The sequence below is a fragment of the Anolis carolinensis genome, chromosome 6, assembly GCF_035594765.1.
Source record: "Anolis carolinensis isolate JA03-04 chromosome 6, rAnoCar3.1.pri, whole genome shotgun sequence".
Classification (NCBI taxonomy): domain Eukaryota; kingdom Metazoa; phylum Chordata; class Lepidosauria; order Squamata; family Dactyloidae; genus Anolis; species Anolis carolinensis.
This window is the reverse complement of record NC_085846.1, coordinates 104,699,153-104,771,241: the sequence shown is the minus strand read 5'-3', so window position 1 is coordinate 104,771,241 and position 72,089 is coordinate 104,699,153.

The following is a 72,089-nucleotide window of genomic DNA, read 5'->3' as shown; positions in this document are numbered from 1 at the left end:
ACCCTGAGTCCCCTTCAGGGTGAGAAGGGCGGAATATAAATACTGTAAATAAATAAATAAATGTTGATTCTGTACATTTGCATACTTTCTCTTCCTGGGTAATGCACAGCTGAGTGAGCAGGAAAGGAGGGCAGATGACTGTTGCGTTTTCTCCTTGTTCCATCACCCCTCTCTGATTTGCAAAAATGGCTCCATCTACATTGAACATATAATGCAATTTCAAAATACATTATATGACAGTGTGGCTGGAGCCAATGATGAATGTGGACATCCATGTTTTTGAATTCTGCTTTGGGTTTTGGTAGGAGTTTTAAATGAGCTTCCAAATAGCCAGGGCCGGCCGGAGATAAATTTATATGTAAAGCGAGGGGGGAAATTGCGCCCCCCCACCGGCGCCGCGGGAGGCGTGGCCATGTGCCGCGGGAGGCACATGGCCACGCCTACCGCAGCGCCGGCAGGCCCCGCCTCCTGCTCCCTGGCCCCGCCTCTCACGTAGCGTGGGAGGCGGGGTCACGGCGAGCAGCGCGGGAGGCGGGGCCAGGGCTGGCCCCGCCTCCCGCGCAGCTCACCCCGACCCTGCCTCTCACCCAGCGTGAGAGGCGGGGCCGGGGCGCACAGGCCGGGAGGCAGGGCTCCGCCCAGACGGGGCCTTGCCTCCCGCCCCGCGCGGCCTGGGCTTTTCCAGGCAGGCCGACTGCACTGGAGGTCCCTGCAGGCCGCGATCGCGGCCTGCAGGGACCTTCGGTGCAGTCGGCCCGCCTGGAAAAGGCCAGACGGGCGAGGCTGAGCTGCGTGGGAGGCAGGGCCAACCCTGGCCCCGCCTCCCACGCAGCTCACCCCGACCCCGCCTCTCACACAACGTGAGAGGCGGGGCCGGGGCGCACAGGCCGGGAGGCAGGGCTCCGCCCAGACGGGGCCTTGCCTCCCGCCCCGCGCGGCCTGGGCTTTTCCAGGCAGGCCGACTGCACTGGAGGTCCCTGCAGGCCGCGATCGCGGCCTGCAGGGACCTTCGGTGCAGTCGGCCCGCCTGGAAAAGGCCAGACGGGCAAGGCTGAGCTGCGCGGGAGGCGGGGCCAACCCTGGCCCCGCCTCCCACGCAGCTCACCCCGACCCCGCCTCTCACACAACGTGAGAGGCGGGGCCGGGGCGCACAGGCCGGGAGGCAGGGCTCCGCCCAGACGGGGCCTTGCCTCCCGCCCCGCGCGGCCTGGGCTTTTCCAGGCAGGCCGACTGCACTGGAGGTCCCTGCAGGCCGCGATCGCGGCCTGCAGGGACCTTCGGTGCAGTCTGCCCGCCTGGAAAAGGCCAGACGGGCAAGGCTGAGCTGCGCGGGAGGCGGGGCCAACCCTGGCCCCGCCTCCCACGCAGCTCACCCCGACCCCGCCTCTCACACAACGTGAGAGGCGGGGCCAGGGCGCACAGGCCGGCCATCCAGGGCCATCCCAGCCGGCCATGAGCTCGCTCGTCACCAAACAGGCCTTCCTGTTCGCCGGCGAGTGAGCTCATGGTCCCCGCTGGGAGGGGGGAAGCCTGACGGCGCCCCCCGGGCCCTGCGCCCGAGGCGGCCGCGTCAGCGGCCGCCTAGTAACAACCGGCCCTGCAAATAGCTTGGACACCTTGGTTTTTTCCTTTCAAATTGACACTGGGGCTCCATCTACACTGTCATGTAATGCAGTTTGAAATAATAATGAAAAATAATAAAACTTTATTTATACGCCGCCACCATCTCCCAGAGGGACTCGGGGTGGCTTATAAAGGTGCAACATATAAAATATAAAAATTGCAGAAACAATGATATAAAACAATGACAGTCAACATAAATATCTCGCTTCATAAAACCAATATAAATTGCATTATATGATCAGTGTAGACTTACCTAATGCAGTTAAATGCAAACTGCATTACATGACAGTGTAGATTGTGCCTCCTAAGCAAAAAAGCAAAACAAAATCCCTAAGAATGACTTTATCTGCTCTCCTTTGAAGAATATCTTCATTTCAGGGAATTCTCATGCATATAATGTCTGCAATTGTTTTCCAGGTGTGTAATCCAGAGCTGTTCTAATGACTTCATTGGAAAAACCTGAGAAGGAAGTTAATTTGAGCATTTCAGCCTAGAACTTGGCAGCCAATTAGGGACGAGCAGATTTTCTTTGTTCCTTTCTTGTTTTTTATGTTTCCTATTTCTCCAGAATTTCTTCAGGAGCCTTAAAAAGTGTGGGTGCTCTTCTGATAGAAAATATTTCCCAATGCAGAAATTAACACCCCCAAATGTGAGGGGCTATGAAAATCCATAGAATGTAATGATGGGGTTAAATGTGGACCTCATATGCTTGTTTTGTCAGTAGTAATGAAGAAGGGTGAGGAAATCTACCATTGATTCAGGATGGATGTTTTGTGTACATAGGTATACATAGGGAAAGATAGAGCCTCTCTTGAAAGCATGCATTGTGAGGAACAGGGAGGTAAATGGCATTAAGAAAATAAGATGAATGGAGAGAGAAAGAGAACGCTTCAAGCTTCCCCAGTTTTGATAGTGGGTATACTTTCATTTGGTTGCATGAGCGCCTAGGATGCCAATATTGCCAAATGGTCTGTAAAACATCTCAGTTGGAATAGCTGCTTTATGCTAATTGTTTTCCTATTCAGTTACATATAATTTCTCCATCTTTTAATTCATTGTTTATTGGCAATCCCTGTCTTTTAACTTTATTTTCCTGTTATTTATCCTTCCTATCTAGCTAGTATAGGGAAGATGCCATATTGGCTGTCTAAGATTCCTGATGCCTCTATTAAAGGAAATTAAACATCCTCTATTCTTGACTTGTGGATCTTGTTTCTATTCTCTTGCTACTGAGACATTACTGCCTCTGAATGTACTTGAGCAGACTCCTGGCAGTATAATGAGCTGTTAATTTACCCCTGTTTGGTTGCTGCAAAATAGCAAAGGAAGATAGCAATCTCATGAACCACATCAACCTCCAAGTTCTGCAGAAAATATTCTGCCGAAATTCAAGCTGTCTTCCGTTGAACACCTAAGTAACAACCACAAGAGGTGAGGAAAGTATATTTCGCTTTGCAAAATACACAGAGAGTTATTGAGCAGACAAATTAACAAGGAAGACAAGCAGAAGATTAAGCTGGGCTATTCAAACTAGATGAAATTAAAAGACCCGGCAATATCAAATTGGATGACAATTAACCCCTCCACTTCATCACAGCTGTTTCGTGATCTCCTGACACTGGGAGGAGAAATTTAATTAAACAACACATGTGGCAAGACATGTGTTAGACCTGGGATTTTTTTGCTGTTAAATTCTTGGATACAGAATCCAGGGACATGGAGAGCAAAGTGTATTTTAACCACCTTTAATTTGTACTTTTACCTTATTAAATGGTTTAATATGTTCTAACCTTTTAAAATCATTTTATTATGGCATGGCTAAATTGGTCACATTGGGTTTACTGTACATTGGACTGAGATCTTTAGATAGAAATATTGTAATAGATAATAAATACACTTGGATGACCTCACATAACCCTGTTTCAAAACCCTGTTGCTGGAGGGATTCGTGCCCCAAATTGCATGACAGGTTCCAGGTTTCCTCCTGTGCCTTTTCATTACAAAAAGTAGACATCTGGACTTGGTTAGGCATTTAATTTTCTCTTATATTTTGCCTCTGACACTTTCTGGAATGTACTCTCTATTTCTAGTTTTCACAATATTTTGGAGTATTGTATAAGGAAAATGTGCCACTAGTGTCATGTAGGATAAAGTTTTCACAATATTTTAAAGCAAGATATAAACAAGCTCAGATTATTATCTCTTGAACTCACTAATGGGAATGAGCAGGCTTCTCTGAAACCAGGCTACATTTTAGGGTTTACCATCTCTCCAAATTTGATGTCGATGTGTGAAAAGAAAAGGGTATATACAACCATTTGGATTATCCAATGCAAGTCCATAGGGGAGGACTGCCAAATTCAGATTCTTGAATCCCTGTCCAGAGATGTATTTTTCCATGTAATTATTTTTTATTTAGATAAATTAAAACAAAACCTACATACAAACACACAAAAAACAAAACCATATCAACAACAAAATATTAAAAATACTTTTTCTAGAATACTACTACTACATCCTAAACATAAAAAGATAACAACAATCTATGTTGTCTAATCTAAAGGCTTCACATTGTCTGGTAGTTATATTTTCTCCATTTTCTACATCCATTTAGTGAAAAATAATCATTGGTACATCCTTTCTCAACACACTTCTAGTCCAAAAAACCAGTGATTAAGATTTGGGCCCAAGATAAGGTTTTGATTGTAATGGGTAAGAGCTAAACCAGGGTCCCATGAAGGTTTGGATCTTTGGAGGTACAGGGCCTGTGAGGAGAGACACCTGGGATTGCCATCTGTGGTCCCAGTTGTCTGTCTTCACAGTCATCACGTCTTCACAGGGAAGAGGGGAGGTTAGAACTCTGTAGAACTCAGCCCCCTGACTAAGGACTGTTTCAGACAAAGCAGGATTACAAATTCATTGAGCTGTGGTGGTTAAACTGGTGTGAATCTGCATTAATTCTACAGTGCAAATGCACCCTTAGAACCTTATCACAATTACACTCTTATGGTGCTATAATATAATATACTTTAACCACCATGGTAATATCCAGTGGAATTCTGGGGTTTTGTTGTTTAGTGAGGCCCAAGAGTTCTCTGATTAAGAATCCTAAATTCCTTTCTCAAGACTGCCAATCCTAAGATTCCATAGGATGTTCCATGTCAGTTAAACTGGACTATACCACTAGTGTGAAGTACCCCCAAATATAATTTCATAACTCTAGGTTACAAATCCATAACTGCAATATAGAATGCTAATCAGGAGTCCCTGGTGGCACAATGGGTTAAACTCTTGAGCCGGCAGGACTGTTGACTGAAAGGTCAGCAGTTCAAATATAGGGAACGGGGTGAGCACCCATCTGTCAGCTCCAGCTTCCCATACGGAGACATGAGAGAAGCCTCCCACAGAAACATCCAGTCATCCCCTGGGCAAAGTCCTTGCAGACGGCCAATTCTCTCACACCAGAAGCGACTTGCATTTTTTCAAGTTGCACCTGACACACACACACACACACAAAAGAATACCAGTCAATGTTCCTTATTGGAGTAGTATTTTTTTAAAAAAAAAAACTAGCATTGTTCTAAGAATAATTGAAAGCAGTGAAAAACTAGCAAGATGTAGAAGAAGAAACTAGATAGTTGGTTGACAGTAGCTGACTGTGGGAACCTTTATAAAGTATGAACCTTTATAACTCCTGGAGTGTTGCTTCTGTGCTTTTGATAGATCCATGTGCTACAAAGCCAGTTTTCAAAATCTTTTGGCTTTCAAAGAAGGTTGCAGTTGCGTTACATCAAATTTGTCTTTTAAATAACAGCTCAATGTTAGTGCAAATAGGCTTGAATTATGCCTGGGGTGTTTTTTTCTTTCCACTGTAACAGGATAACAGCATGCCTGGATAAGGCACTGACTGCAACCAGACTGCTTAATGATCCAAAATCATTCCTTAAGCCACCATTTAATAAAATGCATTCGGAGAGGATTGTTCCCGTTGAGGTGCGAGCTGCTGCCAGGAATGCACCAAATATGAGGGGAAACTGGGAAAAGAGGGTCTTGGCATCAGAATAAAGAAGAGTACAAAAGAGGTTCTCCTGACAAACAAAGTTGCTGCTTCTCCCAAACCATCATTTATCACTGTTATGTTGTTCTTAGACCATTTTTATTTTATTTACTGCATTTTATACTGCTTGCTATAATAAAATCTCTTGAGTTGCTTGTATTAAATCATAATACAATGCAGTATAAAAACAATATGAAGGTTCAGAAGCAATTTAAAAATATAATAAATACCTTACAATATTGTTTTTAAATACAAGAGAAAACAGCAGGGAAAGGCATTAATAATTGGGCACATATTCATTTCTTGTTTTCCGATTACATCAGGCCCTACACTTTTGCTGGGGTTAGAAAGTGCATGATTTTTTAAAATCCCTAAGGAACACCTCTCTAGAAATCTCTACATCTTTCAGCACAATTCTGTGATGAACTTCTTTGGGACGTTGACCACAGAGTTGTGCCGGAGGACCTAAGGTTACTAAAGAGGCCATATGAATCATATCCACAAATGTGGAGAAATTGAACTTGTCAATGTGGAAGGAAAACTGTACCTGTCTTCAAGTTTGAAGCCAGTTTTTGCTTCCTGGACTACAAAGACCTGAACCTGAGGCTAAATGGCATTACTGAGAAGGTCTTCCTTTGTAATCTCATGGAATAATATTCTCAGTGACTGAGGAACAGCCAACAATGCCTTGATAGAAGATCTCAGGGGATGAATTGGCATACAGGGAAAATGGCAGTTTGCTAGGTATTTTGATTCTGAGCTGTTTTACATTTAAGAAAAAAAATTCTCAAGGAAGAGTATGAACAATTGTTAAATCAAGCATATAGGAAATCTGGAAGTAGAATCACTCTAATGCCTCAGCAGTTGGCATCTCTCTTTGAGCCATTTCCATTTAAGCTGGCTGCTTCCAACAATTTCTGGATGCCTCACTAGTTTATTGCAGCTGGTCGACACAAGGATTTTGGTGTCTGAGTAGTTTTGTTTTCCTTTAAATCTTCCCATTCACCCCCCCCCCCTTTTTTGTGCTATTCTATTTTAACTTGTAAGCCTGAGGGCAGGGACTGAAGTGTCAACTTCTCCATGTCTGCTTACAAAAAGGAAGGAAGATATAAGGGGAATTCCACTGAGATGCACCCAAGGAAATAAATCCCATCTATGAAATTGAGATCTTAAAAATGAGATCCACAATTGGCATTGTGCTCTTTCTGCATTGTGGAATTGCATAAAGCATTGAAAGAGATGTTTAGCTCATGTTCCCGTCCCCCTCAGCCTAGAAAAAGAGAGAAAGAAGAAAAGAACCAAGTAATTCTTGGTCTGTCTTTCCTCCTGTGGTTTGTGTTGTTATTCAGAGACATCTCAACAAATGTTTTCCAGATGTGTGGGTTTTTTTTTTTAAACAAATGGCAACTTCTTTTCCATGCTGTATCATTATTCATTGTGTTGCCTTCTTTCTCTCCTAATGCCATTTCTCTTTTCTTTCCTTCCTTTGCACTTTAATTCTTTTTGTTAGCTCTGTGAGCAAAAAAAGACAGGAAAATTGACTTCTTAGAGGGATGAGGCATGGAATTCCCCATTCTGCTGCTGTGAAATATCTTTGTGGCATATACTATTGCTTTATAGGATCCAATACAAGCCTCATGTGCCATTCATGGTAAGCTGAGATTCCCCTGTGCCAAACATGGAAGGAAGAGGACTTTTAGAAGGAAAGAAGCAGTAATGCTTTTATAGAGCAATCGGTAAGAGAGAGATCAATAGAAATGTAGATTGTGCATGCAGTTCCCCCATGCCTTGACTTTCCTTAGATTGAAGTTTCTCAAACTGTGCTCTTCCAGATGTTTTGGACTTCAGCTCCTGCAATTCCTAACAGCTAGTAAACTGGCTGGGATTTCTGGGAGCTGAAGTCCAAAACACCTGGAAGAGCACAGTTTGAGAAACACTGCCTTAGATCAATTCTCCAGAGGACCTTGGAGGATGGTTCCCACCACCCACATCCATGGAGAAAATCTATTTTTGTCTCCTTTGCCCCCTCGGGGACTAAGTGTAATATCACCATAGTTTTCCAAGAACTTTACATATAATTTCCAGTTGGGAAACACATTCTCTTGGATCTACAATGGCTTAGGGACCTCACCCAAACCATGAAAAAAATATTCCCATTGACATAGGGTATCAGTAGAATTATAGGTTAGGTAGATGCAGTCTATGAACTATAGTTCTCCTACCCCTGATATAAGCCTTCTGGAGGATAAGCCATGGGGCTCCAACCCCCACCAACGATTGCTAGCTTATCCGCATATATAAATAACTATAGAGCTGTTGTAAGTCCTTTGGTTTATTTCCTTTCCTAGGTCAATATGGATTTCTTGAGAAAATAAACAATTTCATCTTTTTTTAAAAAAAAAATCCAGAAATAGTGACCTGGGATGAGATAAACTTACAACAGTGTGGTCAACTAGTGGAGTGATTAGCTGACACTTGCTGAAAGAAGCACAGCCAGTGTTGAAGACGGATGAGAACTGCGGTAAATCGCCCACCCTAATCCTCCAGTTCCTGCTTCAGGCTAATGAAGTTTAGGAGTGATCAGAATTATGAAACAAAAAGCAGGCTAAATAAATGGTTTACATGAATTGCATTATTCTCATTTAAGGGTACGGGCCCTGTGTTGATTTGCTTGGCAGTGAGCTTCACTGAATCAAAACGAGGTGCTTCTGCAGAAACTACAAATTGCACTGTTAAATTCACCTTGATTGCCTTAGTCATCTGCAACAGATGTTGATCAGCCCCCTTAGAAGCGCACATGCTCTGGCAGCAGAACAAGGATCAGTTGATATGTTCTGTTCTGAGGTGACAGAGTTCTTACAGCTCAGTGACTTTCCTAAGTACCTCAGCCTCATAGAAAGTATGATGAAATTTTGAGATGTAATTGCATCTGTTTCATCATATGCTACTTTATCAGAATTGGCCTCTGCTTCATTATAAATATGCTCTCTAAGGAGTTCCAATTCCAAACCTACAGAAAAAAATATGTATGCATTTATCTGTTCAAATGAGCTTGTGTGATTGGCAGAATCCTCTCTTTCAAAGCAAGCCCACGACGCCTTCATAACACTGAAGAAATCCCTTCCTTGTGGTACTTCGATACCATCTGAATTGTTAATAGGATAACCAGATTTCCAAATTGCAATAAGGGACAGATAAAATTCAGAACATGCAAGGTTGGCAATTTGTTTGATTAAAAGTAATCTCTAGGAATCTTTAGATCTTCTAGCATGACTCTATGACCAACATCCTCCAGATGTAGATCACAGAGTCATTTTGGAGGACCTAGAGATTCAGTTCTATGGTCAGCTTCCAGAATTGTGCTGGTGGACCTAGAAATTCCTAGAGATGTTTTCTCAGGTATAAAATTAGCAGGGTTTTTTTTAAATTTGTGGGGTTTTTTTATTTTCACAGGGATTTTGTACCCCTACCCCTGTAAACATGGATGGTTCACTGTATATGCCAGATGTTTACTATGATCTGTCTTCCTAAGATATTATTTGGCATTTTCTCCTCTGGAGTTTGTGTGATTAGTACAAAATATGCCTTGTGAGGCTTCTACAAAGAAAAACAATAAAAAGGAATCTAATGAAGTCTGGAATTGTTCCTCAACTTTCTCTCTCTTTTTTTGTATCATATAAATGACCTTGATCAATATTTCAGTTTCCCTGAGAACCAAACTCCATGAAGACTTTGCCCATCTACGGGGCTTTTTGCCAGGCAATGGAATTCTACTTGTTCTTTCTCAAAGTCATTGGTATGCTCAAAGACTTGATGGGAAATTGCCACTATACTGTGCTTTTACTGGAATGAAATAATGTGGGAATAAGCCAGAACTCTTTTATAGGGTTCCAGATGTTGACAGAAGAGAAACAGTTTTTAAAACTTTTTTTAAATATCAAATATTAACTCAAGGTTTGCTTGCATTTGTTTTATATAAAATTGTAGGGTTTTCTTCTGTTTCCACATCCTTCAAACACCATTGCCAATCTGTTTCACAACATGTGAAGTTCTGCATTGGATTAAAAACACCTTTCACCCTTCACAGATGGCTTAAACTACAAACAGGTCCAGTGGCCAGTTTTCTGCCTCTGAGATGCTCTTAAAGCAGTACAGGCTTCCAAAAACAACAAATAACAGCAACAACAAAATGAAATGGTTTGGTTTCAGCTCTTATAATGAACAACACTGAAGGCCCCTACAACTTTTCAGCACATGATTTGCTGTTGCCAAAGGCTTGTAGGACAAGCAAGGTATTTCTCCTCTTTTGCGGAGAAAAAAATTGAGGGAGTCTGGGGGGAGTAAAGGGCTGAAAGAACAACCTTAGGGAGCCACATACAATCCCAAGGCTGTATTTATCTAACCCTGGCCAAAACAGAAGATGTCTTTGCCAGCCCTGTTTCAGACTGCTGGCAGCCTTGGAACCTGTTGCATGTAGTTGCCATTTGCTTTGTCCTTCCCCATTGGGTCTTCTCTCTCTCTCTCTCTCTCTCTCTCTCTCTCTCTCTCTCTCTCTCTCTCTCTCTCTCTCTCTCTCCCCAGTCTCCTCTGTTCAGTGGTATGCAGCTGGCAAGAATTTCTTAGGGGTTTGGTAATTTACTGTCATCCACGTAAATTCAGAAGTACAAGGCCAAACACTCAAAGAGACAACAAAGACAAAGATGAACTAAGCTATATCAACAAGCCAGTTTTAACCCGCTGATGTATTTTATGAATGTTTTTATTGTTTTAACTATATACGCTGTTACTGTTTTTTGTTTTTATTTGTTCATTCTTGGGCTCAGTTCCCATGTGAACCGTTCCGTGTCCCCTTGGGGAGATGGAGGCAGGTTATAAATAAAGGTGTTTTTTTATTATTATTATCACCATCATTTTCATTTTCAGTCAGTCATTGTTTGTAAACCTAACAGATCTTAATTGTGTATCCATAACCAGTCTACCTCCAAAATATTTGGTATAAAAGCTGCAACAAGCATCATGCCCCAAAATGTTAACAGGAAAAATCTCTTTCCTCACTCACACTATTGTTGAAATTGCAAGTGAGTTCAGAAAGAACTGAGAAGCGATGCCAGATAACACCACCATGGCTGCTTATTAGAATGTGTCAGGACTTCAACTCTTCCCTGTCGGGCTCCACTACACCATGGTTTCCTATCCTGCTAGTGAGCAGGGAGGATGCTTTAACATATTAGAAACAGCAGCACTTTGGATATTACATTTGTGACACAATGAAGTTGCTGTTAGGCAACATTGTTTGCTGTTACACAGTAAAACTGAATCAGCAGTTTCTGGAAGCCTCTCCTCCCACTGTTGCCAGTTCTGACTTCTGGAGGGAGGGAGTCTCTCCTTTCTTTGGAATTCCAGCCAGACAGAGGAGACTCCTTCATCCTTTGTTAGAACATGAACTGAGCAAATGTCTCATTTATTTCTCAGCAAAATGTAGCAAGACTGAGCTGAGGGTTCATAGATACTTTCAACATGAGAAAGCAAACTAACTTCTGGAAAACCCTGATATATAAACTTTTACATACTTATTCATACCTGTGCTTCGGTTCTTTGGGAGCAACTTAGCGACTTGTTCATTCATTCTGTTATAAAAGGATCTTCTTGCAGGTCAAGTCATCAGCCAAACAGTGACCTTATAGCTGATATGATGGCATGATATTAGTGCTGGCAGAAAGCTAATTCAGATCGAGAGCATTGCTCCCAGGGCTCACTCTCAGGAAACAAGCCTTTTCATTCCATTTTACAATCCACATGATATTTTCATTAGACTGTTTCACGATCTATGCTACATAATTTCACCTATACTTAGCTATATAACAGAGGCACTAAGAAACCTGGGTACTGAGTAATGAAAATGGAAATCAGACAGCAAGAGTGTTTCAATATGTCTCAGGCTCTACTGATGCTCATTAGCACTCCCTAGTTGGTGTCTGATGTACGTCAGTCCTGTTGCATATTGCTTCAATTGCACATTTCATTGCACATTAGTAACATCACAATATCATCTTCCTGAATACGAACATTGCAAAACTGCAAAATACCTTACTGAATTATCTCCTCCTCCTCCACCACCACCACCCGTCCCCCACATGCACACAATGTTCTTATATATGACTGAGGCCATATCTATACCGGAAATTTAATCTGGGGTTAGTCTGGATTGTTATGTTTCAGATTGGCTCACATTGATCACATGCACCAGGCTGAATCCTTCGAGATGCTGCATCAATGTCCAGTCAAATGAGCTGACACTGCATTGGCCTCACCGTCCAGTCCCCTGCTCCTTGTGTTGTTGGCACTGTTTCTCGCCAGCCATGGAGCTCCTTGCAAGATCCTGGCTGTTGTAGTCATATTAGAGAGATGGGCAGAAACTAACAAAATGAAGTTCAACTTAGGCAGAGAAAATGAAATGCAAAGATACAGAATGGGGGATGCCTGGTTCGACAGCAGTACGTGTGAAAAAAGATCTTGGAGTCCTGGTGGTCAACAAGTTAAACATGAGCCAACAATGTTATGTGCAAGCTAAAAAAGCCAATGGGATTTTGGCCTGCATAAACAAGATTCTAGTGTCTAGGTCCAGGGAAGTCATGCTATCCCTCTATTCTGCCTTGGTCAGACCACACCTGGAATGCTGTGGCCAATTCGGGGCACCACAATTGAAGGGAGATGTTGACAAACTGGAATGTGTCCAGAGGAGGGCGACTAAAATGATGAAGGGTCTGGAGAACAAGCCCTTTGAAGAGCGGCTGAAAGAGCTGGGCATGTTTAGACTGCAGAAGAGAAGGCTGAGAGGAGACATGATAGCCATGTTTAAATATGTGAGGGGAAGTCATAGGGAGGAGGGAGCAAGCTTGTTTTCTGTTGCTCTGGAGACTAGGACACAGAAAACGGCTTTAAACTACAGGAAAGGAGATTCCGTCTGAACATTAGGAAGAACTTCCTAACCATGAGAGCTGTTCAGCAGTGGAACTCTCTGTCGTGGAGTGTGGTGGAGGCTCCTTCTTTGGAGGCTTTTAAGCAGAGGCTGGATGGCCATCTGTCAGGGGTGTTTTGAATGCAAGTTCCTGCTTCTTGGCAGGAGGTTTTATTTATTTATTTATTTCTCACATTTATATCCCGCCCTTCTCACCCGAAGGGACTCAGGGCGGCTTACAACAGTGGCATGGATTGGATAGCCCATGAGATTTCTTCCAACTCTATTATTTTATGTTTCTAGAGTCTATATCTGCTGATATCATAACGGAATACTACCCATGAAATCAACGAGTCAGTAGAGCACATGTGTGTTGATAATGGGTTGTACTGAATGGGTCATACTGAGTAGTAGTAGTAGTAGTAGCAGTAATGTAGTAGTAGTAGTAATCTGATCCAGTTTTCCAGGCAGCCACAAAACCTGAGGGCAGGGCACTCCAGTTTCCTGACGGGCAAACTCAGGTGAAGATCTAAAACTTATGGATTCTTATTGGACATCATTGTGTGTCATGAAAACTGCAAGCACCAGCTGGACATGCATTCTCTTTTTTAATGTAGACATGGCCTGAGCTGTCCTAGGATGCTATGCCCAAAAAACCCTGCTAATTCAAACAAACAGTATTGCAATAGCCCGATTATAATGGCATGTTCTATCAGCAGTAAATGTGAAGCTACAAAATAACGGAAATTTTTCATGGTTGTATGTTTACCTCAAAATGAAAGAAACAAATTGTCTTTGTTCTCTGAAGGCTGGAATGTTCGCAAACCAGTGCCAGCAGCTGTACAGTTTATAAAGGGCAAGGGATATGGAGGAAGTGTTCTTTTGTAAACTCTCCTGTAATGTGGAACTAGTAAAAAGAGACAAGAAAAAGAAAATAGCTTGAGGTGGAGTAAGGGGTATCTGAGGTGGACACAGGAAGGAGAAGCACTAAGGATGCATCCTGCGGATATTTCCTAGCTGCTGGTATTTAGCTGAAAGGAAAGTGGGAGTCACCACTCAGAGCAATTCCCATCCAGTTCCTCAACCTGGATGCTGTTAGTGAGCAAGAGACATTTGAGGAAGCTTCAACTAAACAATAGCTCAGTTTGTGCCAAAATGACATCACGCTACACCAGGAAGAAATGGAGAAGGGGGGCAGTCATTGCAAGCATGCCAAGAGTTTTGTTTCCCAAGAAGGCAGTAGGAACACAGCAATTTCCTGAAGAATGCAACTTACACACTCCAGGCAGCTACTTGCCTTTTCAAGAGATTCCACTTTTGCTGATGACACAGTTCTCAAAGGACAAAATTGCAGAGCCTTCACCCACCTTTTCACATGGGTTTGGTTAACACTGAACATTATAGCTTATGGTATCCAAATGCAAACTCCAAGATCTCTTATGCTGTGGGAGAGATGTCAGACTACTGAAATGGCTGCTAGCTGCTTACTCACTCTAATGCCTTTGGGTGAATTGAGGACAAGGGAGTTCCCAGTTACTTCCCCTTATCCCATGCCTTTTAGGTACTGTGCTCTGCCTGTCAGCTAAGAGACAACAATGCAATATAGTAGATGTAAGAGTCAATTCCACTATAATCACACTGACACTTAACAAAAACATTTATCTCTGTTTTGCTCCCTACAAGTATAGTTTGAGTATCACTTATCTGAAATGCATGGGACTGCAAGTGTTCTGTATTTTGGATTTTTCCCCCTCAGATTTTGAAATAGCCATCTTTCCATATACATACATAATGAGCTATCTTGAAGATGGGAACCAAGTCTGAACACAAAATGTGTGTATGTTTCTTATACACCTCATACATCAAACCAAAAGGTAATTTTATACAATTCCTTGATACATTTTGTGCATGAAACAAAGTTTGTGTATACTGAAGTGTCAAAAAGCATGCGTGTGAGTATCTCAGCCACCCATATAGACATTTTAGGAGTATTTTTGATTTTGGAATTCTAGAAAAGGGATGTTTAGTCTTTATCTCAATTAATGCATAGACCAGAACCTTGTTAGAGATATGCATAAATATAATAACTTTTCATAACCAGTGCAGAAGGAGGTATCCAACCTCTCGTTTGCACAACACTTTGCCCACTGCCCAAAAAATCTAATATCATGCTGTTGTGTTCTCTGTCAATGGCTATTTAGTAGCCAAGAAAGGAACAGAAACAGCTAGTTAACATCTTCTAGATACATTTTGAGGAAGGATATGGAGCAGGCATTGTGGATGTTGGGTGAGATTGGAGGGATATGAATTTTAAAGGCCATTTTAGTGTATTTACTGTATTTTGACTCTGTTTTTACCATATTGTTATTTAATTGTTTTTAAACTTTTGTATTGCACCTTTTAAACTTGTTTAGTGTGGAGTGTTAGCCACCTTGAGTTCCCACTGGGAGAAAGGTGAGGTATAAATTATAGAGATGTGCACAATTTTTTTCCTTCATTTCCTTTGCTATCATTTTGTTTCGACCATTCGTCTACACAAAACAAATGGCAACATTTTCATAGGAAATGAGGAAAGGACACGAAAATGAAAGCCACAGCCATTGTGCTTGCTTTCGTTTTCCTTTTGTTACTGACAGAGGACGGCTGCTTTCCTGCTACAGCTAATGTGTACCAATGGGTCTTAATAATATGCATTACCCAACTTACCTGCCCCTTGTTAGGGCTCTTGCCCCTGAGGCTTGCTTTGGCAGCCTCTGGCTCGGGGCCTCGCTTCCCCAGGCCTTCTATCTCCCTGCTTTCCCTCGGCTTGGGCCGAAATGCCTTCCATGTGTGGTGATTTTCACCCCCCCTAGCCCAAAAACTGAGCTGTGGGGGGTGAGCCTCAGAAGCCCTCCCATTGCAGCCAATGGTCTGAAAAATTTTGGGAGTTTTTTCGTTAGCCAGACAAAAATTTGTGTCATGTAGGTGCTCATTTTGCTCATATTGAGAGCAATATTGTCTTTTCCCGTGGTATGTTCAAAGTATGACAGTTTGATTGGACTCTTGTTGACCTTATGACATACTTTCACATATTTATACATGGCTATCATGTCTCTTGTCAGCCTTCTCTTCTGCAGGCTGATAATACCCAGCTCTTTAAGCCACTCCTCACAGGGATTCATGGTCTCCAGACCTTTGATCACTTTAGTTGCCCTTGTCTGGATACATTTCAGCTTGTCACTATCCCTCTTGAATTGTGATGTCCAGAATTGTACACGGTATTGCAGATGAGGTCTGACCAAATCTGTGTCAGGTTGCTGAAAATACAGTAGTGTCTCACTTATCCAACATTCGCTTATCCAACGTTCTGGATTATCCAATGCATTTTTGTAGGCAATGTTTTCAATACATCATGATATTTTGGTGCTAAATTCGTAAATACAGTAATTACTACATAGCATTACCATATATTGAAGTACTTTTTATGTCAAAGTACTTATGTTGTATAACATGATGTTTTGGTACTTAATTTGTAATATCATAACCTAATTTGATGTTTAATAGGCTTCTCCTTCATCTCTCCTTATTATCCAACATATTCGCTTAGCCAACGTTCTGCCGGCCCGTTTATATTGGATAAGTGAGACTCTACTGTACATGAATGCTTTAGTAGAACCATATTAACATGTCACATGGATTTCCTTTTAAATAAAAACTACACTTTTTATCCCATTTCCATACATTAAACTTTGATTTTCCTTAGCATATGCTATGAAATGTGTTAATCACTGCTATTTTATGTAGCCACCTCCACCAGGCAAAACAAGCATCTTTACAATCTGCAAATTTTAAAAAACCTGGGCAAAATACTTTAGAATTGTTATGAACTGTTTATCCCAGCATGTGTGTATTTCGTACTGAATGGAGTAAACCACAACCTTTCTGATTCTGGGATATAAATAATGCATCTTTTCTAGCAAACAGGGCAACATGTGAACCTTTCAAATATTCTGTGTCTTTCAACTTCAGAAAGGAATGAGAAGGACAGAGGGGAAAGCTGTTGTTTCCTTTCCCTATCGGTTCAAATATTCTCTTTATTACATACAAACACACTTTGCATTCCACCCCCCACCCCCCACTTTTGCTGCAATGATTTATGATGCCAAAAGACAGCCAGCAAAAAGGCAGAAAATGCCAACGGATTTAATATTCCAAGAAAGTCTTCTTCTCTCTGTGTGACCAAAAGAGATCTGCAACAAGCCAAAACATTTTTTCCCCAAAATCAAAACAGCATCAAAACGTTGTCGACAAATCCCCTTTCAGACTAAATTTGGCTCAAGAACGGCATGCTCTTTTTCACTCTCTCCAATTTGTACAAAAGGCTAATGGACGGCCACTCCCCAATACATAAATAGACATTGGAGGTTAAAACCGCTGCTCCCTGCCAAAACAGTTGTTCCTACTTGCATGTTTTCTGGTACTTCACCCCACAGAGTACAAAATGTCTTGGAGATTGCAGACACTATTCTGCTTGTTTCGCATGCCACCATTTGAAATGACTCGACTGTTCGGAACGTGACAGCAAAAAGGCTCTCCCATGGGCATCCCACTGAGAGCAGAGCTACTCATTACATGCAAGAGCACACAGTTATTCCACATGCACTCCTAAATTGAAAGCTGCTTTTGTAGGCAAAACAGCCTTAGAGGTGAGGGTGCTTAACCTTTTTTTCTATTTCTCCTTAGTGTGATAAAGTTTTTTCTCCTGCCCTGACATTTGTCATCCTATGTTCATCTCAGTGTTCATGAGGCTAGTATATGGCAGAAACTCAACATGGGACAATGCAGTGAGCATCAGGGAAAAACAAGCAGCACAAAAAAAGCAAAAATAACTCCAGGACTTGTGTATTGTTTAGTGATTGGGTATTTTCTGATCCCAATAAGAGGTCTGTTATTTCCGGAGGTATGCAAATGTCTCCAAATTCAAAGTGTTTGTATGTGTTCACTATGCATGAAAATACCCAGTAGTTTAATGTGAAACAGAGACAGAGTGCATCTACACTTAGAATTAATGCAGTTTGACATCACTTTAGTTGCAATGGATCAGTACTATGGAATCATGGGAGGTTTAGTTTTACAAGGTATTCAACCTTCTCTTCCAAACAGCACTGGTCCTTCATCAATTGAGCCATGGCAGTTAAAGTAGTGTCAATCTGCATTAGGTCTACAGTGTAGGATCACTCATTGTTGTCTTTCTGTACATGGGATGGGAGTAGGTTGCCTGTTTGTTCTTCATCTCAAGCAGAATAGTATTTTTGGCCACTCTGCCAGTGTTAGGCAAAGACAGTGGCATGAAACCCTCTTTACTCATGTATCCAGAACTTGTTCTGTTGCCCTAGGAGTTGGTAGAATAAACACAGAACACATTGTCTCCATGTCATGAATGAAGAGATTCTTACATGTGCAGAGAATTGCAACTACTGATGTTTTGAGGGGGTCTGTTAATTTCTTTCTTTCTTTTTTGGCACACTGCCAATTTGAATGAGTTTTTGATATTTGCTGGGGTTGGGTTCTAGAACCTCCATGCCCTGTGGATATCAAAATCAATGGTTGCACAAGTTCCATTACATACAATGAAATGGTAAAATGGCATCCCTTATATGGCAAAATCAAGGTTTGCCTTTTGGAATTTTAAAAATATAGAATATTTTCAAGCTGTGGCTGCTTGAATCCATGCATGCAAAAACTGTAGATATGGAGGGATAAACTGTACAAGAATATAATCCCTTGTATTTCTAGTGGTTTGTTTATCTTGAGTCTTGTCTACATGAATTAAAAAAAACCTGATTTACTTAAGCCAAAGTCACCGGACACTCCAGAGTTTCCTGCAACTCCAGATAATCCTGGGCTTCACAGCCATCTGGATTGGGTCTGTTTGTAGCAAAACTAGGCTTGTGCATTTCGGGTGAAATGCTATCAGTTTTTGCTTGCCGGATACTGGAAGCCCCCCATATCCATTTTCCAGCGCCTCCTAAAATGGGCATACTGCCAAATGGGTGTGTTGTTCCACATCTGAAAAAAGTGGCTCTTTTTGACCCATTGGCAGCAATGGGGGATTTATGAGGCTCCCCTTTCCCCTGAGTGTCTTTTCTTTCTTCCCTTTAAGGGAGTTTGGGTGTCAGCAACACGGTTAAGAAAGCACCCTATCCAGTCCATTATTGGGGGGGGGGGGGCTTACCACAGGCTCCTTTCCATATTCTTAATTGAGACCTTATTTATTTTATTTACCGTATTTATATCCCGCCCTTCTCAACTGCGAAGGAGATTCAAGGCGACTTTACACATAGGCAACTATTTGATGCCTTAAAACAATGTACAATTAAAACAAACATTTAAAATTGAATTTAAAACACATAAAGCATTTAAAAACATTATATTTGGATTTTAAAAGCATGGATTTAAAAAAGGATCAGAGTTACCACTCTTAAGTTTCTAAATACTTTCCGTTCTGTTTGTAAAAGAGGAGAGGAGGCTGGGTTTGATGCTTCTTAAAGCTGTTCTACTCTAGAGGAGAGACAGGTATGCACACTTTCTTTCCCAGCACCAGCAGCACACCATGCACAGTTTTCCAAGTTTCCAATGAATTTTAAGGAGGTCCAGGGAAGAAAGAGTGATGACCTGAAGCTCAGTGGAGCTATCCTCCCTGGACTACCTTAAAAATCCCCTCGTTTTCTGCTCCTTTCTGCTTGGGGTTTTGCCTCCCAGGTGTCCAACTCCCAGTCAGTCCCACTAAATAAAAAGAATCAGGAAAACAAAGGAAAATCAAAAAGATTCAACTGTGATTCAAATAGGGGAGGAGGAGCTGAGATTGGCTCCCTCTTGCTTTCATGCCAAAGAGGTTTTCATACCAGGAGGGCCCTTACCGTTACAGGCTCCCAGAGGTACCAAAGGTACCGAATGAAATGGAAGAAAACAAACCCATGCACAAGTCTGACAGAGACCATGGTTTAACAAACATTATGTATTTTCCCTCTTGCGTAATTAGTTCCAAATTTCCTTAAACCTCACAAATTGACCCCTATCTAATTTTTAAACGTTTCTTTGCAGAACACCTTGTTAAACTAAAAGGCAAGATTAGTTGTAAAGCCTTCATTTTAATTCTGACAGGGTAATGTATGTATTTCACTCATATAAAGTCTGCTGACAGTATAACGAGTGTCAATGTCACTTACATTGACACTCTGTCACAATGATATCTTGACAGTGCAATATGTTTAAATTAAATCTACTCATTTCCCACTGGAGTCAATCCGCAGTTCTTTCTACCTTCTATTTATTTCCTTTTTCCTTGTCTGTTTTGCCATTAAAACACTTGTTTTTTCATTGTTAGTTACAGATATATGTGTGTGTTTATACCAAAAACATTTTTTTAAAGTTTCATGTTAGTAAATGCTTACACAGGTTGAGCATTCCTTATCTGGAATTGCAAATTACTACAATATCCAAACCTGTACACATAGGTGTCTGAGATAGTGATACCTTTGCTTTCTGATGCTTCAAGATATATTATACAAAATTTATTTTGTGCACAAAAATATTAAAATATTGTATAAAATTAACTTCAGGCTATGTGTAAAAAAGTGTATAGTCAGCCCCCACATTTGAAATTTCAACTTTTGTGACATTGATTATTCACTAATTGGTTTATGGTAGTCCTTCTAGAAATCTCAAGGTCACAATTCTAGGTACAGAAGGATTCCTAGAGAGCTGTTCACTCAATTTTTAAAAGTGTTCATTTGATTCACATTTTTTTTCACTTTCACAGAGATCCTGCATTCCTAACACCAGTGGAGGGCTGCAAGTATCAGTAACAGAAATCATAGAATCATAGAATTGGAAGAGACCACATGGACCACCTAGTCCAAACCCCTGCCATGCAGGAAAAAAAAACATTAAAGTACCCCTGACAGATGGCTATCCAGCCTCTGTTTAAAAGCCTCCAAAGAAGGAGCTTCCTCCAAGGCAGAGAGCTTCACTGTTGAACAGTTCATACGGTCAGGAAGTTTTTTTCTAATGTTCAGGTGAAATGTCCTTTTCTGTCATTTGAACTCACTGCTCCAAGTCTTATGATCTCTTCACACCCACCCTCCCCTATTTTGATATCCTTTCAAATATAATGGCCACTCCATGCAGTCATGCCGGCCGTATGACCTTGGAGGCATCTACAGACAACGCCGGTTCTTTGGCTTAGAAATGGAGATTAGCACCAACCCCCAGAGTCTGACACAACTAGACTTAGTGTCAGGGGAAAACCTTTACCTTTAAACCTTATTTATGCATGGCTCTCATGTCTTCTCTCAACATGAATTTAGTCTTTTGATTTGGGTCCGAAAGGGTACCCAACAAGATGTATTTTGTAAGTACCAGGTGGTAGCAGGCAGAAAAGGACAATGAATTGTTCTGTGCCACTGTATATTTTATAACAGATTAGATTGTTGTTAGTATCAAAGCACTCTGGCCAAATTATTCCACCAGATCTATGATACATAACTTGACAATGTTGTGGCTATGTACATGCCATGACACACAGTCCTTCCAGTGAATTGCAAAATACATACTGGGAAGTCCTATTCACTGACCTACCAATGGCTATATTGTTGACTCTGTTTGTCCAATGGCCCTAATGATGTTTGCCCAACGGGCCTCTGCTTCCCTCCCTGAGATTACAAGTGTTACACAACATTACGATTTATGTGACTCTGTGTGATGGTGCAGATGCCTAAGAGGATGCCAGCCTGTGTTGTTAGTGGTTTCAGTATCCTCAATGGGATCTCTATGGCTTGAATCCCATTTGAAAAACCTAATTTGAGTACATTTACTGAGGTCCCTTCCACACAGCTGAACAAAATTCCACATTATCTGCTTTGAACTGGAATATATGGCATTGTGGACTCAAATAACCCAGTTCAAAGCAGATATTGTGGGATTTTCTGCCTTGATATTCTGGGTTATATGACTGTGTGGAAGGGGCCTCAGACAACTATTGAATGGTGAGTCGAAGCCATAGATCCCTTTGTTTCTACTGTAGTTGGGACTATCAATAGGATTCAGCTCTATATTTGGTGTGACCAGACAGCTGCCTTCTGTGAGTGGGATACTATCTATAGTAAATGGTGGCATCTCAGAAACTGACTGGTTAATAGGGCTGTGTGGCCATGTTCCAGACAACACATTGACTGGTTAATCTTTTCAGGCAATTTTTCAGCATTTTGTTAGGCTCCAGCATGAAAATAATAATGGATTATTTTCTGTGGGGGTTCTGTAGAAAAGCAAAATGAAGATGTCAAAGCTTGCCATATATTATACTGCAGTGTACCTATCATTACTGATAATAAAGATAATATGTACTATCCCGGCTTTCAGACTTGATTTATTTTCCCTTCCAGTTGTGTAACTATTTCAGCATGCTTTAATGTGAAATTCTGTTCTGTGAGATCAGAAAGATTGTTTTGCCAATTATTATTGCTTTTGTTAGTTCATTGTAGCTGAAACTCCTGTGGTTATATTGTCTTATGCATATTAGCAGTGGCATCCAGCCCGCCCACTTTCTTGAGGGATCAAGTGGGTGGTTTTATTATCGCAACAGTTCTGGGGCATATCTGAAGTCTCAAATGCAAGCAATTATCCAGAAGATACTCCATTTGCCTTTCACACAAAATTCTCTCTGACAGGCAATTCCCCTGACTCATCTTTACAAATAAGGCAAATAGCAGCCAGTTACATAAGCCTTTCTTGTAGGATCACAGTTGTCTGCCCTAATGTGCACATTGGAATGAGTTTTTCCCCTCCCAGAAAGACAAGCAATTGTGGCCCTAATACAACCCGTGCCTTTGGGACCAAATTAATCATTATGTTAAATACATTATGGTAAAATGTCCAAGCCAAATGAGATGCTGTAATGTTCAAAATCTTGCAATTATGGCATCAGCATCCGCTTAGCATAGTGTAAATGTCCACATGAGGATCAAGGTTATGCTGAGCCATCCCAAACTTACTGTAAATCCCCGAAGCCACTTTATGCTTTGTGGCAAGAAGACAAGATTGGAGAATTGTCTGGCTACATTCCCATAGCCCGATGTGAAAGTATGAGATCTGTGGAGGTCTTCCAGGGGTTGCAATGCTTCTGAAAGAATTTGGCATCTGACCTTCCAGAGATCTCGGCTGGAAAACATAGAATCGCCATATTTGGTGGTTTTAGGGCATTACAAGGTATTGCTAATTGTTGTGCTGGTGTGTTTTTATGATACATGTTTTGACCTGACGTTAATTCTTTTTTGTAATCTAGTTTTAATTTTTTGGATAATTTTCCTTGTTTTAATCTTTTGTATCTTGTGAATTTTGAGTGAGATTTTTTTTTGGTTCTTGTAAACCACTTTGAGTTCCATTGTGAATAAAATGCACTGTAGAAAGAAAAAAGAATAATACAGAGAGCCCTTGGTACTTGCTGGGGTTTGAGTACAGAACTCCCAGGAGATGAAAAAAATCCATGAATGTACAAGTCTATTCTGCCAAAGTGTGCTGGGTGCTCACCAAACTACAAATCCCAGAATCACATAGCATTGAGCCAAAGCAGTTAAAGTAGTGTCCAACTGCATTAAATCTACAGTGTAGAAGCACCCGTGCATTGAGTGTTGGATTGTGATTCTGGAGACCAGGATTCAAAACCCTACTTAGCCATGCAACTTCCTGAGTGACTCTAAATCAGTCACACGCTCTCAGCCCCAGAAAACCTATGATAAATTCAGATTAGGGTTAGTTAAGTTGGAAATGACTTGAAGGTACATATCAGCAACAAGAAACATTTTATTTATGGGCTGAGTGAATCCCAATCCACAGAGTTTCTTTAATATTCCTGGCACCTCCTTACACTCGCTACCACTCATAGGTTATAATATACTATCATTTTCCCTATTTATCCCATTGATCAATATTTTCACATTTCGTGGAAGGAAGTTGTGGTTTTAAAAGGTGAATCCAAGAGAGAAATAGATAAAATGAACAGGCTTTCCCCAGAAATGAACTGGATAGAAAAAAATTGTTCAATCTGAAAAAGTGTCAAGCAAAGTCGCCTTCAATCTAATGGCTGGCAGTGCCAGACAAAAATGTTAAGGATATAGATTTAATTGTCACTGTGGGAATTCTGTGCCTGTCCTTTTGCAAATGTATATACAAATGGCTGTCCTCTCTTTTTAATATCTGAGAGTGTGTGAAGGAAAGCCCCCATAAATGCTGTTCCAATTTCAAAATCACTCTTGTTCTACCATGAATTAATTATATTCAATTACATGCCCATGCTTATTTAAAGTGGGAAGTGTCTGACTTCCTTTCTCATACAGACATTATCAAGAGTTGGCTTGGCAAATGGAAGGTGATTAGAAAAACTTATAATAAAACATATTTATTTATTGACATCAATAGTTACACCTCACCATATACCACATTATTAGAAAGATAAAAAGGAGCAGGAAATGAAGGTAACAGCACCTTTAAGATGATCTGGTTTCATGAACTTTCATGGATATAAACCAGAGGCAGTACAGAGTACAGACCACAGGGAGGCAAAACACAGAGTGTGTGTTAACACTGTAAAATGAATGCAGTTTGTCTCCACTTTAACTGCCATGACTGAATGCTACATAATCATGGAATCTGTAGTTTGGTGAGGCCCCAGGCCAGCACCCTTTGCCAGAGAAGCCTAAAGACCTTGTAAAGCAGTGTTTCTCAACCTGGAGGTCGCAAGAGGGGTGTCAGAGGGGTCGCAAAAGAAGTAAGAAAGCACATATTTCTGGCGGTCTTAGGAACCCCTTTGGCAGAGAAGGCTGGATGTAGGTAACCTATAACTCCAAAACACAAGGTCAATACCCACCAAACCCTTCTAGTATTTTCTGTTGGTCATGGGAGTTCTGTGTGACATGTTTGGTTCAATTCCATTGTTGGTCGAGTACGGAATGCTCTTTGATTGTAGGTGAACTATAAATCCCAGAAAGTACGACTCCCAAATGGCAAAATCAATCCCTTCCCCCAAACCCACCACTATTCAAATTTGGGTGTAATAGGTATTTGTGCCAAATTTGGTCCAGTGAATGAAAACACATCCTTCATATCAGCTGTTTACATTACTATTCATAACAGTAGCAAAATTACAGTTATGAAGTAGCAACAGAAATTATTTTATGGTTGCGGGTCACCACTACATGAGAAACTGTATTAAGGGGTCGTGGCATTAGGAAGGTTGAGAACCACTGTTGTAAAACTACAACTGCCACGTTTCATAGCATTGAGCCATGGCAGTTAAAGTGGGGTCAAACTGTATTAATTTACCATTTAGAGGCACCCTGAGTCAGATTTTTTGACTTGTTGGGGTATATGCTTTCTGACATTGCGTATCACTTAATTTGTTTTCTGAGAACTAGTAGGAGGAGGAGAGAGACCGAGGCAATAGCAAATCGCTTGTCTTCCTTTCTCCTTTATTTTTGCACTGAAAAGTGAAGGGAGGATTCCTGACTTCCTTTCGGCTTGGTTTCATCAGCACTGCTGCCTTCTTGACCAAAATCTTCCCAGAAGAGCCTTGCTATGGATGAAGTGCCCAGCCATGAGATCAATATGAGGGGGTTGGTCGGGCTGTATCTTCATCATTGATTGTATGGCATGGCACTTCTTTCTGACATCAAAACAAGTGTAGCTGTTTCACTGGGAAGGAGGAGGAAATCACTTTGGAGGAGAGGGAGAAATAAAGCCCATGCTGATTTGACTTTGGGCTGTAGACAGCAATTCAGTTAAAAGTAAAGTAAATGTGGCACTAATAGTGTTAGTCTGGGGCAGTTCCACATGTGAATAATCTGAATTACAAATGGATTATTTTGGTGGTGTTAGGCAATTCCTTGGGATGGTCTCCATTTTGCCAGCATAGAAAGATAATAAGTAAATGGGTAAAATTCGAGTGGGATGAAGTCCTTAATCTCACCTGCATTCTCATATCATCCTTCTTTGTGTGACTTCTTTTCTTTCAAGGAAATCCATGCACATTTTGATATGCATTTCCCCAATGAAGTAAAGCACATTTGTACATATGTTTCATTTGTACACATTTTAGCTGTCCACATATATTTTCAAAAGAACAGATGGCTTTGTGCATATTTTATTTCTCTATATTGTAGTACTGCAAGACTTGCAAGGCTTTCTAAGGCAAGGCATGCTTTCTCCTGCAACAGTTTTCACAATGTGTCAGATGCACCCTTCTCTCAAAATTGTTTCAACAAAATTGTTTTTTATTCTTTGTCAAGAGTGGTTTATTCAAAAACTTTGCCAACACCACCAGTCATTTTAGATTTACAGCGGTTGAAACAACTTTGCAAAGAATTCATGACAGCAAATCAAATGCATTATGGTCCGATGGTCATTTTCACACTCAAAATTATCTTCTTTTTTCCTCTTTGTAAAAACACCAGCTTCCTTGGTTCCCTTGTGGCTGACTGTCTCCATGGTGATCATAGCACTTCAGAACTCTTTTTGAGAAAAGTGATTCACCCCTGAGGTATTTTTGAGAATCTGTTCAGTTATGCACAGCTCAGTTGCTGGTAGTCCATGAGCGGGCAGGAACTTAGGACTGAGTCAATTGCACAGAAACTGTTCTGAATGCTATAATTGTACTATGTTATTTTGATCTGTAGATATGAGTCATCCACTGGTTTTGCAGAACTGAGGAGAAGGGAAGCCCATCAACAATCCCATCCCGTTGCTACAACAGAGATTTTGATAAGAATCTGAAAAATGAACTCAGCCCTAGTTAACTGACTACATTTACATATGCTTTCTAAAGTCACCAGTTGCAAAGTGGCCTTATAAGTGACTTGGACTTGGCTAAATATAATCTTCTAAGATGTACTTAGATAGTAGTCATGTGCGCAGAATTTATTTCTCCCATTTCATTTGTTTCTTTCATGTCTTTCGTTTCTTCAGGATCACAAAAAAGGAAAGCCCCTCCTGCTACAGAAATCAGCTTGACATGAAAGCAAGCAGGAGTGGGTCCTGGATCCTGGCCTGCTTTTTGGCATCGCAGAGTAAGAGGCACTTATTTATTTATTTACAGTATTTATATCCGTCCTTCTCACCCCGAAGGGGACTCAGGGCGGATCACAATATACACATAATTAGCAAACATTCAATGCCATATACACATAGAACAGAGACAGACATAGAGGCAATTTAAACTTCTCCAGCTTCCAGCTTCCTGAGGGTATGCTTGATTCCGGCCACAGGGGGAGCAGCTGCTTCATCATCCACTGCGACGGCAACTTCCTCATTCCAAATGCTTGCTGGATGATTTTTTTAGGATGTCATAGATTAGTTAAATTAGCCTCCCCACATATAAGTGGTACCTAAATTTCCTACTTGATAGATGCAACTATCTTTTGGGTTGCTTAGGTCAGCAACGAGCAGGGGCTATTTATTTTATTTTAATGTTTGGGTGCTCATTCCGCCACGGGCTGGCCTTGAACTCATGACCTCTTGGTCAGAGTGATTTATTGCAGCTGGCTACTAACCAGCCTGTGCCACAGCCCGGCTCCTGTATGCCCCACATGCACTCTTCTTGGGAAGAGAGTGCATTTGTGGTGTGCCATGTAGGCAGGTCCAGAGCGCTCACGCCTGCCAGGGCCTGCAGCCAAGCATCTCTTACCAGACCTGTAGAAAATTGATCTTTTTTATTGAAAAAAATAAAAAAATATTTTTTAAAAAAAGAAAAGAAAATTGATCTTTCAGCACTGGAGAGTAAAAACAGATGTCTTCCCTCCCGATTTCGAGAGACTCCCAAAAATAGATCAGAGCCCCCACCGAAAGCCAGAACATAAAACAGGAACGGGTTTACCCTAAATACACAACCCTATTAGAGATGATAGAGTTAGTGGCTGTGTAAGGGAAGCCACATAAAGTATGTCAATGACTGCTGGTGCCTCATTGTTGTTTATTCATTCAGTCGCTTCCAACTTTTCATGACTTCATGGACCAGCCCATGCCATAGCTTACTGTCAGCCATCACCATCCCTGGGTCCTTCAAGGTCGAGTTAGTCACTTCAAAGATAACATCCATCTATTTTGCCCTTGGTCTCTTTTTTCCTTCCATTTTCCCCAGCATCATTATTTTCTCCAAGGTATCCTGACTTCTCATTATATGGCCAAAGTACTTCATCTTTGCCTTTAATATCTTTCCTTCCAGTGAGCAGTCAGGCTTTATTTCCTGGAGTATGGACTAGTTTGATCTTCTTGTGGTCCAAGGCACTCTCAGACATTTCCTCCAACATCACCGTTCAAAAGCATCTATCTTCCTTCACTTAGCTTTCCTTATGGTTCAGCTTTCACATCTATAGGTTACTACAGGATATACCACTGTTTTAACTATGTGGACCTTCATTGCCAGTGTGATGTCTCTACTTTTCACTATTTTATCAAGATTGGTCATTGCTCTCCGCCCAAGAAGTAAATGTCTTCTGATTTTCTGGCTGCAGTCCGTGTCTTCAGTAATCTTCATGCCTAGAAATACAGTCGGTCACTGCCTCCATGTTTTCTCCCTCTATTTGCCAGTTATCAATCAGTCTGGTTGCCATCACCTTGGTTGTTTTGATGTTTAATTGCAACCCAGCTTTTGTACCTTCTTCTTTCACCTTGGTATCAGGTTCCTCAACTCCTCCTCATTTTCACCCATCAAAGTGGTATCATCTGCATATCTAAGACTGTTAATGTTTCTTCCAGCAATTTTAACTCCCGCCTTAGATTCATCAAGCCCTTCACGTCACATGATGTGTTCTGCATACAAGTTGAATAGGTAGAGTGAGAGTGTATAATAACCCTGCTGTACTCCTTTCCCAATCTTGAACCAGTCTGTTGTTCCATGGTTTGTTCTTACCATTGCTACTTGATGTCTCACCAAACTACAAATCCAGGATTCCATAGCATTGAAGCATGGTAGTTAAAGTAGTATAAAACTGCATCCATTCTACATTCTGTGCCCTACAACTCTGGAAACCAGGGTTTAATTCTCTGCTCAATCATGGAAACCCACTGGATGACCTTGGGCAAGTCACAGACTCTCTGCCACAGAAATCACCATGATAGATTTGTTTAAGAGTTACCATATGTTGGAAACAATTTAAAAGCATACCACCATAATGTATCTTAATTGCTCTAATCCTTTGTCCTCATGGCCTCATCTAAATGTTTATTCCTTGATCATGCTAGAGTAGAGGTGGAGAATATATATGTGGTCCCAAGACCATTTTGTGGCCCTCAAACTTCCTTATATTCTGCCAAGTTGAGAAAAAAGTATTCAAAATAGTTCTGGGGACATGGGGATAATTTTGGCATGTTTACGCGATCTTTGAGGCATAAGAGACTCCTTTTCAAATCAGGTATTACTTCTAATTCATTTATTTATTTGAAAAAATGCCAAATGGAGAGTGGGACATGACAAAATTGTCCCATCACCTTAAGGGGGCTGAAGAGCATTTTTAGTTCATACTTATAGTTTCTATATAATGGAGGTTCAGGAAGTTTGAGATATGATATGTGATGACATTGCAGAGAAAAAAGGTTCATGCTCATCTCCCATTCATCTGTTTTGAGGTCAGCATAAGTAATGAGTCATCTCTATTGTGGCAAAAGAATCATCAGGGCTAAACATGGCTTATACGTGTAACCATATTCATTTGTTAAGTGGGAAGAGAAAGCAATGTTTTTATAAGCCCTAGGTGACTCCTTGACTTGTAGGCTGAATGAGGAGCACTTTTTGGATCATGAAGTCAGACAATGTGTCAATTGACTTAGTTTTGACTATCCAGTAAGATTCTGTTGTAGTTCTGATTGAACCTGAAACCTACAAACACATACATGCAAAGCACATATACTGAGTTACAGCCCTGCTAACTCCTGCAGTAACTGGATGAGAATAGCACTTTCCCTCGGTAAGGCTAGCAGGCAGCTCGCAAAGATTTCTACACTGTCCTCAGGGCTGTGAAACTGGAGCCTAGATTTGGCAGACAGAAGAGGGGGACTCCAATACACTGCAAACAGAGAGTGATGATTTATAGGAACTTGGCAGTATGTCTGGCTCCATCTCATCCTTCTGCTAAAAGCACTAAAGTCCTGCCTTCCCAGTTTAAACAAATATCAAAAACACAATCTCTTCTGTCCTACCTATAAAGTCAATTATAAGGCAGGAACATGGGGCATTGTATTCCCTTCTGAAAAAGAACTGGAGGCACTTCTTGTTCCTTTCAGACCTTCAAATGCTTCCTACATTTTGGTGACTTAATCCCCACAACATCCCCCAAAGATCCAAAGCTCTTCCCCTTGTCTGGCAGATGCTGATGTTGAAACAAAATATCATTAAATAATATCCAGGATGACGTGAAGGTGGTAATGTAAGACAGACGTTTTGGCAGATTCTTTCATGCTCTAACTATTATAACAGACCTCCCTTGAGCACAATCAGCAGCTCAGACAACATGTATGTTGCTTTGATCACAACATGTACTCAGTGCTTTCACTGAGATTAAAGACTACTTCACATATTAAATGATAGTGTTCACACCATGCTTGGCCCACCGTGTAATATTTGATGTAGTCCTTAGTCTTAAGTGCACACATATCTTGGAACCACAGCAAATGGCAAATACATTTCCACTGTACAGATGTTCAGAAACTACCTCTGGCCTTCATATGCAAATCTTTGCCATATTGCAATACATTTAGCTATTTCAGGTCTGTTGATTTTCATGGCTTTAATGATACTTCACACTCTAATGGTTCACATTCATTAGGGTTGAAACAGAAGGGATGGAAAGAATGTTTTTAAATATTCAAATCCCAGATGAAATGGGGATTTCTGGTGTCAGCAAATTTTAATGAAGAGCGTCCTGAATGGCGTCCTGGCAACTCCAATTGCTAGATTCTCCATTGAAGTCAGGTGTCTGCCGTGAATCCCCAAGCCCCCCCCCCCCCCTCAATTACTTTGATTTCAGGAGTGCAATATTCAGGTGAGTTCAACCCCAAAAACTGCCTCAAAGGCATAAAAAATGTATGCCAACACTTTTTTTCCTAGAACCTCCACAAATATCTCCTTATTCAGTAGAACCCTAGCCAAAAAGATGAGAGGGATTAAGACACAAGGAAGTGACACAATGTCACTTCCCATCACTATTTTCCCAAAGTATAGCTGGAGAAGTAGGTTTCCCCCGTGCCATATGGAGTACATCCCAAGATGTATGGAACCAGCCCACAACTCCTATGCAATTGTTTGTTGCTGTATTTAGAATATTAATCCTGCAACTCTAGAATAGATAGCAATTTCCCATTTCAGCCATTTCTTTCCTTTGCTAGGTTTTAGAAACATATAGTTATTCCTACAATATTCTTTACAATATTTCTCCATTCATATGATGGAATTTTTGCCTTGTATAACCTGACAGAGCTCGAAAGAATTGCCAGAAATGTTCAGATTGTTTTGCCACATGAATGTCTACAACATGACTTGGCAGATCCAAGTTTCCTTTCTCTACCTCCAGCCATAACCCAAATGAGATCATGCGTCAGTCGACACAGCCTTATTCCCAGCATCAGCTTATATTTCAACAGCTCTGTGACCAATGCCTCTGCTTGAAAACTCTGCAGGGAATTTAGAAAGGGGGATTTCCTTTTTTTACAGCCTTCTTATTTATGGCTGGCATGACAGAAGTGTGTCAAGCCCTTTAAAAAGAGAAAGCAACAGCAGTAGTTAAAAAGACCCACATTTCCTTAACGGGGTCGCTAAAGCCTTTCACTAGTATTACCAACACACTCCCACAGTCATTTCATAGCTGTCTGGTAAAAGCTTTAGCATATTCTCATTGTTAATATCCTTTCTCTGCTGTGGGCAGGAAGGAACTGTGGGATAAAGGTGGAGAAGTGAGAACAGAAAAGTGAATTTCCATTTGTGCGTTTGGATGGTTAGCATGCAGGCCTTTTCAAAATCCATCAAAATAAAAAGCAAATTAAGAAGGAAGGTACATGATATAAAATAAGTATTGTGGATTAAACCCAGCACTTACTAACAAAGTAGACTCTTTGAATCAGTGGAATTCAAATTGCAATTTAGATCTACTTGAATTGCCATGGCTATGTCCTATTGCTTCCTGGGCTTTGTGGTCTGAAAAGAGACACCGAGCACTGGTATGATTACACTCTTTAAATACTTTATGGGTTGACACAGAGAGGAAGGGGCAGGTTGTTCTCTAATGCCCTGTGATAGGACTATGTCTAATTGTTTGAAGCTCTAGGAGAGCAGATTTCTATTTCACTAGAAGGAACTTCTTGACAGCAATAGCAGTTCAGCCATGGAATCAACTGTGTAGAGGAGTGGCAGGGATTCCTTCTTGAGCATTTCCAAAAAGATGTCAATAAATAATAAACAAACATTATTTATATCCCACCCCATCTCCTCAGGGGACTCGGGGTGGCTCACAACATAAACAATACAATACAATACAATGGGTTGTTGTATGTTTTCCGGGTTGTATGGCCATGTTCCAGAAGTATTCTCTCCTGACATTTCACCCACATCTATGGCAGGCATTTTCACAACCTCTGAGGATGCCTGCCATAGATGTGGGTGAAACGTCAGGAGAGAATGCTTCTGGAACATGGCCATACAGCCCAGAAAACATACAACAACCCTGTGATCCCAGCCATGAAAGCCTTCGACAACACAACACAATACATAGAATGGAATAAACAATTAATAACACATCCAATCAATATAAAACACAGGATGTGACACAAGCAAGTAAACAAAAATTAACAATAAAATATATAACACATTAGATTAAAAGCACAATCATTCCTATGAGCTAAAAGGGGCCTGCAACCCCAATCGAGTTAAATCCGTCTCCCATTGCCAAAAGCCTGTTTAAATAGCCATGTCTTCAGGTCCCTTCTAAATGTCGCAAGGGTGGAAGCTTGTCTAATCTCCCTGGGGAGGAGGTCACTACTGAAAAGGCTCTCTCCCTCGTCCCCACCAATCTCGCTTGCGATGGAGGCAGGACCAAGAGGAGGGCCTCCCCAGCCAAACATAAGGCCCAAACAGGTTCATAAGGGGGAATGCAATTGCGTAAATAGGCAGGACCTGAATCGTGCAGAGCTTCACTTTGAATTGGGCCCAGAAGCAAATAGGCAGCCAGTGAAACTGTTTCAGGAGTGGAGTCATATGATCTCTTTAACCTGCTCCATTCAGCAGCATGTTGTATAGCTATCTGATGATTTCTGCTGGAGAACCGACATGTAGGAGGAGATTGGACTTGATGACCCACAAGATTCTTTCAAACTATATGATTCTGTGACTCTGCGGAAATGAACTAAAGCTATCTGATATAGGAAACTGGCAGGGACATGATGTAGGAATGTATTCTATGTGTTTGCATGTCTTTTTGTGTATTCACACACAAATGAGCAATTGATTTAGCTCTATTATTTGTTACTGTAAGCGGTAATGGATACTCTTTCAAGCTGTTGGCTCTGGATGGTGATGTCCTTTTAAATACCCTTTGAAAAACTCATCAATACACTTCCACTTTCCCATCCTGCAAATGAGGAATAACAGCAAACAGATTGCCTCTGTAATTACATTTCACCACATCCTCCATAAATGATAATAGAGTTCCGCGACTGAGGTGCTCCAGTTTTGCAAGACATTTGTCCAGTCCTGCCCTCCCCGATGCAGTTGCGTTAGAGTAGTAGTTGTCACGGCATTGCTATTAAGTAGCATCTGTTTTGATTACTGTCATATTGCATACAAACTGAGTTTGCCAGTATCCAGGAAAGATGTACTACAGAATGAGAAGTGACAAGACCACTGAAAACAGAGCGACATCTGACATTCTGAGCCAGCATGCAGGAAGTAAGAGCTGCGCTCTTGCACTTCCTCTCTCCCTGCTTTTTCAAAATGTTCAAAGGCATTCAGTATTTGGGATTTAAGACGTGGCTTATGTGTCCCCAAATCTATAGCTTCCAAGTGGTTGAAATCATATGGCAAACATATGTATTTTGGAAGCTGTTGTAAAAGGTGGTATCCAATGTGTAATATTGGAAAACCTCTGTATCCAAGTGAGATATGTTTCCAGCAGGGCCATGGTTACCTGAATCATAGATATAACTAAATAGTAGCTATGTGCGCTGTAACAGTTTCTGCTGCTTAATCCATGCTTCTGTACCGTTTCTTTCATTCGGATGGCAGAATATGAATGAATCCCCTCCAGTATGAAAATAACCACAAAATGAAAAGAAAGTTTGTACAGTAACTATTTGTTCACCTGCTTTTCGTGAGCACAGTTAATTCTTTTACTCTCCTCTTCCAGGAGATTATCACTCTTCCTTATCTGCAAGTGGCAAGCGTCCTTAAAATGCCTTGGAGAGTGCATGCATGGCTCCTCCTCCCTTCTTCCTAGCTCTTGGAGCTGCCCTGGTGCCAACTTGGGTCATTTCTTGCTGCGGCTGCTCCTGCTGCCTCCATCTCTCATGCACGGAAGGGGCTTCCAGCCCCCTCCTCTTCCTCTTTCACACCCCTTACTCTAGCGCAGTGATTCCCAAAGTGGGTGCTACCGCCCCCTGGTGGGCGCTGCAGCGATCCAGGGGGGTGGTGATGGTACCTATTAGGACAGGGGGCGGGGCCAGAGGAGGGGTGGGGCCTCTTCCCAAGTGCCAGAGACAGGGCTGAGCACCTGAGGCGCCTGTTAGGACACAGGGGGCTAAGCTAGAGGAGTGGGCTTGGCTTCTTCCCAAGAGCCCGAGACAGGGCTGAGAATCTATACCTCTCCTGAAGCGATTGTTGGGACACAGAGGGTGCAGCTAGGGAAGGGGGCAGGGCCTCCTTCCAAGAACTCGAGACAGGGCTGAGCCTCCTGATTGGCATTTTACAACTAAAGGGCGGGGCTAAGGGTGGGACCTCTTCCCAAGAGAACAAGACAAGGCTGAGCCTTTGTAGACCTCCCCTGAGGCGTTTGTTAGAAAATGGTGTCGGGGTATAGAGGTTCAGCCCCGTCAGGCACTTGAAAGGAGGCCCCGCCCCCTCCTCTAGCCCTGCCCCCTGTGTCCTGGCAGGTACCTCAGGACAGGGATAGAAGCTCAGCCCTGACTCAGAGCTCATAACTCTGCCCATCCCAGTACTGGCTGCCCATTTGTGTCCCCGCCCATCTCCCCTCCCCCTCCCAGCCCTGCATCTTGGACTAGGGGAGAGGCTCAGCCCCGCCCTCTTGATCAGGAGTCACGCCCACCCCTCTAAGCCATGCCCCCTTTCCAGGGGGCACCGAGTAATATTTTTTCTGGAAAGGGGGTGGTAGGCCAAATAAGCTTGAGAACCACAGCTCTAGAATAAGCTAGGGAGCAGCAGTAGTGACAACCCTAGGTGGCAGCTCCAGGTGCTGAGCGGGAGGGAGGAGGATAGGGTAAGAGGCACAAAGGAGAAAAAGGAGGGCCTGGAGGCACCTTCCTTACATGAGAGATGGAGGAGGAGGAGAGGAAGGCAACAGCAGCAGCAAGTAAGGACTCAAGGTAGTAGCTTCAAGACAAACCATGCCATTGCCAAAAATGATGGGAAGGAGAGGGGAATTTCCCCACCCTCCACTGCCACTGGTTAAAGAAGAAGTGAGCAGGACTGGGCACTGGGCTGTTCGTGTTGTGTGTGTAGAGCATCATTTGGCAGGAAGGAATGGTGTCCTGTCCTGCCCTGCCTGCCTGCTGCTGCTGCTCCTCATGAAGTTAGAGGGCAGGGCCAGTGTAGTATGGGGGAAAGAATGTTTTAAAGGAGATTTTATTTATAGAAAGGAAAACAAATCCCTAAAAATTGGGGGATGACTAAAACATTATATAACTTGGTGGGCTAAGAGTGGTAGATGTGCCCTCCATGTGTCGTGATTTTCACCCCTCTAACTCTAAAACTGAGGGGAAAGGGAGCCTGGGAAAGCCACCCATGTTGGCCAATGGTCTGATAATTTTTGTTCTTTTGGACCCGGAACAAAAAAGCTCATCCAGAAAGGAGCTCTTTTTGGCAAAGGCACTTGAAAATGAAAACAGGGATTATGAATGAAACAGAAATGGATAGTGGTTCTATACAAATGCATGAGACTACTGAATGGCATTCAATTATCTGACTTCCAGTTCCAGCATATCATAGAATTGTGTTGAAGGACCTAGAAATTTATTGAGAGGTGTCCTCTTTAAGAATCTGCTAGGTCTTCCAACACTATGGTCACTTTTGGGGGAAGCGTGCCTGGAGGACCTAGCAAATTTCCAGTGACACCATTTTCTCTCAGGATGTGGGCAAGTGAATCCAGGGGAGGAGGAACACCCAGACAGCATCCAACTGTGTGGCTAAGAAAACTTCCTAGCTTGCCTACCAACTGGAGATCAAAGAGGGTGATGGTTGTTCCTTCTTTCTGGTTTAAACCATTGCTGCTAGTTCATTATCAGATGCCCCCATTCTCTCCCAGCTTCTAATTCTTCATGGGAGTACCCCCAGAATGTCGTAACATTTCACTAGTACGTTGCACTTCCGCATTTGGATCTCATCTTCTACATTTTGTGAGGGGTTATTTTTTTAAGGAACTAAATTTTTTTATCCATGAAAGTTGCTCATAGCTGATAGCCATAACGGCTAATGATTTTATTAGAATCTAAGCCATTCAAACAACATTATGTTTAGTCTTTTAAGAAGGTGCTGGCCACCCCAGTACTGGTCTTAGTAGGGAGATTTATTCCTACCTTGCTTTGTTCAACTTGAACTTCCTAGGAGCTGTGCTTGAGCTAGATAATAACTGTATGTACTACAGTATGTAGTTTCTGGACCATAATTTAAATACATATAATTATGTATTTTTTTAAAAAAAGAATAGAAAGGAGGGATAACCTCTTTTGTGCTAGCTAATTAGTGACATGCCTAATTAAGTTGTTTCAGATAAAAGTAATTTAAATCCTAAGCATTAACATTAAGGAACTGGGGGAACGGGGGAGACTTTGCTTCTCTTGCAGAAGATTAGATTCCTTCAACGTGCGGTCTATGAGGATATCAGGAAAGGAATTCTCATTCTGCAGCTGTATCCGTTGGTTCAGAAGATGCTCTTATATCTTATAGCTTCTCTAATTGTCCAGAAAAATGTTCTTATGGTTTCCAGAATTGCTGGAGTGAAGGTGAATTCTTTATACTTTCTTAGTAAACTTGCTTTTATTCCTCATTCCTTTTCATGTTCCTTTCTTATTTCTGGGTCATTCCAGATGGTGAATATGTTCAATGAATGTCAGGCTATTCTGCTCCTGGATTTCATGTCTTATAGCAGTTATTCTCACTCCTGCATCTAGTTGTACTCTAAATATAATACTGTGCCCTCTTTTTTCCTGAAATTTCACTTATCCACCCTCCAAAATAATTTTTTCCCCTGGATCTGTTTGAGGATGCTACAGAGATGCACCTACACTGTAGAATCTGCACTGTTTGACACCACTAACTGTCATGGCTCAGTGCTGTGAAATTAGAAGTTGTAGTTTTATAAGATCATTAGCCTTTTCTTCCAAAGAGTGCTACAAACACGAAGTTTCTGGTGTATAACAATTACTTTCAAAGTACCACACAATTAAACAAGAAATACTTCCAAACTCTGAACAGATTTTTTTTCAAATTTTGTTACATAGTGCAATCTTAGAAAATGATAATTTTTAAAGATATCCTAGCAAGAAGAAAAATGCTAAAATTACTAATTGAGAAGAAAATTCTCAGTGAATAATTTTCAAAATTACTTTGAGAAGAAAGTTCATACAGTATTAGGTCCTTCATAGTAATATACTAGGTTTTTAAAAAGTGCAGTCTGGAAAATAGACCCTTTTACATCTCCCATGTTCCTCAGACCAAAGGGCCAATGCCTGTGATTTGCAGAACCTCCTGGGAGTCTTAACTAACTTTTCCAAGTTAAGAAATGCTATGGTTGGTTGAATGAAAGTAACCTTGAGAACAATTTGCATTCACGTGCATTTATGTGCTTATACAGTACATTATTCACACACACCCCCAACACACACACACACACACATTTCTTAAATTTAAGCCACTTGGCATGAATTTGGAACAGAGGAGGGATCTGGATTAATGCAAGGCCACTGCCTCTTGGGGAAGTCTTGTCTGACATTCCCGGAAGGCCTAGTTTATTGTATGTAGCCTATTAGGAACCCATTTGCCATCATTTCCCGTTGGAAACAGTATGTGCCCAGAGGAAAGGCTCATCCCCTTTAATTTTACTGCTGTGGATTAATATTATGTCATTGACTGCCTAATTGTACTTGATTAGAAATCCCCTTGTCATGGTGGGCTTTATCTGGCTTGCTGGAAGAAGTGAAAAGTTACGGTGCATTACTAACCAGGAATTTACCACTGAGAAACCCAGTCATGCTTTTCTCCATAGTCATAATCCAGTTAGCTGGAAAGCTAGACAGAGACAGGTTTCACCATGGACTCAAAGCTCAGCACAACAAGCCTGCAGATTTAAGGTATAAGACACTAATGGTAATTTGCAGGTCTCTCTCTCTCTCTATTCTATTTGATACAAAGAGGACACAAGAATCACTGAAATAAGTTCCAGTAAAAACCAAATTGCTGCATTAGAAGTATGTAGAGAAGGAAACCTCTGAATGCATGAGGTTCTAGCCTTTTATTTTATTGAATATTTATACCTTGCTCTTTGGTTTAAAAAGCCCTCAGTTCTTCTTGCAAGCCCTTAAGTTGACACTCCCTGCCTTCAGATTTATAGACTAAATAAGACCTAGAGAAATGGGAATTACAGTGCAAAGGGGAATTGAGTCCCGCAGATATTGGTTGCTCTTCTCCCCCTTTGAGTCCAAAGCAATGGCACTTACTAGAAGTTGGATCAAGGCATGATGGAGCTTTGTCTGGTTGTTCTTATGCTCAAAGGCTAGAGCAATGACAATTGTAACATGTAGGAATGGCTCATTGACAGCTGTTGCACAAAAGTATAATGGAGCTGTGCCACTGCTCTTCTCTTCCTCAGAGTCCAAAGAAATGGAAGACTGAAGATGGAAGAAAAGCCACCCAGCAACTGGTGGGTTATTTTCAGCAATTTAATCCACCACAACCACAACCTCAAAGGATATGATAGATATAAAGCATAAAGTAATGGGTCATTAGGGTTGCAAAATATGTGTTGCCTAGCTTGTGACTTTGATATGGATGCTGGTTGAATCCACTTTGACTGGATTCCATCCTGAATCTTCAGGTTATGTTCTATTAGATAGGTTTACAAAAAGAACACTAAAAAAATCAGGATCCACTTATTTTCTAAAGATACAATTTGCGGATTTTGTAAACTGGTGTTCCTGCTCTTTTTTCTTTTACTAATTATAAAACAGTTCCCTGAGACATTCAAAATAATTTAAATATTTGAATATGTTGTGCAATTGTATGATTGCTGCTGTTTTAGTTAAAAGAAAGCATCTTTTCTGCTTTTAAAAAAGAGAACAGTAATGGTGTTCCTTTTCCTGCCAAACTTCCATAGGAACACACATGCACAAGAGTGGGTCCAACATCTATTGCCAACATTCCAAAAACCAGAATTCCTAGTGCAGTTCAAATAGAGTGGAATCTCAGAAGTTAGGATAATAATAGAGTATAATTAATGCAATGTGTTCATCTCAGATTGTTTGCATAAAATTCCACCTACCTTGGTACAACATTAATTGTAATTGTAATTAATTCATTAGAATTACAATTTCTTGGAGGCAGGAGCACATTTTTCAACTTACAGTAGAGTCTCACTTATCCAAGCTAAACGGGCCGGCAGAACCTTGGATAAGCGAATATCTTGGATATTAAGGAAAAGCCTATTAAACATCAAATTAGGTTATGATTTTACAAATTAAGCACCAAAACTTATAGAACAAATTTGACAGAAAAAGTAGTTCAATACGCAGTAATGTTATGTTGTAATTACTGTATTTACAAATTTAGCACCAAAATATCACAATATATTGAAAAAACTGACTACAAAAATGATGTGGATTATCCAGAGGCTTGGATAAGCGAGGCTTGGATAAGTGAGACTCTACTGTACTTATAAAGTTCATATCAGAATGCCACCAAGAAAAGTGACCATTGGGTACAATAATTGACATATGGCTTCTCCATGGCTGTGTTTTAAAATACGTATCTTCTTGAGAAGGATTCTCCTTTTGCACAGTAATAAGAGAAAACTTGATTTTTTTATACAGTGTACAGACATACATAACACTTAAGATATTCTCTCACAGACTCTGAGATAAGTGAAATAGCAATGAATTTAGCTGGAGGCTAGGCTGACTTTCAAATCAGCCTGTCAAGAGATAGAAAGACAGTTTGGAGTAATTCATCCTTGCTCCATGTCTTAAATGACTTGCAAAGAAATCTGATAAATCTTAAACACAAATGTTATTCATTTAGAGAGGGGGAACAGGGAGAGATTCATGCATTCAGATATCAAGATGGGGTATGCATGGGTATACAAAGGCAAAATAGTAGGAGGATGAGGAAAGCAGCAAAATAACATAGGTTTTGACAGAAGAAAAAGCAGATCCACTTAATTAACTGTGTGTTTCCCACTTCCTAATGGATGAAAACCTTGAAAGAAGAGTGGATTAAAGAGGTTAATCAGCACTGCAAAACATTTCAGATGGATGGATGGATGGATGGGCAGACAGAAGGGTAAATTTATCCACGGTGCAATTGGACTAAAAGAACTAAGAACAAGAAATGAAACTGCTACATGGTGATGGTGAGAACATGCAATATAGGCTTGTAGCAAGGAATCCCACAATCCAACAAATGCAGTTTCCAATTCATAGGTTCTGTGGAAGTAGACATAGTGTGGTAAGTATGTGTTTACAACCATGGAGTAAGGCTTTCACAAAGGCAGGAAGAGGTATGCCATACCAATGAAACAACACAGCTTTAGTGTCTATAGTTTCAACTGCTGCATTGAGCTCTCTGTACTATTTTCACATCTGCCTGACTTGCAGAAAAAAGAATGAGAAAGAACAATTTTCATCTTTTTAAAGATGTCACACAAATATGATTCCAAATTGTTCCAAAGTGTTGAGAAAGAAACAAATATTTCAACAACTCTGTTGGTTAAAATAGTGACACACAACCAATTCAGCTGAAGAGGCTGACTCATTCTTTGCTGTTACAATATTGTCCCAAATGAGTTTGATTTAGCAGAAGATAAACAAGCACAGTGAACTTTGAAGTAGGTCTTGAGACTTCCATGTGGTCTCCGTTCAACAGGGTGGAGGACATGTGTTCTCATGAGTGATGAATCAGACTCTTCTTTGTAGTTTGGTTGCCATTAAATACTCATTAGACTTGAATATTTTCCCTTCCAGCACATGGAATCATGTTTGAATGAAAGTAAGAGCAGAGGTACATCAAACTTTTGTACTGATTTAAGAATCCGTCATAATCAGCCTCAGAAGAATGCAAAAGTGTAATGTCCCCTGAACACGTCTTGCCAATATAGGTTTACCTTAGAGTCATCATAGGTTGGAAATTTATTTATATGTGGACTTATTCTGCATGAAATTTGCATGCAGTTGGTTTCCTTAGAAAACAACATTTTCTATACTGGAAACAATGTCTTCTGCACATAAAAAGTTTTGAATACAATAAACATTTTCTGCATATTAAATGTTGCTTTCTGTGCAGAAAATGCTGTCTTCTATGAAAAAAAATTACTGTTCTCTGTACAAAACCACCCTGTGATCATTTTATTTGGAATAAGTCCCAAATTGCACATAGACTTCAAAAACTGCATAGTTTTCAAATACAGGATGAAAATTGCTAAAATTACTGTTGGCTTCATTCAATAAGAAAATTAGGGAAGACTAAGATCCTAAATAGCCAAGGCTGGTATCTACTCTCTATAACTGCATGACTAAGCAAAGACTGGTCAAACATACAGGCTAAGTAGAAGTGGTCGAAATTGAAGGTTTCAGTCTTAACATAAGGATAAAACAAGGCAAGCAAAAAACATACCAGAACCTTAACTATCAGTCTTTACTGCCCTCTGTACACACACAATTGCTTCTGCAAGCATGGATGCACATTTTTTCCATTTTCAATGTTCAAGATGCCCTCCAAACATCTGCAATGGATTTGGGTTTCATGTCATCTCAGGAATGTACAAAACTGGCTTTATTGTCTCTGTGCTATCAATGAGGAAGGGGGCTAATGTAATTTCTTCCACAAGCATTCACCCATATTAGCTAGACAGATGAGTAATGAAAATACCTCATGTGCTTTCAGATGAATGAAAAACAGTTAATTAAAAAAAAGGATACCATGTGCACAGATCTGACAAGTTTTGCTTGTCCTCGGCTTTTCATTTTGTGCTTAATTATCTCACAGGAGAGAAAACTCTGTCTCTTTCCTTCTCTCTCTCTATTAGAAAGTGTACAGGTTATTGATTTCTAAACAGAAATAATAGGCACTCAGTGTCAAAAGGTTTAAGAGAGATAAAAAGGAAAATATCAGCAAAAGAAACAGATGACTTGGCATTTGATTTAGTTTATCATTTCAAGATTTCAAAAGGTCTGGAAGAATCCATGTAAAGCCCCTCTCCCAATCCCATTTTACCGATTCTCAACAGGATAATACCAGGGAATGATATTCTAGATATTTAAAACAAGCAAACAAACATATGGTTTACTTTTCATTCTAATATTAATATTATACTGAGATCCAGCTTGTACATGGGCAGACTCACAAAAAAATCCTTGATGTCTTGATTTTTAGGCCCACCTTGGGTGCTAATTCAGAAAATTGCATTAGATAGACACCCTCCACTCTGGTTTCTTAGTTTCTGGTTATCATGATTTTTTATGGGCTGGCAACTGATAGATGGCATTTGTTCTGTATCTTGAAAATCAGTGCTGATAGGGGGAAAACTGGTACCATTTTTGGAATCAGTAGGTCAAATATACCAAGAAACAGGTCTAACATTTGAGGCACAAAAATGAATGTTGGACAGTGTAATAAATGCAGGGAAATGCATGATACCTCCACCCTCAGTTTCATCTGTGTGCAAATCCCACTCACTTCAGCCCCAATTTTCCAGTCTTTGATTAGGAAGTATGAAAGTTAGATAATCCAACACTGGCTGTATCCACAACTCATACACAACGCAAGTATCCTGGGTTTTCTTGCCTTAATCTGACTTTGTCCTGCTTTAGGCAAAGTGGGGGATACGACTTTGCAGCAGTCTGAACAACTGGCTCAGGTCTAATTTGGCCTGATTCTTGGTCCAGAAATACACTTTGCCATCATCCTTTCTCTGTGCTAATTATCACAGGGAAAGGAGTGGCTCATCCACCGAGTCACCACCATCATTCACCACAAGCCACCAAACTCCCTGGGAGTACCTGGCTATCATATCTTTGGTGTTGGACTAGGGTGTTCATGTGGCCAGCAAAGGAGGGAGTGAATCTAGCAGAGATGGAACAGATGACAGCCTGGTGCTTACATGGAGCTCCATGGAGTACCAATGAGTAGCAACAAGGTGATGGACCACCACAATAGCATGACGCTATAGTGAGTTCAATCAGGTGTGTCTGGCTGCCATCACAGCCATTCTGGAACCAGTCTGAAGCATAAATATTAAATCTTTGGGCTGGCTGCAGCTTAATCAGCCAATGAAGACTATCCTTTGAAAATGTGAGTTATTGAGATACATGTTCATGAGGTGGCTTCTGCTCACATTCTGGCAAATACAAGTCAGATGCCTCAATCATATTGCAGTGATCAGAAAGAAAAGGTTGGGACTAGGCAGGATTAGGATGGGAAGATTGAGAACAAGGCTTGGAAGCATGCTTCCTTGCTCCCTAGAACTTGGGAAAATTACTTTTGGGACCAAAACTGTTTTGGTGTTTTGGAGGTGTCCTGATACACTGTCCACACAGTTAATAGATTCACCACATCACCAGTAGCTCCCAGCCAGAAGCTTGCTGGTGAGGTTGCTTCTGGTGAGTTCATAGCAGAGCCCCAGCTATGTGACTTGGAAATGAGATATCATCAGCTTGCCTCTGATAGAAAGCTGCTTAATGCTGGTGGCGTGTGGTGGCTCCAATCTGAACACCCAAAGGGTTCCAGGGGAAGTTTTGCATCAGGGGAAGCTTTGGAATGAACTTCCATGAGTTAGCCAGATAAGTATAGACATGTCCTCTGGCTATGAAAGCTTATGCTACAAACTTGATTTTCTCAGTCAATCTCTAAGGTGCTCTTGTTTAATTTTTATGTGTAGGTAACTCATGGAAATGAGGATGGAATCACAATCCAAGTCCCTGAGCCTGGATGCTGGCATTTAGTTCTTATCATTGAATACGCTGTCAGGATTGTATCTGTGAACAAAATTCTACAAACATTCTGCTCCTGGTCAAAATTCATGAGCTTCTGAATTCATTGAGTTTCTGAATCCTTATTGTCATGCAAAAGAAAACTCTAGAGTAAACTCCAGTCTAACAACTATTTGGAATCATGCTTTGTCTGTTGCCAAGCATATTTCTAAAAAACATAAATAATTTCATTGCAGAACTGGTCTATTTAGCCAGGTCAGACCTTTACTCCCTATAGTATTCTTGCTTATGTTATGATAGGTGTTCTTTCCAAAAAGAAAGCAAGCTTTTCTCCCTTTAACGATTATATGATTGTTTGATAGAGAAAGAGGAAAGTATTGCATTTAATTCGCTTGCTAGGTTATTTTCCATTTGCACGCCTGAACAAATTGTTTCTGTATTTCTCTTGCTATAATTTAATATTCCAATCTGTCTGCTTATTTGCACTGTTAAATGTATTACTTAACGCCCCTCACAAAAAAACCTAACAATAAGAGCTTTTAGAAAATGAGAAAGCATTGATGTAAACATTATTCACTCTTTTCTTGCAAAATTGAGATGTTGAGCCACAATATCAAGTTGAAGTCTCAAGCCCAGTCCCTAATTGCAAAGTGATGCTTTACCCCTCAATAATTAATTTCAGTGCAAATTGAAAACAGCTTCCCCCTGCTTTGCATTCACCTGATCATATCTTGTCCATAGAACAGATTTTAAAAGGTGCCTTATAGCACCGTTTTTTTTTTTCAGCCATCAACTCTTTGGATAGAATGCATGTATACAATCCTATCTATATTTACTATGGAATAAAGTTCATGCTTTTTTAAATGGGATTGTTTAGCCAAGCCTTGTTTTTCTCCCAGAAATAGGAGCTGTGTAGGTATGTAATTCAGAGAGACAATGCAGCCTGTGGAGAAGGGTATTGATTGATAACATTTTATTCCTCCCAACTATGTCTAACATGAAACTACAGCTTATCCACAAAGGTGCCATTTGCTATAATGAACTGTTTGCACTGGTTTCTATTTCCTAACATTACCACTGGCACCAAATCACTAAAAGAAAGAGGTTATTATTTGGACTATTTTGGACTAACTGTGGAGATGTTTCCAGCTTTTTTCCTTTAGCTGGAAGCACTGCAAGGACATCATTTTCAGGGATATCCTAGATACCCATCAAGGTCCCCAATGGCTGGACTGCTGTTATCTTTTCCTCACCTCAGGAATGGTCATGTTTTGAAGCTGAACAGTTTTCAAAAGTTTTGGGATGTGTAGAATTACATCAGGAGAAGTAGCTATGGAGACGTGTACATATCCCAATGCATGATCTTCACCATTAGTTTAACTATAATTTATCAACTACACCCTAGATCAGGGGTCCCCAAACTAAGGCCCGGGGGCTGGATGCGGCCCATCGAAGCCATTTATCTGGCCCCCACAGCACAAGGGCAGAAGGGGGTTGGACTAAGTGACCTAAAGGGTCTCTTCTTCTCTTTCAATCCTTATTATTATTATTATTATTGACACAACGACGTTGTATGACACAGCAAACAAGATCGATATGCTGGATTTCATTTCACAAAATCACAAGTCGAACACTTCCCAAGTGTCTAGGACTGTGTGATGTATTTTAGGATGATGCGTGCAGATCCCAGTAAGGTGGCCTTTTGCAGTTGGCAGATCGTAATTTTGTCAATGTCTATTGTTTCCAAATGCCGGCTGAGATCTTTTGGCACGGCACCCAGTGTGCCCATCACCACCGGGACCACCTGCACTGGTTTCTGCCAGAGTCTTTGAAGTTCAATCTTGAGGTCCTGATAGCGGCTGAGTTTTTCCTGTTGTTATTATTATTATTATTATTATTATTATTATTATTATTATTATTAACATTGAGGCTGGGTGGCCATCTGTCAGGGGTGCTTTGCTTGTGCTTTCGGTGCACAAAGGCAGAAGGGGATGAGACTCAATGGCCCAAGGGTCTATTATTATTATTATTATTATTATTATTATTATTATTATTATTTTATTATGACACAGCTGGATTTCATATCACAAAATCACAAGTCAAACACTTCCCAAGTGTCTAGGACTGTGTGATGTATTTTTGGATGATGCGCCCAGATTCCAGTGGGGTGGGCTTTTGCAGTTGGCAGATCGTAATTTTGTCAATGTCTATTGTTTCCAAATGCCGGCTGAGATCTTTTGGCACGGCACCCAGTGTGCCCATCACCATCGGGACCACCTGCACTGGTTTCTGCCAGAGTCTTTGAAGTTCAATCTTGAGGTCCTGATAGCGGCTGAGTTTTTCCTGTTGTTTTTTGTCATTATTATTATTATTATTATTATTATTGACATTGAGTTTGGGAGGCCATCTGTCAGGGGTGCTTGGCTTGTGCTTTCGGTGCACAAAGGCCGAAGGGGATTGGACTCAATGGCCCAAGGGGTCTCTTCTAACCCCCTTTATTATTATTATTATTATTATTATTATTATTATTATTATTATTATTAATTATTGCTCAGTGGCCAACCCTCTTTGTTATTATTATTATTATTATTATTATTATTATTATTATTATTATTATCATCATCTCAGTGGCCAACCCTCATTATTATTATTATTATTATTATTATTATTATTATTATTATTATTATTAACATTGAGGCTGGGAGGCCATCTTTCAGGCGTGCCTGGCTTGTGCTTTCGGTGCACAAAGGCAGAAGGGGATTGGACTCAATGGCCCAAGGGGTCTCTTCCAACCCTCTTTTTTATTATTATTATTATTATTATTGCTCGGTGGCCAACTATAGTCCGGCCCTCCAACGGTCCACAGGATCGTGAACTGGCCCCCTGTTTAAAAAGTTTGGGGACCCCTGCCCTAGATTGTATGGTTAGTTTAATAGGGTGTGCAATATAGCAAAACCCCATTGCATTTTCAGTGTCTGGTTTTCGACTGCCCCTCCTGTTCCATTTTTAGGGAACTTCCCAAATTCAGGAGGGGTTTCTGTTTTCATGCTTGAAAGATTTGGTCAATTGGTGCCAATGGGGAAAACTTAGGGACTAATTTCTCCATCATTTTAGGCCTATCAGCATGAAACTTGTCTCACTTACAAGCTTACCAAGTTTCAGAATATTTTACCCACTCACTTTTTTTTGGATTTTATAAAAATTATCATAACATTAAAAAAACTGTAAGAGAGCATTCTGGGAATTGAAGTCTTGAGGCTGACCTGCCCACACGCTGCTGCCTCTGCCTTATGTGGAGTGCCACTCAGCTCAATTGGTCCCCTTTATTAGTCCCCATTCACTGAAAAGATCAGACTCCTGTGATCTGTTCCAGCTAAGGCTTCAGCTGCCTCGCACCAGGCTCATTTCCATGCAGTCAGCAATCAAATCCTCTGAATCATTCAAATCCGGTACACAAAAATGAAATCGTGCACACCCGTAGAGTTCAAACTAGAGTAGACCCACTTGTTCAGTGGTAGCATGATACGTTATTACTTAGCACATTGATTCAATGAATTATAGGTGGGTCCAATAGGCCTGACTTGGAAATTAAATGCCCTCTTTAAATAGATCACATCAGGATTTATCAGTTGAAAAGAACATACTTGAGAAATGGGTACCAGATAGGATGTTTCTGGTGTGCATGACTCTAAAAATTTGAGATAAATTGGAATATAAAGCAGAGTGAGAAACAACAGGGGAGACCAGAATAATAGTGATGTTACTACATTTTGGTCCTTTTTTAATTATAATGGTCCTTCACCAGATACTTGATGAAAACTATTGCTCGATGTAATGCAAAAACATATAGGTCTGTAAGAAGAAGGAAAAGATTATTTCAGTGAACAGCTGTAAGTTTGTGAGATGTGCTATACCTAATGTTATAAGATTTTCCTGGCAGAGAGGGTTTTCCTCTGGGGCTGAGAGAGTGTGACTTGTCCAAAGCCCACTAGTCGGTTTTTCCATGGCTGAGAGCACATTCAAACCCTGGTCCCCAGAGCCATAGTCCAATGTTCAAGCCACGACACCTTAAACCTCTACTGCAGCCTTAGATAGAGGTCATAATCCAATGCTCAAAACACCTTTAATCTCTACTACAGCCTTGGATATAGGTCAAGCCACAAACAAAAGTAAATTGGAATAGGAGAGCAAGTAATATCACATATTAAACATCCAAACATATTTATTCATTTATTTGATTATTTAAATCCTGCCCTCTATCCAGAGATATATAAGAAAACTTAATCCAACAATTTTTCACAGTGTGAAAAATAATCATCATTTTAAAGGGCTAAAAACACATAAAACAGGTTAGCCAGATAGACAGATTAAAATAGTTTTAAACAAATAGAAACCATGTTCATATGAGGGGTTTTCTTTAGTGAACTAGAGCCCCAAAGCTTTCCTGAACAACCATGTTTTCACTTTCAGCCTAAACAACAACAATATTGGTGCCAATTTGGTGCCAATTTGGCCTCCAAGGAGTGTGACAGAAGAAAGTCATCTCCATCCTGACTGATGGGACTGAGAGGAAATGTAAGGAAATAACTTCTACAAGACCGGAAAACAAAATCCAGTACAGTACAAGACAGTACAGAAAATATATCATAGATCAAGTTGTGTGAGAAAAGCTGAATGAATTTTAAGATTAAAAGATAATTTTCATTAACCTTAATGAGTGTCTCCACCATAAAAGTATGTCTTTAAGACACAGCTGTTTCTCATTGAGAAAAGATATAAAAAGTTGGCTTCTTCTTTGCTCATGGTTGTGCTAAAGAACAGAAGAGTGAGTACAATTGAATCAGATAACTTGCCTATGCAGAGAGAATTTATTCAGCCCAGGGGGATAATGGGTGATACATTTGGTATCACTTTTCATGGTCTGTAAAGAAATTATTATAGTTTTCAAAAAGCTGAGCCTTTTTTCTGTTCCAATATATTTTGCAGGTTAGACTCCTGGTTTATAAATACATGTCTTAAAGACTGGATAACCACACTATCAACTGCAAGCATACAAATGCAATTGATAGAATGGCAATATTGTATTATTTAAGAACTGTAAATAATGTAAATGTACCCATGGACCTGCTTTATATAAGACACATTTCACACTCATTGCCATGTATTTCACAAGGTTGCTATTCTGCATGGGAGTTATGTAGCACTGCCATGCAGTACGTCCAAATGTGAGGATTTTTGTTATATTAAAGGGGTGTTGAGTGGATGGCCACAGACTGCCAAATAACCTGGACCTAAGCCACAGAGGGCTACATAGTCATAACCAGAACTTTAAACTGTGCCGAGATAAACTGGAAGCCAGCTAAGCTGCTAAGTGAGGGTCTCTTTAATAAGCACACCACATTTCAAATTCACTGCATTCAGATACCGCCGTTTTGAAATACTGGCTTTAGAGGAGCTACCAAGGAGAAGCAAATCATTTCCAGAATTGGGTATAGGCAAAGGTATTTTGACAGAGTTCATGCATGAACAATAGGCTTTACCCTCCCATGTGGTTAAGCAATATGAACAGCCCTCCAAATCAGGAAATTCCAAACATTAACGTAGCCATGTTGCATATCCTGCATAGGGTATGACATACGTTGAAAAATAAACATGAATGTATTGAAGTTTACATTTAAATAGATGGAATTCAGAAAACAGCCAAGTGAATACTATGTTAGGAAATTGAACTTTTGGAACTTCCTGATCTTAAGTGCTTGATTTCCTCCATTTATGGGTCTGCCAACATTTATTTTATTTTTTTTCACATATAGTGCAATGGCTATAAGCAGATCCTTTTATAATCAAGTCCCATCAACTTAAAGAGAAGTTATTCCCAAGTGTGTGTGTGTATGTGTAAATATGTATGCCTTCAAGTTGCCTGTCAAGTTATGGCAACTCCATTGATTTCATAGAGTTTTCTTAGACAAGGAATACACAGAGGTGATTTCGCCAGATTCTATTTCTGAAACATAACCTATAGCATATGCATTTTCAGCAGTCTCCCACTCAGATAGATCCTACTTATCCCCCATAAGTGGCAAAGTGTGTTAAAGCACTGAGCTGCTGAACTTGCAGACCAAAAGGTCCCAGGTTCAAACCCCGGGAGAGGAGTGAGTGCCCGCTGTTGCTCCAGCTTCTGCCAACCTAGCAGTTCGAAAAGATGCCAATGTGAGTAGATCAATAGGTACCGCTCAGGCGGGAAGGTAACGGCGCTCCATGCCGGCCACATGACCTTGGAGGTGTCTACAGACAACGCCAGCTCTTCGGCTTAGAAATGGAGATTAGCACCAACCCCCAGAGTCAGACATGACTGGACTTAACATCAGGGGAAACCTTTACCTATCCCCCATAATATGAGATCTGGTGTCTTCGGGATCTTTAGGCCAAATGTGTATAGGATCACAGATTTAGACTCCAATATAATGGAATAACAGAGAGCAATGGGATTTATGCTTCATATGCTATGAGTTCATATTCTGTAGTCATAGTAATAGAAAGAGTTTTGAATGCATTAACTGCTACATGTAGGATTCAAAGGAATTCTTACAATAGTCCTACAAGATAGATGAGAATGAAGTTAAAACAACCATTTCCTTGACTATTGAGATCAAGTGACTCTCTGACTGAAATGACATTTTTGTCAACATGATGACTTATAAGCACTTAGCGTTTGTGAAATATGCTCCTTCATTATTTACATTTGTTTATACTGAGTGGGTGGGAAGAGTTTTATAGTGTTCTGAGATCCTTAAAGGCTTGCAAAATGCAATAAAATGAAATTAGGGACATTTTTGCTGTTATTTTCTAACCCTACATAAATCATGTAGAGTAGTAGTTCTCAACCTGAGGTTTGGGGACCTTTGGGGATCATAAAATCATAGAGTTGGAAGAGACCTCACAGGCCATCCAGTCCAACCTCCTGCAAGAAGCAGGAAAATCTCATTCAAAGCACCCCCAACAGATGGCCATCCAGCCTCTGCTTAAAAGCCTCCAAAGGAGGAGCATTAAATTATTTGATGTGCCTTAAATTTTGATTTAAGTCTTGGGGGTTCACGGCCACAAGTTTAAAAGGGGTCCATGGTGAAGAAAGATTGAGAACCACTGATGTACAGTATGAGCCCTGTAACCATGGTACCAGCATCTGTGGTTTCCTTTATCCATGTTTGATAAAACATGTATTTTCTAGGCATTTTCTAGGTTCTTCAGCACATCTCTATGGTATTCTTAGACTAGGAAATCTTCATTTCAATAGGGTTCACAATTATTCTCAGTTCTGCATATCCACATAATATCCCCCTTGAATATAGATGTCACACTGTAATGGAAAAATGTCTTTTGAACCAGTCTGTCCATTAAAAGGGCCGTAGAATTACAATGCATTCTAAACTTTAGCTATTTGAGAATGTGTTTTCATTTACATTAATCTGCATGCCCATTTCCCATTGTATTGTAAATTTTCATCAAGGCAGTCCTCTATGGGCCAATCCTGTTTGATACAGAAGCCCATACCCTCCAACATTTCCATATGAAAACCACAATACTTAAGGTCAAGAATGTGGTCAAAATGGCAAAAGTTATTAATGAGGGAGAATAGATAAACCAGTAGTATGCTTTTTCCTGAATCTACTGGGAAGGTCAAGATTCTACTTCATTGAGTTTACTGAGTGCAGACTACTTTGTATTTGGAATATCATTTGCACTCTATTTTAAGAGTGTAGCAAACCCATAATAAATGAGGGGACTTGGAGGAACAGGCTGAAAACGGGACATTTTAAAAACAGGTAAAACAATGGGACAACGGAGAATTAATCAGGATTCTCCTTGACAGCTGGAGGTAATGGGAGTCTCACATTTAGATGTCAGTTGCCTGCAGAAATAAATCATTATCTGATTTTATTTAGTGCTATGAACAAAGAGTTTCTGATTCTTTATTCTATCAATTCTATATTCCTATCACCAGGAATTCTGAAGATCTATTTTAAAAGTGTAGCAGTTACAGTTTGATTTCAAAGCCATTTCCTAGGCAACCAACTAGACTTGGCCCTGGAAAGATTGCCTTATGGCAACAAAATCTACGAACCCCCACAATATCTCCCTCTAAACCCAGAACAAATGTTCCTGCTTTATAAAACATTGCTATTATCTTTATACTCACATTAGTGGTGTCTAAATCAGCCTTCAAATGGTGTATTTTCTATTACAAGACTACTCAGTTTCCTGTTGATGGACAGTGGCACACGTTTCAGGAAGACATTGATGGTCTTGTCTATTTTTTGTGCATCCCCCTTCGCCGTATTTTACTCATTTATTTATTTATTTGCAGCATATATATTCCGCCCTTCTCACCCCGAAGGGGACTCAGGGCGGATCACATTGCACACATAAAGGCAAACATTCAATGCCATAATATAGGACAGAGACCAGATGCAGGCACGGGCTGGCCTCGAACTCATGACCTCTTAGTTAGAGTGATTTGTTGCAGCTGGCTGCTATCCAGACTGGGCAACAGCCTGGCCATTGGTTCATTCCATTTCTTTTCCAAATTCATTTTAGATTTAAAAAAAAAACTTTCCAAAGATATTTTAAAATATTTTCATGCATAGTTAAACTGACCCACACACACACAAAATTATTTTCCTCCCAAGATTTTTCTCTTCCGATATGAATTTAAATTTTGGTTTTTCATTTTCTAAAATGCTGAAATAGATGTACATTTTTGTACATGTATGCTGCACTCCTACATTAAGCCCCATTCAGTTCAGCAGATAATACTTCTGAATAACCATTATTATTATTATTATTATTATTATTATTATTATTATTATTAACTTCATTTCTATCCCACTCTTCTCACCCCACAAGGGACTCAGAGCAGTGTACAACATACATTTAGGCAAAAAATCAATGCCTCATTACACAAAGCAAATAAAACATAACTTAAAATCAATAGAAACAATCAACATATACCGTATATGCTCAAGTATAAGTCGACCCAAATATAAGCTGAGGCACTTAATTTTACCACAAAAAAACTGGGAAATCATTGACTCCAGTATAAGCCAAGGGTGGTAAATTTCAGAAATAAAAATAGATACCAATAAAATTACACAAATTGAGGCATCAGAAGGTGAAATGTTTTTGAATATTTACACAAAGCTCAAATTTAAGATAAGACTGTCCAACTCTGATCAAATCATTATTCTCATCTTCTTCAATGTAAATGTGCTTATACAGTAGAGTCTTGCTTATCCAACGTAAACGGGCCGGCAGAACGTTGGATAAGCGAATATGTTGGATAATAAGGAGGGATTAAGGAAAAGCCTATTACACATCAAATTAGGTTATGGTTTTACAAATTAAGCACCAAAACATCATGTTATACAACAAATTTGACAGAAAAAGTAGTTCAATATGCAGTAATGCTATGTAGTAATTACTGTATTTACGAATTTAGCACCAAAATATCACAATGTATTGAAAACATTGACTACAAACATGCGTTGGATAATCCAGAACGTTGGATAAGTGAGACTCTACTGTATATCCTTTTAATAATCATAGAGTAAAATAATACATGTAATAATAATAATAAATACAGGAAAATAATACATGTAATAATAGAGTAAAATAATAAATGCAACAATAATAAGACCAGCATGAAAAAATAAATGTATTAATAATAATAAAAATAGAGTAAAATAAATGCAACAGTAGCAACAATAGAGAAAAATAATAAATGTAATAATGCCAATAATAGAGAAAAATAATAAATGTACCATATATTCTCGAGTATAAGCTGACCCAAATATAAGCCAACCAGGACCCTCACCCAAGTATAAGCCGAGGGGGGCTTTTTCAGTCTTAAAAAAGGGCTAAAAAACTAGGCTTATACTCGAGTATATACAGTAAATACAATTTAAAACAATTAACTTTAAGATATTAAAACATAAAACAGCATCTAGATACACCCTACTCACCGCCGCCATCATGATCTTACGGTCTTCTTTGGTTCTCTTGGATGGCGCTGGGTGACTGGGCCCAGTCCAGCATCCTCCATTTATGTCCCAGCCTCTGGAGGCAGCAGGTGTTTCTGTTGGGCCTTGATTCAGCCTGAGTCTGCAAGGAGCCAGTCACAAGGAGCTGAGGTCAAAGGCAGCCTATAGCAGACAAGCTCTGCCCTTTCCTCCAAGCTCCCTGTTGCTGATGTTCTTTGGCTCCCTTGGATGGTGCTGGGTGACTGGGCCAGCACCAGCATCCTCCATTTACCGTTTATACTCGAGTATAAGCCGACCCGAAGATAAGCCGAGGCACCTAATTTTACCACAAGAAAAACTAGGAAAACATTGACTCCAGTATAAGCCGAGGGTGGTAAATTTCAGAAATAAAAATAGATACCAATAAAATTACATTAATTGAGGCATCAGTAGGTTAAATGTTTCTGAATATTTACATAAAACTCAAATTTAAGATAAGACTGTCCAACTCTGATCAAATCATCATTCTCATCTTCTTCAATGTAAATGTGCTTATGTATCCTTTTAATAATAATAATAATAATAATAATAATAATAATAATAATAATAATAATAATACAGGAAAATAATGCAAGTAATAAACAGTAAAATAATAAATGCAATAATAAGATCAGAGTGAAATAATAAATGTATTAATAATAATAAAAATAGAGTAAAATAAATGTAATAGTAGCAACAATAATAGGAGCCCCGGTGGCGAAGTGCGTTAAAACACTGAGCTGGAGACCGAAAGGCCCCAGGTTCAAACCCCGGGAGCAGTGTGAGCAGCTGCTGTTAGCTCCAGCTCCTGCCAACCTAGCAGTTGGAAAACAGGCCAATGTGAGTAGATCAATAGGTACTGCTCCGGCGGGAAGGTAACAGTGCTCCATGCAGTCATGCTGGCCACATGACCTTGGAGGTGTCTACGGACAACGCTGGCTCTTTGGCTTAGAAATGGAGATGAGCACCAACCCCCAGAGTTAGACACGACTGGACTTAACGTCGGGGGAAACCATTACCTTTACCTTTTTTAGCAACAATAATAGAGAAAAAATTAATTGTAATAATACCAATAATAATAAAGAAAAATAATAAATGTACCATAAATTCTCGAGTATACGCTGACCCAAATATAAGCCAACCAGGACTCTCACCTGAGTATAAGCCGAGGGGGGCTTTTTCAGTCTTATAAAAATGGCTGAAAAACTAGGCTTATACTCCAGTATATACAGTATGTCCCAGCCTCTGGAGGCAGCAGGTGTTTCTGTTGGGCCTTGATTCAGCCAGGCAGTCAGGGCCTGAGTCTGCAAGGAGCCAGTCACCAGGAGCTGAGGTCAAAGGCAGACAAACACGGCCCTTTCCTCCAAGCTCCCTGTTGCTAATGTTCTTTGGCTCCCTTGGATGGTGCTGAGTGCTCCAATGGTTAGGACTCTAGAATTTAACTGTGCTAAGAACTGAATCACAGCATTTGGCGAAGTGCTAAACCTGGTGCATGAATAATCTCTGCATTTGTCAGATATTCACAAATAAAAATGTTTTCAAATAATTTCCTGCAGGAATGCACAAGGGTCAAATTCCCGCATCATCCTTAGATTCACCAATGCCATGACAGACATTAAGAACTGCTACAACTACAAAACTGCATTAATGTAAAAGATATAGCACAGCAGATGTGTAGAAAGATGGGTCACAAGAATATGTGGTAGCACGAGTATGAAACTATGAATCAGTGAATTGCTACAATTGTGCAAATGGAGACAAGTGTGATAGCGAGGGTGTTCGTGCTGATATGTAGCAATTATTACCGTGTTTCCCCAAAAATAAGACAGTGTCTTATATTAATTTTTGCTCCCAAAGATACGCTAGGTCTTATTTTCAGGGGATGTCTTATTTTTCCATGAAGAAGAATTCACATTTATTGTTGAACAAAAAAATGAAAATTTATTATATACTGTACAGTAATTGTCATCACAAACCAACGTAATCAGACAAACTGTGAATCCTATCAAGAATTTCTTGTTACTACCATTATTTACATGTACAACAATCTATGGTACCTCTTGCAGTTTAGATTTCACAAGGTTTCCACGATGGTTTCTCTCTATTCTAGTTTCAATGTATTAAGAATGAATCCTATCAAGAATTTCATGTACAGCTGGTATGTACATTTACCAACCCTGCATGCTCTGGTGTTCTGTTTGGCGGGCGTGCTTCCAAACAAAAACTTTGCTAGGTCTTACTTTCAGGGGAGGCCTTATATTTAGCAATTGAGCGAAACTTCAACTAGGTCTTATTTTTCGGGGATGTCTTATTTTCAGGGAAACAGGGTATGTAGGCCCAGGCTGTGGTGCAGGCTGGTGAGCAGCCAGCTGTAGCCAGCTGCAACAAATCACTCTGACCAAGAGGTCATGAGTTCGAGGCCAGCTCGGATCCTGCGTTTGTCTCTGTCTTTATTCTATGTTAAGGCATTGAATGTTTGCCTTATATGTGTAATGTGATCCACCCTGAGTCCCCTTCGTGGTGAGAAGGGCGGAATATAAATACTGTAAATAAATAAATAAATAAATAAATAAATATTAGTGATGGTGTGACTGTCATAAATAACAGCTTTATGCAGTAAAGTCCTACAACTGCCAAAATGCCCTAACCAGCCTGAAAATGACAGTGTAACTGGGGAATTCTGGAAGCTGCAGTTTTAAAATAACATCCTAAGTTCTGCTTCTGCCACTTCCTAAGAAAATACATTTTAATCCCAGCTAACCCCATTGGAAACTATATTAGAGATATGGAACATGTAGCCCTGTTCTAAGACTTTGGATGGCCAATACTCAGATTTCATTCAAACAGGAGCACAGCAGCACCTAGAAGGCTATAGTTTTCCCACCATCAAGGTATGTAACATTACACAACCACAGCAGTTCAGAGAATGAAATGTGTAGTATGGCAAGCTATTTCTGTTCCTTCATAGGGATCTGGAATGTTTGGAATTATATCATGTCTTCTCTCTTTCCCCCAACTCAGTGTTTTGGAATTTGGTTTGCTTTTGTGTGGCAGAATCCCCAGTAGCACAATGGGTTAAACCTGCTGAACTTGCTGACCAAAAGATCACCGATTCAAATCTGTAGGGTGAGGTAACCTCCCACTGTTAACCCCAGCTTCTGTCAACCTAGCAGTTTGAAAACATGCAAATGTGAGTAGAATGTAAACCGGCTTGTCGGCTTAGAAATGGAGATGAGCACCAGCCCCCAGAGTCGGACACAACTATGGGATAATAGTAGTTACCTCAACTGCAAAAAGTTTTGGATACATTTTTTGGCTTCCCTCCAATTCCACCCCAGCACAAACATGTCTGGAATTTTGCCAATCATGTTTCGGTGTTAAGCCTCTGTGTAGCCAAAAAAGCAGGTTTCATTGTTTCAAACATGTTCTGTAGTTTGTGGAACTCTCAAGAAGATTCCTATCTGTGTGGGAAAGGAATTGAGCATGGGACAGGAAATGTCCCTCATCATAGCTCATAGGTGACCTCTGTTAATGATTGACACATACAGAGATACTGCTGCCAATTAAAGGCAAATGTTATGGAGTCTGTTCAAGGTGGTTACACCTTGCTCTTTGCTCTCTTTTGCTAGTAATTGGCAACATCCCAGATATTTGCTCACTAATTTCTAGTCCATGCCCTGGGTGACTTCCTCCAAATGTCTATAGAATTCTTGGCAGGAACATAAGCCATATCTTTCTGGCATCAGATTGAATCGAGATCCTACAGTGCCCACAGTGAAGGGTATACAATTTCTCTGGTTTTGGCAAACAGGTGAAAAGAGTGAATGGTGTCCTATCCTGGATGATGTCAATAAAAATGCAAAATAAAGCACTTCTGACTTGGCTATGCCACTTCTATGTTGATATTAAATCCACATTTGGAATTTGAAAAGTGTCATACTGCTAACTCCCTCTTACTTCTTTTACACCGAACAATGGATATTGTATTTCTGCCAGTCTTTCTAAACCACTAAAGGCAAATAGTCTCTACCAAAAATTGCTTTAACAGTCATTCACTCACCCCAACGTAACTTTGGAGTACAAATGCTTGGGCTGATTTATTTGCCAATAATGGTCACTTGTCTAAAAAGAGCATGTGATGAGCCATATTAAATGTTCCTAGTGATGAAATACAAAATCATATATGGTGATTGAGATGAAATTGTTTTTTAAAGTTAATTCCCAAAATTTGCAAAACCTTCTTTGAGACTCAAGCTGTGCAATTTGTGATAATTTGTTTGTCTCAAAGATTTAGCTGTCTCAGGTCTCTTTGGAAAATATTCTGTTTTTAATCTTAAAAACCATTCTAACATTTATTAATAAACTGTAGGGAAATGTGTTCTAATAGTAACCTAACTACATAAACTAGCACCCAGTTTCCGTTGACTGGTCACTAAGAACAAGAAAACAAGCAAAAGAAAAGGCATCCCAGATGATGGACAATCACTTGTCAATTGTTAACTCTACTTTAAAGTTGACCCTATGAATGAATGCAACTTGTTAAATGAATAGTTGTGTATGTCCAATGTTCAGTATTGCATGCCCTGTAAAACTAGAACTCCCAGGATTCCATAACATTCAGCCATGGCAGTTAAAGTGGTGTCAGACTCAATTAATTCTATAATGTAGATGCAGACTAAGGCAAGTTACAAAAGCTTGTATAAATTGAAAACAACTGGAAATTTATTTTTTTAAAATCACAATTTGCTTCTGTAGCTTTGCTGTACTTACAAAGAGCTCCAAGATGTAGAAAATATTTTTCTCAAATTATATATATATTAAAATGTTTGGAAAATGTTGATGACAAGAATCTTAGATTTTATTTATTTACAGCATTTATATTCCGCCCTTCTCACCCCGCAGGGGACTCAGGGCGGATCACATTACACATATAGGCAAACATTCAATGCCTTTTAACATAGAACAAAGACAAACAAACATAGGCTCCGAGCGGGCCTCGAACTCATGACTTCCTGGTCAGAGTGATTCATTGCAGTTAATTGCAGCTGGCTTGCTCTCCCACCTGCGCCACAGCCCGGGCCTTAGATGGCTAAGTTTTGTTTGTAGTCCAGGACTTATTCAATGTAAAATTAACACCTGGCTCTTTCGTGCATAAAACAGCATTGTTTGCTGTTTATTAATTTATGTTCAGAAAATTACACAACCCCAGTAATTGGGGAGTTCTTCTACACATAATTGAAATGTAGTAGATTTGAACTAAAATAGCATTTTTGGGCAAGAAAGGAAACTCTTTATTGAAAAACAGCAACCTTTCTCTTATATGTCCATCCCAGCTCTATAGATTTAATATGGGAAAACTTTTCATGCAAAACATGTGTCTGTCACTGACCTATGATCTCCATTAGAATGTTTCTAGTTGCCTTATTTCCATTATTAACCAAATTTTCTATTAGTTGAATAATGGGTCATTGATTGCATAGAACTGAGGACAAAGAAGGCAACACTCCAATAGCAATTCTGCTGCCCTAAGGTGTGCTTATGAAACTGTTTAAGTTTTTCCCTCTTTCTCCAAGGATCAAGTGAGCATCTGCTTGTAAAAAAAATTGGAGAAGGGAAAAACCACCTGGTAAATTCTCTTGAAGTGAAAAGAACTTAAGAGGAATACAAGAAAAAGTAATTCTGAGAGGTATATCAAGGTTACAGGGCTATTTCAGACATTTTAATATCTCTCATTCTGTCTTTCTCTTCAGCCTGTGCATTTAATTGCCAGCAGTTGTCTTTCAGTTTTAAACATCTGTGACTTTTATGACTTTGACCTTTTATACTGACGTTGATATTATCAAATACTTTTGTTTGGTGGTTTTCAGGAAACCAGCAGAAGACCCACTGTTGGCTAAAGTTACAAGAGTATTAAATTCTTTTACTTTCATCACAGTTGAAACTAGAGACAGAATTGGATAATTGGAGTTCATCAATACATTGCCCAAAGTGAGCCATGCAAGAACTTGACCTACATATTTTGTGGGGGGGGATAAGATATAGTTAAGAATATATATTATAGGTTCTCAAACAATATATGATATGGACCAGGAGAAAAGAGAAATGTTTATTGGCTGGAAATGATGTAAGGTGCAAGAGAACCTACCCCATGGGAGGATCTTGAGGATAAAAGGATTCCACAATGGAATACAATTTTGGTTCCATTTAGGATTTTTTTAGAGGATAAATAGTGTTGCCACATTTTCAAAATGGTAATAAAAGATGGCCGAAATGCATGATTGACAATCAGGAAGTAGCTATTGGAAAATCTGTGTTCTACTAAAACTCCAAAAGAAAAAAATTATTTTGGTTAAATTAGTCACACATTTCTCTTTAAAATAACCAGATTGTCCATATTTGTACACTGCATGAAGTACAGATTCTGTCTTAATGAAGGGCCCACCTCCCCAAATGCAGGGCATCTTGTTCAGTCTAAATGAAAGTTAAACTTTCCATTTCCAAATGGGGGGCACCCCTTACAGCAGGCATTCTTAACCTTTTTTTGTTCCATGGACCACTTTGCCAGTTAAGTGAAAACCATGGACCCCCTTTCAGAATGTACCAGTAGATAGTTTTATTATATTCAACATTGGCATGTCTTTAAATTAATTTTTAGTTATACATAGCAGGATAGTGATCACATGTGACCTAGCACTGGGTCTAAAAATCACCATAATTTCACAGTAGATGAACATAAAAAAATTGGGATTTGCAGCAACTGTAGTGTGATATGAAATTAATACTACTGTGATTTATGTTATACATTTAAGTAAAGCATATGTTAGATTTCAGTTTGAAGTCAGAGAAAATAAAGATAATATTTTGATTTTTTTTCCCATTCCAGTTCATAGACCCCCTGGAATCTTTTTAGAGGCTCCCAAGGGGTTTGTGGTTCAATGGTTAAGAACCCTGGCCTTACAATAAAGAGCAACTGCCTGTCTTATGAGTAACAATCCAGAAGTGGAAACCAACAGCCTAGTGCCTTTGATGCTGGGTCAGATATTACAAAAACATATTATGGATTTGCCTATTTGATTTCCAGCTCTTTTTCCAAGTATTCAAAACAACTCCCTACACCATTGTGTGGAAATGCATCCTTTGCAAGTTCAGAGACTTCTAATCCCTGTTTCTTCTTCCCCCCAGAATTCATTTCCAGAACTAAGTTCAAATCAGAGATTTTCACTGGTAGCTGGACAAAAACAGTTTGTTGCAAAGTGCTTTTGGGGTGGGGCAGGGGAGAGGTTACATTGACCCCCTGAAACTTGGAAATTGTATTCATTGGGATGTTGGGGATCTCATTTCAGAGAGCTTCAATTCCACAGAAATAAAATTTCCTGTGTTCCTCAAAAAAAGGAAATCTGAAACCTAGCTCTTTCCCAAAGCCCTTCAGTTTATTCAGAAATTCATGTACTTTCTAAAGACGTCTAACCCTTTTGCCTAACAATGGCAGATATGTATTTCTTCCAAAAATAGAGGTAGTTTTCTTTTGTATTTCTGTGGTTCAGGAGCAAGGATGCTGTTGGCATAATTTCCTTTTAGTGCGGTTTTTCTGAAGATCTGGTAGGCCAATTTGGACAAAATGCTGGACTATATACGCATTTGTCTTTAGGAGTTGGCTCCCTTGAAAGGTGATGGTCTCTCCTCCTTTGGAGATCTTTAAATCAAAAATAGAAGGACATTTAGTCAGGAGTACTTCAATTGCACAGTAAGGGGTTGGACTAGATGTTCCCTTGCAGATCCTTCCAGTTCTATGAATCTGTGATCACAATTCTTTGTGCACTCTTATATTTTCTCCTTTTGAAATGAAAATCTATGACTTTTCATAAGGACTAAACTACATTCCGCTTGATTTTTTTGTTTTTGAACATTTTTCCCCCTCTTCACATTATGCTTTAATTGCAGTGACCTTTCCTAGCATGTTTCTAAAATGCTAAAATCACAGACCAGAATTAATGTCCTTTATGTTTAAATTAGGTTTGCAGAAGGTTGCCATTTGAACTGTGCATTTGGATGAATACCAAAGGCCAAAATCTGATCCTTGTTGTTGTGGTACACAACCTGACATCCGTAGATTTATTTGCGGTTCATATCAGCATTAATCAAGTTCTGGAAAAATAAAAATGAAAACATGCTGGTAGTAGGAAATATAGAGGGAATGCTTGAAACATAATGCAGCCATAGCCATGAAAGCTTCTGTACCACAAGTTTAGCAAGTTGGTCACACTTGGATTTCACTGTCTCATTTATGGACTCCATTTAGTTTCATCAAGATATATATATATATATAGTACATACAATTATGAATAAAAAGGATCAGAGTTAGATAAATTGTATAGCTCTGTTGGTTGCCTTTGAGATCATTTTTCAAGCATCATACACAGCTAATGGCAGACTGCTGGGGATATGTTAAGGGAAATAGATACAATTTTTAAAATATATATATATATCGAATTTAATATTCTTGCAAGCATTCTCTGCAGTTGTGATTGGACACCATCCTTTTTCATGTTCCACCTCTCAGCTCCTGTGGAGTGTTAATCTTTTTTGAGGTTACTGCTCACTAGCATCAATTCATCCAAAAGCAGTAAATCCCCATAATATATGTCAAATGCATCTCAGGAAGAATTCATTATTGGGCGCCAATCTGACATCATAGGACAGTGATGAGTTAGGGGCATCTTTCCCCTTCTAGAACAGACATAAGGCTGCAGAATCTGACTTCAAGATAATTGAATGTCTTATCTCAAGCTCTGCCTCCTAAATTGATACTTTACAGATGGCTACTGAACTGTTCCTCCAAAGCCACAAATCTAAATTATCCTCAAATATAAGTGAGGCTTAGAGGGCTCTTTCATGGTAAACATATTTTAGAATCTCTTGGGGCCAGAAGGATCCACTATCTTAATTATTCTTTTTTTCCTTCTTATCAAAGCAACACCAAAGTTTGCAAGCAATAAAACATACAAGGGGGGATATTAGACCTGGGGTTTCTATTTCTCTAGCATTCTCAGAAATTTACTCTAATTTCAAGCTATGTCTTTAATTAACACTTTGACTATGTCCGCTCTGGCTGTAGAAGAATCAAGTGGACACCATTTTCCAATACAATCTTCCTATTCAAAAAATCAGAAGGCTCTCTTGTTTTTGCAAATAAAAGGTTACAGTAGAGTTTCACTTATCCAACATTTGCTTATCCAACATTCTGGATTATCCAATGCAGTCTGCCTTTTAGTAGTCAATGTTTTGTAGTCAGTGTTTTCAATACATGGTGATATTTTGGTGCTAAATTCATAAATACAGTCATTACTACATAGCATTACTGTTAGGCTTGCTCAAATAATTCGATTTTCCCGTTACCCGTTATTAATTCGTTATTTTCGTTTGTTTTGAAGCAATATAGAACCTTGGTTGTCCACACGTCTGGATATCGCGGTTTCGAATAGCGAGAGGCCGTTTTTTCTTATTTCTTCGTTTTTTTCGTTAGGAAAAAAAAGCTTTTGCAAATCACCCAAACTCCTTTCCTTTTGCCCCTCAGCCAATGGGAGGCTCAGCCAATGGGAGGGGGTGAGGGGGAAGGAGGCCGAGGAGGAGGAGGAAGACGGAGGGGGGAAATGGCCGCCGCCGCCGCCGCCGCCTCGCCTCAGCTCAGGCCTGGAGAGACCGAGAGGGGCCCGGCGGTGAGGAGGAAGAGGCCCGGGATGCGAGGGGGTGTGGGCCAGGCCCGTCCTCGGCTGCTCCCAGGGGCCCAGATTCGCACCCTCCCTCCCCCCAATACAGGTCTCCAGTCCATACCACGCTACATGAACTTGAATGGATACTGTGGTTGTGTTGTCGAAAGCTTTCATGGCCGGGATCACACTGTTGTGGTATGTATTCCGGGCTCTATGGCCATGTGCCAGAAGCATTCTCTCCTGACGTTTCACCCACATCTGTGGCAGACATAGAGGTTTTGACGTCTGTGCGAAGCTAGGCAAGTGGGGTTTATATATCTGTGGAAGGTCCAGGGTGGGAGAAAGAACTCTTGTCTGTGGGAGGCAAGTGTGAATGTTGCAATTGGTCACCTTGATTAGCATTGAATAGCCTTGCAGCTTCAAAGCCTGGCTGCTTCCTACCTGGGGGAATCCTTTGTTGGGAGGTATTAGCTGGCCCTGATTGTTTCCTGTCTGGAATTCCCATTTTCTGGGTGTTTCTGGGAAGGTAATGGCACTCCATGTAGTCATGCCGGCCACATGACCTTAGAGGTGTCTATGGACAACACTGGCTCTTGGGCTTAGAAATGGAGATGAGCACCAACCCCCAGAGTCAGACATGACTGAACTTAACGTCAAGGGATACCTTTACCTTTACCTACACACACACACACACACACACACATATGCAGGGACTATATATATATATACACAGTCTATATCACACACACACCAATTTAACAAAGTTTCAGCCACAAAAACAAAGTTTCTGAAGTAGAACAATGACTTTCACAGTAAAGACAACCCAATTTAACAGGAAATAAGACTTTCAAACCAGGAACAGATTTCTGCAATTATTAAAAAATGGTTTATTATAAAAGCTATGAAAATTCTCCAAAAATCAGAGGATAAGGGAAACGTTCCAAATTTTGGTGAGCTATCAGTGTTAAATGTGTTCTACCACTGTACCAAGTTTGAAGAAGATCACTCAAAAAATGGTGGTGGGAGAGTCCTGTAAAGTCCTCTCCCTCTGTGCTGTTTTTGGGAATTGCGCATGCGCGTCCGCCATTAATGTATTAATTTAGAAAATAACGAATTTTCGTTAATTTTGAAATTTTTTGGGGGCCAAATTCGGAAATACCATCAGAAATGAAAAGCTGCCCCCCTCTAGTTTTGAAACGAGTTTAGAATCAAATTTTTCATGGATCGATCAAGCCTAATTACTGTGTATTGAACTACTTTTTCTGTCAAATTTGTTGTATAACATGATGTTTTAGTGCTTAATTTGTAAAATCATAACTAAATTTGATGTTTAATAAGCTTTTCCTTTATCCCTCCTTATTATCCAACATATTCGCTTATCCAATATTCTGCTGGCCGGTTTATGTTGGATAAGTGAGAGACTACTGTATTTGAAAAAACACCAAATACCACAAATTAGCAGCTGATTTACTATAACAACCAAATACTAAAATTAACTAAATTTAGAGTAGCTGGGCATTGTATAATTAATAGTTTCATACCCCTTTAACGCACAAGCCACTGAAATTGCCCAATATTGCCATGGATTGTGGTGAATTTGGCAGCACCCACTCAGGGGGTGTGGGGACCCGTTTCCCATGCCCCACATCATCCTGGATTCCCCTCTATCTCATCACAGGGGAGGAAGCCTCAGTAAGCTGGCTCAACCCATATTTCCCAATGGAAAAATGAGGAGCTTCCTGTTGTATGCCGCCAGCAATTTTTCGGCAAAGAGAGTTTTTGCAACAGTTTCACCAAGCAACCACCCTGCAAGTACTTTTACTGAGTGTGATGGAAGCCAGTGGGCTCCATGGTGAAAGTGCACCCACATACACTCCACTCCCACAGCCAAATGTTGGACCATGTGAAGAGGTCCTAAGCATGCAATATATATGCACCTTATGCATGGATTCCATTATATTTCAATATACTTAATCTGTATTCCTGTCCCTTCCTTTATTGGTACAGGCTGGATCTCCCTTTAGAAAATGCTTGGGAACAGAGATTTATGAATTTTGGGGTTGCTGAAATTACATGTAGGTATGTATGTATGTATGTATGTAGGGCCCCTGGTGGTGGCGCAGTGTGTTAAAGCACTGAGCTGCTGAGCTTGCAGACCGAAAGGTCCCAGGTTCAAATCCCGGGAGCAGAATGAGCGCCCGCTGTTAGCCCCAGCTCCTGCCAACCTAGCAGTTCGAAAACATACAAATGTGAGTTGATCAATAGGTCCTGCTCCAGCGGGAAGGTAATGGCGCTCCATGCAGTCATGCTGGCCACATGACCTTGGAGGTGTCTACGGACAACGCCGGCTCTTCGGCTTAGCAATGGAGATGAGCACCAACCCCCAGAGTCAGTCACAACCTTTACCTTTACCTATGTATGTATGTATGTATGTTACACACAATATATACAGAAAATACAGAAAGATGCATCTGGACCTTTCCTTTGTTTCCAGCTTTTTGGATTTCTTTTTAAATCTCCAGGTTTCTGTAGGACAAAAATGTGACAGTGAAAGTAGCAACAAGCTGCTATAACTTATGTAGTCTAAATTCTAAATTTCATTGATTGAATTCAGTTTGCAGTAAGAGATGATCCAATAATAGTTTCCATATCCCTAACCAATAAGTGACCAATAGACACATATTGGTGCATTCAAGGCTGACAGATCTAATTGTGAAGTCTTCAGGTTTTAATGGTTTAGTCTGAGTACTTTCCTTCCTTCCATACACAAGTTTATCATTCTTTCCTTTAAAAAAAGTCATATCTTACAGGGTTTTTTTTAAATGCATTACTCAAAGTTTTAAGCAGGATGGCAGCACATCATGCTTTTTAGTCTTCTATAACATGAATAAAATATCTGGGAGAGGGAAAATCCCAGGGTTACCTTCTTAAAAAGTGCTATTATTCAGAAGCCCAGAATTCCAAATCCACAGAAATGTTGCATCACAAGTTGCATGTGCTACTTAAACAGTCATTTGTAAAGTATTATATACAAAAGATGACTTTCTTTTAGTTTTTTAAAGAACACAAAATGCCTGAACATTTTACTTTAGATATGTATAGTTTAGAGTTTGTTTTTACAACGCAGGAAGTGAGCATTTGGATGTGGTTTATTACTCTCTGCCCTTTGAGCCTGGGAGATGGATAATTCTTCTTGGATTTATTATACGTACATTTATCGTTTTATTGTCTCGATCATAGGCTGCAACAAATTCCTTGTATAGCTACAGCTTTATAGATGTGTACAGAATAATTCAATGCAAAACTGGAAACAAAACACATCAGAGTGAAGTTGAGGTCTTACTGGGCAGAATATTTATGCCAGTGTCGGGAACTCATCACATTAGGGCAAATTCAGCAGCATGTGCTGGTTTGCCTTTCCTTTTATTATGGAGCCCACCAACTCCCATCCCATGACTCACTGCAATTTCTACTGGGGCTCTGTCATAAAAGGGAAGGCAAAGCAGTGTATGCCACCATGGCAGCAACACATGAGGCTTCCTGTGTTGCCTTGGATCAATCGGTGAAGCAGGGCAATGAACGCTTCCCTCTGTGGGATAAGGACTCCAGTGAGTCAAGCGATGCAGGGAGTGGGATGACAGTTTCTCCACACCCCCAGACAGGCACTACCGCAATTTGGGCGGCACGTGAGAAGCGGTCCTTGGAGATTTTGACTGTAGCATTATAGTGACTGAAGGCTTTGGGAAGTGTAACAAACAAAGCAACAAAACCCATTTTGGGAGCAAATAAAGGTGCTCTGCTGTCTCAAAACTGGCAGAATATCTATTTCCATTTGGAGATAGCTTTTGCCAAGATCTCACAATTGTTACACCGCATGAAAAACAAGATATGCAATCATAACAGATTCTTACACCAGTGCTAAATAGGGCTGTGCAAAGCTTTCGAGCACCATTTCATAATTGGGAGATTTGTATGATTAGTTAATACCCTGTTTCCCTCAAAATAAGACATCTCCAAAAAATAAGACCTAGTAGAGGTTTTGTTGAATTGCTAAATATAAGGCCTCCCCTGAAAGTAAGACCTAGCAAAACTTTTGTTTGGAAGCATGCCCGGCACCCACCAAACAAAACACAATAGCATGCAGGATTGGTAAATGTACATACCAGTTGTACATGGAAATAATAGTAGTAACAAGAAATTCTTGACAGGAGTCACAGTTTGTCAGGTTTAGTTATGTTGGTTTGTGATGACAACTACTGTACAGTATAGAATAAATGTTCTCTTTTTTTGTTCAACAATAAATGGAATTCTTCTTCATGGAAAAATAAGACATCCCCTGAAAATAAGACCTAGCGCATCTTTGGGAGTAAAAAATAATATAAGACACTGTCTTATTTTCGGGAAAACACAGTATGAATCTTCAAATTACTAATCGGAAAGAGACCCCTTTGAAGCATTAAGAATTGAAACAGAAGCCTCCAAAATGTTTTGAAGAGACAAGTATAGGGGTTGTTGTTTTTTCAGGTGGGTTTTTTTTCAATATAACATACTCCATAATTGTCTGGGTGGGAGGGGGTGATGTGATTGACAATGGCAGCCTCATGCGATTTTTTCCTTGTCAGCCAATCAGAAGAAGATCCAAGAAGAAAGCCAATCTCAAGGCTTTCTTCAAAGCTGGTAGTCTCCTCCACTCAGCATCTGTGTTTCTAATTCTTTGTGGAATAGCAGAAGAATAAGACATGTGTTGCTTGTTCTGTGTGTTTGGTAAAACTTAAGCTTAACTTTTTGATAATTCTGTTAATTCCTGTCACTTCATATCCAGTCTATAACCTTCCTCTGCTGAAATTATCCAACCCCAAACTTATATTTTCCAAATTTGAATAGCTAATATATTCCCTCTCCAAATGTTACAGCCCTTAGTTCTCCTCAGTTCTTAAATCCTTCTTTTAGCAGCTTAGTGTGTGCTTATTGCTTATAAGTATCATGATATGAAAGTGATTTAGCTTTATCATACTGGAGCTGTGACAAGGTCAGCTCCGTTCTTCTGGCGTGAGCAAAATTCTGGGAAATGTTGTTTGGGAAGGAGAGGACCTCTGCAGCAGAGTATTCAAATGGCCCCATCCTAAACTACATTTCCCAGAATTCTGTTCTCACCAGAAGAATGGGGCTACTTAGATTAAATCCCCAGTGTGATAAGACTAAATCACTTTCATATCAATGACACTTATAAGCAATAAGCACCCCCTTCCTAAGATGCAAATGACAATGATGATGGTGGTGGAGGAGGAAAAGGAAACCTAACCTAGTAGGTTCAATGAAATTTCCTTTGCCTATTCTTTTATTTTGTTAATTCTTCTCAGTGTTTCCAAATTTAAACAAGTTACTTACATATTTAAACATGTCAATTACATACCGATTTATCTGGAAATTCCATTTTGACTGCCATGTTTTTGAGCTCCCTCATTCCACAAGTAATCATTATCTGAAGCTTTGCATTAGCACAATCCCTTGTGAATTCTTGGGGGAGAATAAAAGGACCATTTCATTTATGACACTGGAATAAGATGTCATTTCCTTGCCAGAGCTGAACAATCTTGTTTTGCAAATTCACTCACTGGTGAACATAGCAAGGAAACAGCTGAACTGCTTCCACACCCCTGCAATTTACCCTGTTAGAGACCATGTTGGTGTTCCCCTAAGTAAATAAGCCAATTCTTATCACTCCACATCTGTTTCCTTTTTTCACTCTCCCTAGTACTTGTTTACCACAGAGTAGCTTCCCTACAATGGAACTCATGCCTGTTTTTTTAAACTACGTTTTTCATTCATGAGAAAGTCACTCCTCCCAGCTGCAGCTATTTGAATTGTATTTGGGCAAAGTCTTTTTTTTCCTTTATCTAATCTCACAATTCACATCTTATATCCTTGAAATGCCATAACATTTTGCCACATTCTTCTAGCCCAAGCTGTTTTCAGTAGTAGTAATTCTATTCTCCATCCACCTCTCTTTAAAATGCTCTTTTGTGACACCTTAAAAATAAAAGTGCCTGATGCACAATTCTACCTTCACTTAACCCAATTTCTTTTTTAAATTACATTTGCTGACCAGTGCTTTAAAAATAATAATAACCAAGTGACTGCTGCTTTCCGATGCTAATTATACACACACCATAATCGAGAATAAAGAGGCTCACAAGGGTAGGGGCTAAGTTCAGATCTGATGCTGTTTCCATGGAAATGTGGTCCATAGAGAGGTCTAAGTAGACCTCTGTACAAAAGGCACAGAGGGCAGGGAGAGCTGCCTTGCTAAGACTGCATGACAAAATCAATGCACTCTGTTGCAACATCTACCTTACAATGTTTTGAAAATGAAAAAAAATAGTTACCTTCTTGGATGTAAATATAGTGGGGGGAGTGAAAGCATTGCCCTTTCATGAAGTTTTTGTCATATTTCTAACATAGTAGTAACTTAAAGTCTTTAGATTAGGCACTGAAAGAAACACAAAATTACCAAAAAAAAGGAAACATAGCAAGAGAAAGACTTTAAGTGTGAATTATTTTCAATATCTCATCTGTTAGACTACTAGGAATATGGGGATAAAAGGAAATTTTCATAGGGGATGGAAGAATTGATATTTGGAGGGCAATGCTCTCTTTTTGCCCCTTTTCACTTTCCTGGGTGCAGATACTAATCAACATTACAGGCTACAGTTGTGTTCCTGACTGTTGATATGAATGAAGGCAACTGGTGAAGGGAAATACCTGAAATTTCAGGAAAAACAAGGCTTTACAGAAGGTGCATCTTTACTGTGGAATTCAGGCGGCTAGATAGAACTTTTAACTGCTAGGGTTCAATGCTATGAAATCATGGAAGTTGCTGCTTTGCATGCTATTTAGCCTCCTCTGAGAAATAGTGCTGGTACCTTAACAAACTACAATTCCCATGATGATTCCTTAACACTATAGCAGTGTAAGTGATGGAAAACTGCATTAATTTGACAGCGTAAATCAGGCATGGGCAAACTTCTGCATTCCGGGTGTTTTGGACTTCAACTCCCACCATTCCTAACAGCTGGTAAGCTGACTGGGATTTCTAGAAGTTGAAGTTCAAAACATCTGGAGGGTCAATTTTTTCCCTTGCCTGGTGTAGATGCACCCTTAGCTTTATAGAGTGCTAAGCTTCCTCACTTAAAGTGATGCTTTCCCTATCCCAGGATCAGATCTTGTGATAATGCTGTCATACATAGAGTTGTGATGAAAAAAGCATTGGATCACCAGTTCTTGAAAAGAAATGCAAAGTGATCCAAGCGGATTAGAAAAGAAGAATGACCTTGAAATGGTATTGCATCCTGTTGCGACCAGCATTCTGAAATGTACAACTTACCAGCTGTATCCACAGTTTCCTGCACAATATGTTTCCTGGTAAGCCCTGGAAGTACATGAGGCCATGTTGCATAGCTCCAAGGCCAGTTTCAGGATAAGCAGCTAAAGAGAAGCCCAATCTTGAAAGTCTTTTTGGAACAGAGGCAATGGTTTTCTGGCCCACTACACATAATACAACACAAGTTATCTGTCCAGCATCATGGAGGCTCCCTTGGACAGTTTATCACTTATCTTTTCTAGTTCCCAGCCAAATCACACTACATTCTAATAACTATCTCAATCATTCACATGGCTACTCACCTTGGCTGTAGGCAACATCTTTCCTTCTGCCTTTCTCTCCCAACAGTTGCAATTAAAACAAAACATATCACCTCATCACAATACCCACATGTTTGGCATGTTTACTGCTATTCACAAATAAAGCCGGCTCATAAAGCTCTATTCCTAGGCAGTTCACTCTATGCATCTGATGAAGTAGGACTTCGGTCTGCAAAATCATATGCTATCACCTTCTTTCTCTCAATTAGTGCCAAAGGATCCCTTTGCCCACTATTTTTCAGTGGCTTTCTAATATTTTTTAAAATGTACTTAAACACCAAAAATGTTCAGAAATGCCCCCCAAATGAACAATACTAAGGCAATATCTTAAGAGCGACAAATCAGTTTCTCATTCTATCTTCAAAGGTACAACACTACCAGTTATCACATTACCTTTTAAAAGCAATCATGATAATGTTGTTATCTCCAAAGTAACACATTATAGATAACTTATTTGTAACATATTAAAAATCCTTATCAACTGGCCTCCCCAGTTCTTAGTACTGAAGATATTGAAAGTTTTACATATGGATTCAATGAATTGTAAA